General features: G+C 39.4%; 6 protein-coding genes across 13 annotated transcripts; 2 read left to right on the top strand and 4 right to left on the bottom strand.

Annotated features, from left to right (window-relative positions):
- Positions 1–17,781: 17,781 nt before the first annotated feature.
- On the top strand, positions 17,782–24,568 carry LOC115676987 (O-fucosyltransferase 39). 2 transcript variants are annotated; one of them, XM_056305165.1, is made up of 11 exons: positions 17,782–18,130; positions 19,374–19,436; positions 19,531–19,612; positions 19,817–19,887; positions 20,532–20,620; positions 20,735–20,938; positions 21,529–21,796; positions 22,582–22,809; positions 22,898–23,095; positions 23,205–23,406; positions 24,236–24,568. In XM_056305165.1, exons 1-11 carry the CDS (start codon positions 18,020–18,022, stop codon positions 24,256–24,258), a joined length of 1,539 nt encoding a protein of 512 aa, XP_056161140.1. In that variant the 5' UTR covers positions 17,782–18,019; the 3' UTR covers positions 24,259–24,568. The 2 variants fall into 2 exon arrangements, with proteins under 2 accessions (XP_056161140.1, XP_056161141.1); XM_056305166.1 differs by lacking the exon at positions 24,236–24,568 and adding an exon at positions 23,482–23,724 and having other exon boundaries at positions 23,205–23,444.
- A 3,100-nt stretch (positions 24,569–27,668) lies between these two features.
- LOC115676902 (mechanosensitive ion channel protein 2, chloroplastic-like) lies at positions 27,669–37,446 on the bottom strand. Of its 5 annotated transcripts, none has more exons than XR_008814899.1 (15): positions 37,304–37,446; positions 36,735–36,864; positions 36,584–36,643; positions 35,392–35,543; positions 33,206–33,329; positions 33,016–33,113; positions 32,799–32,912; positions 32,422–32,482; positions 31,319–31,468; positions 31,122–31,232; positions 30,773–30,940; positions 30,562–30,675; positions 30,086–30,142; positions 27,981–28,966; positions 27,669–27,830 (listed from the first exon to the last, which is right to left on the bottom strand). XR_008814899.1 is itself a non-coding variant. In XM_030599933.2 (14 exons), exons 2-14 carry the CDS (start codon positions 36,810–36,812, stop codon positions 28,040–28,042), a joined length of 2,214 nt encoding a protein of 737 aa, XP_030455793.1. In that variant the 5' UTR covers positions 36,813–36,864; positions 37,304–37,446; the 3' UTR covers positions 27,849–28,039. The 5 variants fall into 5 exon arrangements, 3 of the variants coding, with proteins under 3 accessions (XP_030455793.1, XP_030455794.1, XP_030455797.1); XR_008814898.1 differs by having other exon boundaries at positions 27,669–27,766; XM_030599933.2 differs by lacking the exon at positions 27,669–27,830 and having other exon boundaries at positions 27,849–28,966.
- A 1,659-nt stretch (positions 37,447–39,105) lies between these two features.
- LOC115676973 (uncharacterized protein At4g38062) lies at positions 39,106–43,187 on the bottom strand. 2 transcript variants are annotated; one of them, XM_030600021.2, is made up of 2 exons: positions 43,147–43,187; positions 39,106–42,224 (listed from the first exon to the last, which is right to left on the bottom strand). In XM_030600021.2, the coding sequence occupies exon 2, from the start codon at positions 42,195–42,197 to the stop codon at positions 39,378–39,380; it is 2,820 nt and encodes a 939-aa protein (XP_030455881.2). In that variant the 5' UTR covers positions 42,198–42,224; positions 43,147–43,187; the 3' UTR covers positions 39,106–39,377. The 2 variants fall into 2 exon arrangements, with proteins under 2 accessions (XP_030455881.2, XP_056161086.1); XM_056305111.1 differs by lacking the exon at positions 43,147–43,187 and adding an exon at positions 42,813–42,882.
- A 6,566-nt stretch (positions 43,188–49,753) lies between these two features.
- LOC115676888 (protein NETWORKED 2D) lies at positions 49,754–53,854 on the top strand. The gene is made up of 2 exons (XM_030599915.2): positions 49,754–50,087; positions 50,714–53,854. The coding sequence occupies exons 1-2, from the start codon at positions 49,991–49,993 to the stop codon at positions 53,518–53,520; spliced, it is 2,904 nt and encodes a 967-aa protein (XP_030455775.2). The 5' UTR covers positions 49,754–49,990; the 3' UTR covers positions 53,521–53,854.
- Positions 53,855–54,305: 451 nt separating this feature from the next.
- LOC115676889 (nicotinamidase 1) lies at positions 54,306–56,960 on the bottom strand. Its single transcript, XM_030599916.2, has 5 exons — positions 56,709–56,960; positions 55,990–56,173; positions 55,742–55,875; positions 55,413–55,598; positions 54,306–54,500 (listed from the first exon to the last, which is right to left on the bottom strand). The coding sequence occupies exons 1-5, from the start codon at positions 56,847–56,849 to the stop codon at positions 54,420–54,422; spliced, it is 726 nt and encodes a 241-aa protein (XP_030455776.1). The 5' UTR covers positions 56,850–56,960; the 3' UTR covers positions 54,306–54,419.
- Positions 56,961–63,313: 6,353 nt separating this feature from the next.
- LOC115676965 (putative U-box domain-containing protein 50) lies at positions 63,314–67,852 on the bottom strand. 2 transcript variants are annotated; one of them, XM_056305190.1, is made up of 8 exons: positions 67,176–67,852; positions 66,947–67,059; positions 66,384–66,511; positions 65,841–66,264; positions 65,246–65,386; positions 64,621–65,163; positions 63,820–64,536; positions 63,314–63,728 (listed from the first exon to the last, which is right to left on the bottom strand). In XM_056305190.1, exons 1-8 carry the CDS (start codon positions 67,336–67,338, stop codon positions 63,528–63,530), a joined length of 2,430 nt encoding a protein of 809 aa, XP_056161165.1. In that variant the 5' UTR covers positions 67,339–67,852; the 3' UTR covers positions 63,314–63,527. The 2 variants fall into 2 exon arrangements, with proteins under 2 accessions (XP_056161165.1, XP_030455872.1); XM_030600012.2 differs by having other exon boundaries at positions 66,384–66,517; positions 67,176–67,850.
- Between the last annotated feature and the right edge of the window lie 2,533 nt (positions 67,853–70,385).

The following is a 70,385-nucleotide window of genomic DNA, read 5'->3' as shown; positions in this document are numbered from 1 at the left end:
TCAACATTGGTTCGGGTGCGTCTATACTAACTCAAGGAAGGCGGCATGCAAGGCCGAGTATGAATGTTCGGGGTCGTGGCCTATTCACTGATCTAGTCTACTACCGACACATCCCATTTAGTTATAAGCTCACGCTCTCCGGCTTGCATCGAAATTCTCCGTTTAAAGGTGCTTTATTGGGTAAAATTATTTTTTGTACTTTTTTTTTTTTGGACATAACAGACACTTATCATTTCATTTAATAACTAGCCCTCTAGAGAAAGGGACATCGAAACACAGGATCTCCCATAGAGGGGGTGGTGGGTAAGAAACCCAATAACGTGGAAGTGCCTTAACTCTTGAGGTCTTTACAACCCAATCTGCTAATCTATTTGAATCTCGAGGCAGTAGGCTAACTCAAGACTCTCAAAAAGGGCCATGAAGCCTAAGCATTACTGTGATAAGGGGCTCAACGTCCCACGAGCGAGAGAGGAATCTTGTAGGAAGCTTATCAAGGTGGAGCTGTCGATTCAGCACAAATTTCTGTCCAGATCGGCTAGCAAAGTGTCGAAGAGTGTGGAGACAAGCAAGGGTTTCAGAGTGAAGGGCGGAGGACACTCGGATTAGTTGCGCAGCTCCTTCGATCAATCTCCCTTCAGAATCGCGGCACACGAAAGCAAAAGCCCCTTCCGTAGACCCCGGGAGATGTGATCCATCGACGTTAATCTTCAGTGTCCCTGGCTGTGGTGGTCTCCACCTCGAAGGTAAATCCTCCGATGCTCGCTCTCCCGCCTTGTTACTCCCGTTCCACTTCGCATAGTTGTAGTGCATTGCAAAAGTTGAGTCTACTATGCTTCTGGGACTAGGAATCTGGTGTTGGAAGACAAAGGAGTTACGCGCTAACCAAATATTCCAGAGAGTGGTTGCGATGATCTCAAAGGATAGGTTCTTTTTGGTCAGATCTTCATAGTTCAGCAACCACTCCTCGATTCTGGTCACTTGTCGGTGAGCGAACTGAAAATTAAATTCTGGGCTAGACCAAACCTGCATTGTCCTATCACATAGGAGAAATAGATGTTCCACCGTTTCTAGTTCCTTGCGGCACATGGGGCAGTAAGGCTCAGGTAAAAGCTTCCTTTTATACAAGTTAACCCTGGTTGGTAGAGCATTTTGGCAAATGCTCCACATGAATAATCTGACTTTGGGGAGTGTTTTTAGCTTCCAGATCTTGCCCCACAGAGAATTAAGCGTTTGGTAGGAGGTTGAAGCCTGCCTGTTGTCTTGTATGGTTTGAATCTTTCAAAGTTGATTATAACCACTTTTAACCGAGTAGCTACCAGACTGATTTGCTGACCAAACTAGCTTATCCTCTGTCGAGATGATTGGCAATGGAGTTGCTAGAATTTCATTAACAACTTGCTCCTCAAAAAGATTCCCCAGTAGTTGACCCTTCCATTGTTTTTCTGTTGAGTCAATCAATTCAGCAACCATATTGGGATCTTGTTGGTTATATGGCCCTCCCAGTACACCTCTTTCCAACCATCTATCCTCTCTGATTCTGATTTGCTGGCCATTACCCACTTTCCATCTCACCTCCTTTGAAATCGCTTCTCTACCCATTAGTAGGCTTTGCCAACCCCATGAAGGGCGAGAACCCTTAGCAGCATGCCAGAAGTCACAGTTTGGGAAATACCTTCCTTTAAGTACTTTATATGTTGGGAAAACAAGCTTGGAGAGTCGCGCAAGCTCCAAATTTTTTGTACTTAGAAAGGACATTTTCATGCCCAAAGTCCATTGGCAATGGGCTTCCAATCGCACGTGCGCTTTACGTTAAAAGAATGATTGGTATAAAGATACCATCAACGAATTCATTATTCACCCTCATTATCGTAAAAAAAATGAGTAGGAGACTCTAATACGTTAATTTCGGCATAATTTGTAAGAACGGCACGAGTTCCTCTCATTATCATTAAAAAAAAAGAGCTAACTCAATGATACCTTTAAAAAGCTTACCCAATCCTAATTGGAGATTTAGATGTCTATTTTAAGTTCGTAGTGTCAAATCAGCAAAGCCAGATTTTAGCTGAGTTATTCTGATTTAAAGTGATTTTTGTAAATTAACAGTACAAGATTTTATAATTATGCACGAGTCGCTTGAGTTGAAAATCGTATCAAATGAAATTATGCACATTAACATATGGGTCACTCTTGAAAAAAATATATAATTATAGAGTTAATGTATTAATATTATAGGATAAAGAAGTCGAGAAAACAAGAATGTTTAAAGCATCGAGTACAAATTACAAGAAATAATGTAATACTTTAAAAATTACGAACATTTATAATTTGGACACTGGCAAAATGCTCTGGGGCATTCAATAACAAAATCCAATAAAAAATGAGTTATGACCATGGGAACGGGACATGCATCCTCTATCCCGCACAGTACTTTCCTTGGTATATTAATGAATCCTAATAATTGATTTGTGGAAATAATTTATATTTATCGAGAAACAAAGAGGAGCATTGTGGTGGAGAAATTAAACGATTTCACTTAATTTGTTAGCGAAATCTAATTTTGGATTGGCCCAATATTAGAAGGCAACACCTTTTCTAAGCCTAGCCCATACATGATTAGTACAACCACCTAAACTCAACCAAGCCAGTCATAGATCTGAGCCCAATACCAAGAAAATTTCTCTATTTGATGAGGCCTTTTCTATTCTGCAATGGTGCATTTTTCTAAAAGGTATGGTGGCAAAAATAAGATAATATTATAGATATATCCTTTGAATCGTTAAAGTAATGTAAAATGTGATTATTTATCTTTTAATAAAAGAGTCAATACATATTTTACATCGATTTACTAATAAAAACATTGCTTGTATCGAGGTTTACGTTTTTGCGCTGCCCTTTGGAATGGTGCCCTGAGAGCACCGTGGGAAGTTCTCGACACATGTAAAGTCGGTCCCCCGGGATCAATTCGAATTTTTCGTCTAAAGTCGATGCAGAAGTTTATCGAGTCGATTTCTTATCCTTTCCCTTTGGCTTCGTTTCCAAGAGTATCGGAGACTCTTTGAGCACCCGATTAATATTTGGTGAATCGTACATGGAGCTCGCCAATTACTTTGAACACACCCGGCCATACCATGAACTCCTCTACCTTTTGGTTTTTGCCATATCAAAGTTCAGGTGTACCAAGGCCATCGTAAAGGAAGGATGCAGGCGATTCGAAACATTTCGTAGGTACAACGAATGTGCTTTTGGTGCAAACATTTTACTATGAATCTTGCAACTGGAATATGCATTATGATGCGAACATTATATCGATCGATATGGACACAATGATACGTCCCTATATATGTGTCCTTGATAATGATCCGAGTGATGAATACGAAGCGATAGCATAAGCAAAAGATTGCCAGATTTTAGCTGAGTTATTCTGATTTAAAGTGATTTTTGTAAATTAATAGTACAAGATTTTATAATTATGCATGAGTCGCTTGAGTTGAAAATCGTATCAAATGAAATTATGCACATTAACATATGGGTCACTCTTGAAAAAAATATATACTTATAGAGTTAATGTATTAATATTATAGGATAAAGAAGTCGAGAAAACAAGAATGTTTAAAGCATCGAGTACAAATTACAAGAAATAATGTAATACTTTAAAATTACGAACATTTATAATTTGGACACTGGCAAAATGCTCAGGGCATTCAATAACAAAATCCAATAAAAATGAGTTATGACCGCGGGAACGGACATGGATCCTCTATCCCGCACAGTAATTTCCTCGGTATATTAGTGAATCCTAATAATTGATTTATGGAAATAATTTATATTTGTCGAGACACAAAGAGGAGCATTGTGGTGGAGAAATTAAACGATTTCACTTAATTTGTTAGCGAAATCTAATTTTGGATTGGCCCAATATTAGAAGGCAACACCTTTTCTAAGCCTAGCCCATACATGATTAGTACAACCACCTAAACTCAACCAAGCCCGTCATAGATCTGAGCCCAATACCAAGAAAATTTCTCTATTTGATGAGGCCTTTTCTATTCTGCAATGGTGCATTTTTCTAAAAGGTATGGTGGCAAAAATAAGATAATATTATAGATTTGTCCTTTGAATCGTTAAAGTAATGTAAAATGTGATTATTTATCTTTTAATAAAAGAGTCAATACATATTTTACATCGATTTACTAATAAAAACATTGCTTGTATCGAGGTTTAAGTTTTTGCGCCGCCCTTTGGAACGGTGCCCTGAGAGCGCCGTGGGAAGTTCTCGACACATGTAAAGTTGGTCCCCTGAGATCGATTTGAATTTTTCGTCTAGAGTTGATGCAGAAGTTTATTGAGTCGATTTCTTATCCTTTCCCTTTGGCTTCGTTTCCAAGAGTATCAGAGACTCTTTGAGCACCCGATTAATATTCGGTGAATTGTACATGGAGCTCACCGATTACTCTGAACACACCCGGCCATACCATGAACTCCTCCTTTACCTTTTGGTTTTTGCCATATCACAGTTCAGGTGTACCAAGGCCATCGTAAAGGGAGGATGTAGGCGATTCGAGACATTTCGTAGGTACAATGAATGCGCTTTTGGTGCAAACATTTTACTATGAATCTTGCAACTGGAATGTGCATTATGATGCGAACATTATATCGATCGATATGGACACAATGATACGTCCCTATACATGTGTCCTTGATAATGACCTGAGTGATGAATACGAAGCGATAGCATAAGCAAAAGATTTTGCACGTGCGGTGAACACATTGACGTTCCATTTTTGTAGCTCACACGTCTATTTCGCTTTAACTGCAAGACAATTATAAACATTAACTTATCTGAAAAACAATACACGATGTAGCGAACACATTACATTTAGCCTCGCGCCTTGGTTTTGTGCCACTGATTATACATATTTGTTTGCATCTGCACGTGCATGGAGAACAAATGCCAAGATTCCCTCTTTCTTTTCAATGTTGCACGGCGATGGAGGCATAAATTATAGGGGCGTGCAAAACGGGCCGCTCAAATCGGAGACCGTTCAAACCGAACCAGATCGGTTGGTTTGGTCCGATTTCCGGGAGTGTTGGTCCGGTTCTCGGTTTCTAAAAGTGGAATCGATGTTCGGGCGGTCCGATTCCCTATTCCAACGAAAACCGAACCAAATCGGACCGAACCTACCACATATACATTTTTTTTTTGTGATTATATGTAGTCGGCACGGGGAATACAATTCCAATTTTAGAACATATATGTAGTCGGCATGGAGAACAAAATTCGTCATCGCATTGACTCGAATTGCACGCTTATTTTTGTGATTATATGTAGTCAGCATTGAGAACACAATTCTAGTTTTAAAATACATGATATCAAGTAGTGGAAAAAAAAAAGTGACCTGTTCTATTGAACCAGATTGGAACTAGACCGGACCGGTGATCCGGTCCGATTCCTGGTCCTAGGACCAATTGGTCCGGTTCTCGGTTCCCAAAATTGGGAACCGGTTCTCGGTTTCACCTTGGAACAGGACCAAACCGGGAACCGATCGTTCCTAATAAATTATTTGACTAGATGCTGTAAATTTACCGAGTGATCTAGCGATGTCGCTTTCAGGGTTAAGACGGGAAATCGTTGACGTGGTGGCATGCCGCATAGGACGACCGACAGTGACCAGATCGCCACGTCGGTGATTTCCATCGAAAGTTGAACGGGAGGGCCGGATTGGAATTTCGCGTGAAGGTTTAAGCTTAAATCGGCAAAATTGAAAAGTTTACGACTGAATTGACATTCGTACGATAAATTTATGATTAATCAGGTAATTTTCCCGATGCCCAACGAGATCCCGTCATCGGTAAGTAAATTTCGATAAATATTTTTAATATTCTTAATATCGCTCTTTCTAAATGAGCATGGGGACATAGTGGGTCGCGTCTCTCTCGAGTCGATCAATCGTGCACGACATCTGCTTCCACGTCATCAGGATTGAAATGATGCGTTTTGATGTTATTATTATAATAACATTTTTCCAGTTCAGAAGATCTATCTCAAAGGTTAGAGAGCCATAATTAAATAGTTGTATCTAGTTTATTTAATTCATACACGTGTCGGCTAGATGGAAATTATTTATGGAGGAGGAAATGCGACCATGTACTTGATAATGACCGATGTGATAAGTGCGAAACACGACATAAACAAAAACAAAAGAGTTTGCACATACGTTCACTACGTATTCATTTTGTATTTATATGTTACAAGTCAATTTAGCAATAATTGGAGTACATTGTTGACATGCTGTCCAAAAAGAATCCGATCTAATAAAATTTATTCGGATTTGGCTCCCGTTCTGCCTGATTCATAACATTAGTGTAACAGTTCTTGAGCCTGAGATTTACCAACTTATAATAGAAGTGAGCACTCGGTCCGGTTCAAAGTCAATTTTAGAGAGAACTGGTTCGGTTATCGATTCCTTGCACCTATAATTGACCTAGGATCGGTCTTGCTTTGGTCTCCAAGGTTATAACCGCCGTTTCTACTCAAGAATCGATTCACCTAATCCAATTTTCAGGTTCAACTGATTTTCAACCACCTAAAAGTTGACCATGCCCATTAGAGATATGAGCCCAATGCCAAGAAAATTTCTCTATTTTATGCCATCAGTTAGGCCTTTTCTAATCTGCATTGGTGCATTAATCTAGAATGTTTGGTGGCAAAAAAAAATTGAATATGATGAAGTAATATAAAAATGCGATTATTTACCCTTGATAAAAGAGTTAAACACGTTTTTACATTGATTTACCGACACAAACAACGGTTGCATCGTAGTTTTAAGTGTTTGCACTGGCCTGGGCAATGGGGCCCGGAGAGCTCTATTGGAAGTTCTCAACACAAATAAAGTCACCTTGGGATCGATTTTTTATCCACGCTCCGTTTATTTCGTAAAAAATAATTAATTTAGGAAATATGTTTTTAAATGTGATAGTTTTGTATCGCTTGAAATAAATAGTCAATCAAAAATGTTTTCGTTATCAATAATAATTTACGTCTGAACATGTTCGTGAACAATGAAAATGTTTTTTGTTCATTCATTTTCATAAGCGAATACAAGCATCATTCTAGGAAAATATTCTCTAAATCGTTTATTTTTCGTTATCAAAATGACTTTTTCATTTTTTTTAAACTTTGTTTCCAAAAGTATTGGAGATTCTTTACGCACCTGACTAATGCCTATTGGCTTATATACGGTTTGCGGTGATTACTCTGATCACGCACGACAAATTAATATGTTTGAGTTATTAAGTAGAGAGAGAGAGAGAGAGAGATTCGGGTCCATTGAAGTCGTCACAAGTCAAGGATGCAAGCGATTCAGGACACTTCGTGCGTACCATGAATGTGCTTGTTTTGGTGCAAATGCGTACTACGAATCCTCCATCGGAAAATGCAATTATGATATGAACATTATATAAAAAGGCGGTAACTTCCATGTTATAGGCATTGCTTCATATGGACACTATGATTACGTTGGTGTGTGTCCTTGATAATGATCCGAGTGATGAATGTGAACCGATCACTTTAGCAAAAGCTTTTTGGCACGTAAGGTACATTTTCATATTTCGATTGGTAGATGTTGACCAAAATGTCCAAAAGTCGGTTTTACGATGCTTGATGTATCGGATTTGAGCATCTCCGGCATTGAAATGATTTGTTACACGTAGTTATATTTAGTTATTTACATTCTTCAATAAGAAAATCTATCTCCAAGTTTAGACGACCTTAATTAAGGAAAGTTATCAAAAAAGTTCTAAACTTATTGCAATTGTGCCAATTTAGTCATAAACTTTTTTTTTTACAATTGAGTCCTAAACCTTTTGCAATTGTGTCAATTTAGTCCATCCGGCCAATTTTGACAGGAAATTACTAATATGGACGCTGACCGTCCTACGTGACGTGGCCGACACTAACGTAGACAATTTTTAATTCGATTTTTTCTTTCTCTTTCTTTTTTTTTTCCCTTCTTCCTCTGGCCGGCGAAGGCGAGACTCGCCAAATCTTGTGAAGGTCGGCCTTGCCTAGGCCAGATATGGCGAGGCCGACCCATGACCTTCATTACTGTGGCTCACGACCTTCGTGCATGGTGACAGAGAGAGAGATGGAGGGACCTTGGGCAACCTTCGTCCTTGCGACCTTCATGAGGGGTTGGTGTTGATGGTGGATGGAGGGGCGATGGCGAGGCCTCATGGCGGCCTCAGCCTGGCCAGGGTGGCCTCATCCTCGCCTAGGTGATGCCTAACAAGGCCACCCTGGCCTAGTCGGGCCTTGCCATATCTGGCAAGGGGAGCCCTCGCCGGCACTCGCCCTCACCAAAGAGGGAAAAAAAAGAAAGGAAAAAAATTCAGAAAAATTATTAAAATGTTCAAAAAATATTAAAATATTTATTTAAATTTGTCCATGTAAACACCGGCCACACCATGTAGGAAGGCCGGCATTCATTTCAGTGATTTCAGGAAAGTTTGGGACTCAATTGGCTAAAAATCAATAGGCATGCAGCTCTGCTAGTAAAGGGATAGGGGGTATGGAACGATAATATCACAGGTGGGGGGTTCGACTTCTACGCTTTGCAAAAGGAAGAGTAAAGGTAAAAAAGAGAGAGGAGAATTAGAGATAGGATAAATAAATAAAAATTTATAAAAAAGAAAATTTAGAACTGAATTAACACAATTACAACAGGTTTATGATTTTTTTATTATTTTCCCACCTTAAATACCTTAATTAAGAGGATTCATCTGCATTTTCACGTCAGATGAATCCCTCAAGGCGCGGAGCCAGCCTTGAAAGAATTGATTCGCTTTTCCTTGCAGGTCTTACGGGGGAGAAAATGCGGCCACGTTTGTCGCTTTCCATCACGAACTCTAGCGTCCGTGTCCAATGTTCATTGCACTTGATAATGACCCAAGGGATTCCGTATGAAACACGACATAAACAAAAGAGTTCGCACATTGGTACAATGCACATTCATTTTTGTATTTATGGATGAGAAGTCCATTTAGCATTAATTGGAAATTTTTTTTGAAACATCCAAAACACAGTTGATCCAGTAAAGGGCCAGCTGTTCGGTCTTTGACTTTTGTTTTACCTAATTCATAAGATTAGTAAGTACTTCGTGAGCTTTGAATTAGTCTGTTTATAAAGGGAGTGAGCATCGCATCCGATTCAACCCGAAAATCTGACCGAATTGACTTAAACCTGTCGGGAGAATTAGTTCGGTTCTCAGTTCCGCGAACCTAGAATCGACCTATAATCGGTTTCGTTCCGGTTTCCAGGGCCATAGCCACTGGTTCTACTCGGGAATCGATTCAGCTAGTTTGATTTCTAGATTGAACCGATTCTAAACTAGTTTTGAAGTCTCTTTTGGAAAAAGAAAAATACTTTTGTATCCTTCGAAAATTGAAGTATTGTCTTCAATATGAACAAATAATAATATAACCACTTGATCAATATGTATTTTCATAGTGAAATTGTGCAATTTTTATATTTTATTCTAGGGATAAGTGCACTAGAATTCCTAAAACTTGTCACGAAAGTGCAATTGAGTCTTAAAACTTATCACAAAGTGTAATTGAGTTCCAAAACTTTCAAAAGTGCAATCAAGTCTTAAAACTTATCAAGTTGGTGCAATCAAGTTTTAAAACTTGTTAACATTTTCCGTTTGTCAAGTTGGACGGAGTTAATGGAAGGACTTGATTGTAATAACTTGACAAGTTTTAAGATTTGATTGCACTTTTTGAAAGTTTTATGATTCAATTTCACTTTCATGACAAGTTTTGGGACTTCTAATATACTTACCCTTTTATTCTAAGAATTTGGTTTTTTTACCTAGAACATAAATGTGCGGGTTTCCGATAGAACTGAGGATTGGAGGTTTTGGAACCAACCGGTTTCAATTCCCTATTCCAATCTTTTGGATCTAGGGGTCATAGGGTCAATTTCTAATTCTAGGCCAAGCACCGACCTATCCTGAAACAGATCAAACCTAATATATAAAATGAACCTCATGATAAAAAGACAAAAAAACTTATGTGTACGATTATTCTTATGTAGGATAAACTCGAACATATCATTCCACATGCATGATAATCAAATAAATAAATTATAATTAATTGAGTGTCGCATGTTTGCATTCTCTTCTGAAAAAATCAGATCCCAAACTTATATTATCATTCTTGGAATGATGATTAGCTTTTGGCAAATATCCTTAAAAGTATTAAAACCCTAGTTAGGTTTATTATATTGCACGAGATGCTTCGTTGTAGTCCCACTAGTTGAGAAGTAGCATTAACAATTACTCAAGATTCATCCTTCCTTTAAATATTGGATGGCTTTCGACTTAGGCATAGATATTTGATGCCATAAGCATAGTAGAAATGTTTACTGAGAGTGTTTACCAAGTTATTTTGCAATGCCACATTTGTTGTTTAAATGAGAAACCACTTTGCACATAAACCCTACTTATATAAACATCGAGCGAGATCTTATAATCGATTGGCCATAATTTTAGTAAAATCTTGATATTCCCCAAAAACATTTATTGAGCGTGTGAAAATAATGTATTATTTCTAGATCTATTGCACGATAAGGATACGTATAATAACGATGAGTACATATGAATATGGTACTTTTTGGCCGATGCCCCGGTGCTCCAAAAGTGTCAATGACCTCCCCAGTCTCAGCGGTGTGACTACCATCACCGACACCATCTCCAGCAAAACAACGATCATTGCCTCTTTGGCCATCCCGATTTGATGTTGTCGACGAGGGCCATCAACCTCAAATCTAGTTTTTTCAAGTAATAAATAGGCACAAAGGTCTAAAAGTACCGGGGAGATTAACAGAGAACTAGTGTATGGTCCTATGGATGTCTGCAAATTACTTTTTATGTGAAAGATATGATTATATGGCAGATATATTGATTAAAGAAATCTATAGCTCAATAATAAATTGATGAACAATAGGTTAATGGATGATAGGACTTGTGACATGCAGAGGTCCCAGGCCACGTGGCAGGGCTAATTATTAGTCTAGAAAGACAAAGTAAGACAAAGCTGACTCATGAACTTTAATTTCAATCACATAATGAATATTTTATATACTTTATCATGGAAATTACCACCTTGTAAATTTATACGTATTATATAGTTGTCCTTTTATTTTGAAATATGCATCCTTGGGCACCTAAAATTTGAAGTCCCAATATTCCCCGTGTAAAATCTACCCGACCATACTACTTTCACATGTCACAAAATCTTGCGGATAAGTCTATCACTCGTGATACTTTTGCATTGATTTATGATAAAATGACTACCAGTCAAGATTAGAGTTGGCGATTGGTGTGGTGTCGTGTTAATTGTGACGTGCATCGCACAACACGTGTTAATCATATATTTGTCGAGTCATTTGAAGAGGATGATTACTAATGTCCTTGGAGATGATGTATACTATAATAATCAGTACAAATGAGGATGGTACTTTTTTACTGTGTATTTGGTATGTCTAAAATATCGGTGAAATACACTAGTTAAGGAGAAAATTACAAAAAATGTCATAAATCTATTGTAGAGATGTCAATTCAGTCATTAACTTTTTAATTTGGCCAATTTAGTTCTAAACATTTTAACGATTTGCCAATGAAGTCATTTCAGCTAATTTTGCTAGCAATCATTGCTATGGACGGTGATCGGCCGCAGGCGAGAGCCAACGAGGGTCAACCCTCATCAGCCTTTGGCAAAGAAGGAAAAAAAAAGAGAAAGAAAATAAAAGGAAAAGGAAAAATTAAGAAAAAAATTTAGAAAAAGTAAAAAAAAAAGCAAAAAATTGTCCGTAGCGTCTGCCATCCACGTCTACGCCGGCTATGTCATGTACGACAGTCGACGTCTATGTCAGTGATTGTCGGCCAAAATTGGCCGAAAGGACTATATTGACAAATTATCAAAAAGTTTATGATTAAATCGGTCAAATTAAAACATTTAAAACTGAATTGGTATCCATACAATAGGTTTATGACTTTTTTGGTAATTATTCCCTAATTGAGTTGTGAACCCGAGTTCAAATCTTGGTCCAACCAGTCATGTCTAATTTAAAAAATATAGATTGGACGCCACATAGCCCAACGACGGCATGATGATGGTCAACTTAGGCTACACAAGCCAACTTAGGCTACACGAGCCAACTCATGTCATGTGTAATTTTTATGACTTTCATGTTCTTTCAACCTTGTAGAGACTTGTTTTCTAGATGGTGAAATATCCGTATTTTTCCGGAGTCTTTCGCACATATTCATACCTGGGAATCGACCGTAGCAAAGATTTTCCTCACATGGCATCATTCACGTGCATTTCATAACAACATGAATAATTTGCCATTACTCATGCAATTAATTACATGCACTTCAACACATATACCATCATTCTCTTCTCATCATACAATCATCGATGTAATAAAATGCTATAGTCAGGCAACCGGGTCACAACTCTCTTATTGGGTAGAATCGACAAATAGGTATAATCGACAAAAATGCATAATCGACAAGTGGGCATAATCAACATGTAGGTATAATTGACAAGTGTACATAATTATGTAAATATCACTTTCAAGTCCAGTTTTGCCATTTTCATATTTTTCACACCCAACTTGTTACTACACCTCGCAAAAATCAATCAAACACATATTAGATATGTAAGAACTAGTCGATATAAGTCAGATAATCACAATATCTCAACACACTATTATTGAGACTTACTTGCACTTACCATCAAATTGAAACTAAATTCACAAACATCAACCAACGAAGTCAAAAGTACTAGATAGTTCAATCTTATTTCGCCCGTAGAGTTTTTCACTTATTTTGAATAAAAACTTAGACAACTTAAAGCCTCAACCACCTTCAAGGTAAAAAAAATTTTTAACAACACTTAATCTTTGAATAGAACTAGTCCAATAAAAGGGAAGAAAGCCACAAGTTCGCCGTATAAACTCTTGAAAGATGGAATTTCAAAACTTTGATAACACAAGAATGGAATCTTTCTTTTTACTCAAAAGGTAGGGAAATGAAAACAAAAGTGGAAAGTGACGGAAGATCTCTTTTTCTTTGAAAGAATAAGCTGGCATTCTTTTTAAAGGTTATAAACATAAAAAGATCTATTTGTACGGCCAAGGGGGATAAATTTAGAAGACTACTCAAAAGACGAGATCATATAACCAAGGTTAAAGTAACGACGACCAGTGTTCAATCCAAAAGCTACAAGTGGCTTAATGTAAGTAGCTAAAATGAGATACTTGATCGGAAAGAGAGAGAGCCTCATTGGCCAAGTAAAATACATGAATGAGAACTCAAGATTATCAAGAGTATTAACGGGCTAAAGTTAAAAGAGATGATGCAATGCATGATATCATTTGTTAGACTAAGTGCAATATTACAAACTAAGAGCATGTGGGTTAAACTACTTGGTGAAAAGTGAAAAGAGGTGTGTACAAATTAAAGAGTGACAAATGGCTCAACTATATGGTTTCAAAGTAGATATTTTGATAAGTTACTAAGATATCTAGTATATAAATATGTAAACAAGGAAAATAGTGTCAGTTCTAAACACTAATAAATAAGAAAAATATTTTGAACCCATTAAAATTATTAGTGAAAGATAACGGATGTTGGGAAAATCTCAATTCAGTAAATTTTAGAATTTGAAAACCATCTAATACGCATATTGGAGCGTATCGGTCTCCATCAATATGTACCAAAGATGTAAGTTAATCATCGTTGCTCTACACAATCATATTGACATCTATCAATTTAATCCTAATGCATTGTATTCCGAGTGACTACAGATGCAGAAAATCACCCTTCAAACCCTTTCATATGTCACAAGCTCAGTGACTCTCACTTGATATTTCATACGTGCCGTCCAAAACTCCAAATTAATTAATACTTAATTTTACATCATAAATATTATTTTTGAGCACATAAAATTCCAGATTTCACACTAATGGATGAAGGGACAATAGTCCGACGGTAATGGACCGACAAATTTGTGACACTGTGGCAGGAGTAATTATTAGTCAATAAAGTCAAATCGACATAAAGCTGCATTATCAACTTTAATTTCAATCATAGTGTACTAGATAATGAAAAAAAATCACTCTCCCGTTGCACTAAACTTTCGTGACTTTCCAATAAAGTATTGACGTGTCAGATAAAGTGACTAATTTTCGTAGTCAGTGTTCATTTTGTTGGAAACCTTGTACATAGTGAAAGAGATCCCATCACCCAAGTTAGGAAATCCTTTATAATCATGAATATATTCATAACTCAGAATATTACAAGATATCTGGTTATGGCACTCTCTCTTCCTTTTGATTTTCTTTCTGTCGTAGAAGTCACATTTTCATACTTACAACATTTGTATAAATATAGAGGTAATCACGGCATGAAATGAATTTATGGATTAAAAAATCATAGAATAAAACCAATATACCTAATTTTGATCATAGATAAAAACACACATACAACAAATATCCACTTTCATGATTATCCTCCAACTCCAACCTCATACTTTTGTTAATATGATATATATCGGATCAGCACACTTTTGATCACCTAACTAACTTTTATTAAAATGTGTAATGATATTCTTGAACTTTTTTTTTTACAACCAAGTCCTCAATTTAATTATATTGCTCAATCCAATTCTCTAACTTTACTTGATTTGTTCAATCGTGTACGTCATTCTTGCTGTTAAGAAATACATTGATCTTGCTGGTCGGGCCCAAATTGCCACATGGAGCTACCATGGTGTGTAGAAAAAGCCATATGCAAAAATCTAGAAAGAATTGTGCCCGGGGGAGGGGGGATGCAATGGTCCTCTGCCATCGCCGAGGGCCCCCGAGCCCTTGCCTCGCGGTGGCAACACTATTGGTGGATCTAGGTGAGGGTGTGCTGGCCTTCGGTTGAGCACTCAACCTAGGCTAGGGCTTCTTGGCCCTCGATTGTGCATGATAAGGACCGATGGGGCCTCGTCGGAGATGGTGTCGCCGGAGATGGTTAAAAGCCAATTACCCTTGACAAACCTCCGACAAAGGCAGTGCGACCTTTGCTAGTGGTGGACGGCGCTAATCCCCTTATCTATTCCTTTTTTGTGTTAAAACTTTTCAATGTGGTTGCCCCGTCATTGTTATTTAAGTGGCCATCTGCCAATTTTATACCAATATTGCTACATTACACAATTTAACAACATATGATGAAATGAGTCCATTGGACATATCACAAAATTAGAAGATTTGAGTGCACAAAAGGTTCTAGGCTAAGGTCTATTGCCCTTGACACATCTTAACACTGATGTGTCAAAATTGACTACAAATAATGGAAGGAATCGATTGGACACATCGCAAAATTAGAAGATTTAATTAAGAAAAAATAATTGAGACCCAATAGCGCGTACGACAAAGTTTGAAGAACAAAGTTGCACTTAACCTAGGTTGAGTACTCATTTAAATTATCGTCATTTGATGATATGGTTAAAATTATTCTAGGGTATTGTAATTCTTATACATTAGTACATCTCACAAGGTAAATGGTTCGTTTAGACCATGTTTGCTTGGGGTAAAATGAAGTATGTAACGACATATAATTTGTAATTGCACTTTCGAATCGACTTTTGTTGTTACATCTAGAATCATGCTATTTCATTATTAAATCGATAGTGGGAGGAGGTGATAATTTGAGATTGATAATACTATGGTGCTCCTGCGTATGCTCAAGTGGAAATGAAAACCATTCATTCATAGTGAAAATCATTATTTTTTTCTTACTTTCCAATAAATTATTTAATTAATTTGCGCATTTCATAAGGCAAATGGCATCTTCTTCTCTCATTGCGTGTAACGTCTAATGAATAGTAAAGGCTGTTTTGCAAATGGAGTAACGATAGAGCTTTCGCACCACTTTTTGGTCATTCTGTTTTTTTTTTTTGTCGAAATGGTCATTTTGTTTAGTAGGCAATGGTAACGGCATAGAGCTCCTTTCTCTTAACATTATTATATTTTCCTCCTCTCACCCTTTATTTGTAACTCCTCGATTAACAAATATTTGTTTATCTTTTTGTGTGAAAAAATTATACGAGACTATAATAAGTAAGAAGTAAATGTGCTAGAGATAAACTATTTTTTATAGAAAATATAAACAATATAAGATGTTACCTAACATTCATATGTACATTACTCTCTCTAAATACTATCTTGTAAATTTAAATTTATTATTTAGTTGTCCTTTTATCTTTTGGAGGTTCCCAAAATTTGCTGCCCCGAGTATGTGCCCTTTGTTTACTAGTAGGCACTCTAAAATCTAGCTGACCATGATGTTTTCACATTTTTTACTGCATAATCTTGGTGAAAATGTCACAAATCTCCTTCTAATGGTAAGTTTATCGTTTGTGATACTTGTCATAACTTCTGGATAAAATGAATATCGGTTGGGATTAGGGTTGGCAATTCGTATCATGTAGTATTAAAATTGAGCTCACACGAATTTGGTTAATCCAAACATGAGTTTTATAAACGTATCGAATTGACTCGATATGAACGTGATTCACTAATAAAGTGGGTCACATGAACAACAACACTAACATGATTAGTAAACGTTTCGCTATGCTAGATGTCGACACGATGCTGTTCGTTAATCTATTTACAAACACAAGTTGACCTCAGTATACGATAAACACGTGAAACACAACAACTTCTGTTAACAAGTTTCTAGATAATATGAATATATTCACTTGACATTAAATTAAAGTGTACTATCTCGACCAAAAAAAAAATCTAAAGTGTACTATTGTGTTAGTCTTTCTTCATGTTTAATGACTTTTATATTCATAAATGTGTTTAATTTTACTTACAAGGATTTAAAAAAGTCCGTAAATATGAATATTAAACGTGTTAGAATGTGTCTAATTGTGCCGTGTTAAAACGGATGACCTGATAACTTCAACGTATCGATTCACGTCTATATAGATCAAGCGGGTTAATCAGGTTACACCCGATTTTCAACCGTGTCAAGACACTGGCCAGTTTATGCCAAACTCAAGACTGCTCATCGTGCAAACGAATTGTGTCGAGAATTGTCGGTCATGATCAGATGCATACGGGCCAAATAATTAACATGTATCGACGATAAATTAGCGGATCCTAAAGTTGGAGACTTTCGTTACGGCTAAAAAAGGGGCGAATTGCTTGTTAGTGAGTGGGATATAATGGAAGTTTCGCATGCGAATGCGAAGTGGGGGGGTGCGTGGGCGAACGGCGAATGTCCCGAGCATCCTTTAAGAGCAGCAAAAAAGGCAGGTCAGCTAATCAACGGAGCAATGCCCATGTGGGTCCCCTGAATGAACCGCGGCCACTATGCTGCTGTCGGTGGCACGAGAAATAAAGAAAACGGGAAAAAGGAAAGAATGAAGAAAGCAGAGAGAGAGAGAGACATCATTCAACACTCAACGGTCCAAGAGAGAGAGAGAGAGAGAGGGGTGTCTTTCGTTTGCCTCGAAAGCATGGATGCTGCTAAAATGTCACAGCTTTCGTACAGTGACCTTGTACACAGCTTTTATCGTCCCCACCCTCCCTTTGATAGGGACACACCTCTGCATCATCAACACAGTCCCGTCTGTACGGGTGTCATGTGACAGAAGATGCCCTTTACTCTCTCTACCTCTCTCACTAAAACCACCGAAAAAGCAAAGCACAGGCTAGTGACATATTGGAGAGAGAGGGAGAGGGAGAGAGAGAGAGAGAGCGAGCGATTAAAGTTGATGTTTTGTTTGTTTGGTGTGCTCTCTCCTCCTTCATTAAAAGCTTTGTGAGGTGCAGGGTTGTTCTTCTTCTTCTTCCTCGATCAACCCATTAAAGATAAACAAGGAAATATCCAAGTTTGGGAGAGAGGGGGAGAGCTTTGAGATCCGAGGCTTTTGGCTTGGCTTTGAGCTAAACATGAGGCATCAGGGTGGAGGGGCTCTTTTTGGGCTCTTGGGTTTGCTTCTCCCTGTTTTCTTCCCCAGTTTGTTCAGTCCTCTGAGCCACGCCTCACCTTCTGTTTTCTCGGTACGTTTCTGCTTCTTGATCATTTTCCTTGCATCAAGAGTACTCCTTTTTCTTCTTCCTGATAAAGTGTGAATTTATGTTCGGATACTGCAGAGTGTGGTTCTTTCAGTTGGACCCATTTGGTCTTTTAGCTTTATTAGCGTAGGGAAATCTCTGTGGATTTTTACAGTTCACCTAAACTCGTTTCTTAAACGGGAGAAGCTTTCCCCTGGAATGAGTGGTCATTCTACTTATTTCGGAATCTATAAATGTATTTGCAGGTTTTTTTTGTGTGGTTAGTTAATTTTTCTATGTTCTTTCTAAAAGTAATGATTTTTCCATTGCTTATGCACCATCAGTTTGGATGAGTAATAAAATAGCATGTTGATTGCCTTGAGTATGTTTAATCAATATCCTGAATGCAACCGCAGGAATCGATTATGGGTAATTGGGTATTTCCAGTTAATCTTGATAGAATCATGCTCTAGATTGAGCTCAGGTTCTATTGGTTGAAAAATGTTTGGTTTTCTGTCAAGAGTGGACTCACAAGTCTTTGCATTTTGTTGGACTAGTTGACTCAGTTTACCGAAATGTCGTGGCTTTCACGGTGGTCATCCAAACTCAGAATATGACTTAATGGGTTGAAAGGTCCAATTTGTTTAATATTTCTGTTAGTATCATGGCATTTGCATAGTACTTACCTGAGACAGTTTGCATAGTACTTACCTGAGACATGGAGGAGTATAATACCTCGTGGGCATTTAGTTGTGTTTATTCCTGTCACTCTTCTTGATCAGTTATAAAGTGAAAATGCTTAAATCGATGGTTTTTAATTGGGATCAGAAGCTAAAGAATGAGGAAATCCATGAACACTGGTCTTATTTGTTCAACCCCGCCCCACTAAGTCGGATAATGCTTGGTTTTTCTGTTTTTGTTGTTGCTGTTGTAATGGATCATAAGATAATTAGGAAAGAAAAGTGTAATCTTGATGCCTAATTTTACGTTCTTTTAGTGTCTTTTTGCAAATGTCTTCGAGGTCCAATTGACTTCAGTTTAGAATAAGTGGTCACTTCCAAGAAGTCCAAGTTGACCAGCCTGTAAGTGTTGTGGAGCTATCTCTATGTAATGCTACGACCTGTGATCTTTAAGGTCACAAAAACTAAGATGAACTCCTATGTATGGATAATTTTCGATTGTTATGTACCTGAATTCATTTTCTGGAGTTTTTTGTCATGGTGTACAATGAGAAAAGGGCTTTGTGCAGGAATGGAATGCTCCCAAGCCGAGGCACTTGCATCTTTTGAAGAGTGCTGTGGAACGCCAAAGTGTGAGTTAATTGGCTGTTAAAAAGTCAAGCAGTGAAGCTCTTATTAGTGCTCAAAAGTTACTTTCTATCTAATCATCTTCTTTTCCATATTTAGTCAGATTCAGTGCAAAACGAGCTCTGGAATCCATTGAGTGACCAAGGATGGAGACCATGCATCCAGACTACAAACACTCCTTGTAAGTAATAGAAGATCGAGTTGTGGTTTTTGTCGTAGTCGGTCCTTGCTAATTACTAAATCGGCATTATTACGGTGCTCAATGGAGACATGAGCACCTACAACCTGGGTCATTGACTTTATATTTGCATTTTTGTTTGAATTCTTTTGGGGTAAAGGATGATAATTTATGTTGTTTTGTTTTGACATCTTGTCTCACATACAGCTTTGCCTGAGAAAAGCCAGGGATATATTCAAGTGTTTCTAGATGGAGGCTTAAACCAGCAGAGAATGGGGGTAAGTACTTGAGAATCTTTAGTGTTCCATTTTCAGAGGTGTCAGAAATTGCAATCTTTGGCGGATCCATTTTATGGATTTTAGATGGCAAGAAGAAATTATAACGTCATGTCACCTTTTTGTAATGCAGAATTCAGTGTCATTATATCTGGCTAGAGACTATTGATCTGCTATGCACCTTTTCTTTATTTTTTTGACCACATGCAGCTGTCCTTTATAAGGTAGGGGGGGGGGGGGGGGGTATCTGGACTTTTTAGAGCACCTGACTAATCGCATGGGATGACTATAGGTCTGTCAACCCTCCACAACCGCATCACTATTGGGGCAGGAGCTCCTGGAGTGGACTTGAGGGAATATTTCTCTCTGAAACTCAAACCCATGATGACTATGCCTCCAAGACAAAATTTAGTGTCGAGCCTTAATCAACTGGGCAAGCCCGCATGGTTGATTGGTTATGCACGTTGTGATTTTAGTTCACAGATGTGTTATGTGCTCACTGTCATTATATAACTAAATATTGCCTAAGTTCGATATTTCAGCACCTTTTTTTTTGAATCTCTAGTAATCCGTTCTCTGTAGATATTAGAAGTGAAGAGGAGGTTTATAGTTCCAAGAGTTAAGCAATTTTTATTGTCATTTTACAGGTATGTGATGCAGTTGCTGTGGCTAAAATACTGAATGCCACATTAGTTATTCCATACCTCGAAGTAAATCCTGTTTGGCAAGATTCAAGGTAGTGGAAGAATCTAGCTTCAAAAAATGATAACTCTTGCCTTTGAGAAATAGGTTCTTTTCAATCTCACAAATCTATAGAAATAATCAAGTGAAGCTAAAATGTCATTTGCAGCTCATTTGGGGACATATTTGATGTCGAACACTTTATTGATGTATTGAAAGATGACATTCGTATAGTGAGAGATCTGCCTGATGAATTCTCCTGGAGCACAAGAGAGTATTATGCTACTGCCATTCGCCCTACCAGAATTAAGACTGCGCCTGTTCGTGCTTCAGTCAACTGGTATCTGGAGAATGTCTCGCCAGTACTCCAGAGGTTAGTAGATACCCGATCTTATATTTTCTGCATCTTAGATCTTATGTTGTAAATTGTACTGCTGCATCAGTGCCAATGATAGTTATTTGCTACTTTTCCAATTCATGCGTTGCCTTGATTTTCATGAATTGCTTTACTGAAATGATTTTTTTATTCCTGCTCTTACAAGTTGCGTTGTTTATCTCAACATAAATTGGGGGATATCACTCACAAATTGGTGTTGTGTCAGTAGGTTTTGAAACTCGCTTAGGGTAATTTGCTAGCGACCATGGGAAAACACTGCAGCTCTTTTCTTTTTATGTAATGCTGTAAAGAACAAACAGCAAATTGATTTGAGAAACAAGATCTCAGGTACTCACATTTTTGAAATGGTAATTTGATAGAAGAATCAATCAAAGCTTACCTAATTTCTTCGGATGTATTTGTAAACCTACACTGCATACGGTAAGATGTATGGAATGACCTATATTATCGATCCACCACTTATTGTGACGAGGGATCTGGTGTCCTGAATGCATGGAAAGCAAGTGGTTGTCTAAAGATGGTTGTTTTCATCTTACTTATATAACACCTGCTATAACATTTTGCAGTTACGGGATTGCTGCTATTGCCCCATTCTCGCATCGCTTGACCTTTGACAATTTGCTGATGGACATTCAGCGATTGCGTTGTAAAGTGAACTTTAAAGCATTGATCTTTGTCCCTCATATTAGAACACTTGGAGATGCTCTTGTCAATCGTCTACGGTACCCATCTGATGATAGTAGAGCAACTGCTGGCAACTACCTGCGAGAGGTCACTGATTCCACTGCTAAAGAAGCAGGGAAGTTTGTTGTTCTACATCTTCGGTTCGACAAGGTATTGCCTACTTTGGTAGGCTTGATAACAGTTGTTGCTCTAGTCATTCTGGAAAGTTGAGCATCATACTACTTACATCTCCTAGCTCAAAAGGGTGAACTTTGCTGTCTCAAGACCTTTAACCATGTTGTTATCCTTCCTCAGGATTGAGCCTTATCGAGTGAGATAAGAAAACCCAGGAGAACATTGCATTTTAATGTATATGACAATACAGTTATTGTGCATGTCTCATGTAGAGGGGTGAAGACCCAAATTTGGCTGACTTTTAGCTAGTCTAAAGTTTCCCTAGTGATCTTCTATTCGTGTTGTTTCTGCTCCAAATCGTTATAGTTGTCTGATACTTTCTGAGTGGAGTTTGAAAGACAGTTGCAATTCATGACAGCATTTTGGCTAAATTGTACAGCCACCACCTCAACCTTGTTTCATCAAAGCTATACAGTAGGTTTTGTTAAAGGTGTGTATCGATTTACTACATTATTGTTGTGAAAATCGAAAATGGGTCCTATCAGCTTTCTGCATGCACTGCAACCCCCCAACAACACCCATAGAGGTTGTTTTTCTACCTTGGGTCCATTTTGCTCTCTTTAGCTCCCCTGCTCTTCAAACTTGAGATAGGGATGCAAGTTAGAACTTGAACGTAAATTAGGGCAGTAACTTGATGAGTTTGCTTTAACAATCTGTCATGTCTCTTGAGTATGATTGTAGTTCATGAAAGGATAGATCTCCACCTTTGAGCAGGTAAAGTTTCTTTATGCAAATTAACTAATATAATAATATACCTACAGGATATGGCCGCACACTCGGCATGTGATTTTGGTGGCGGTAAAGCTGAAAAACTGGCCCTGGCGAAATACCGGCAAGTTATCTGGCAAGGAAGGGTACTTAACTCTCAGTTCACTGACGAAGAGCTGCGAAGTCAAGGACGTTGCCCATTGACTCCGGAAGAGATTGGATTGCTGCTTGCTGCATTGGGCTTCGACAATACTACTCGTTTGTACCTTGCCTCCCACAAGGTGTTAACAGAAGAAAAACCAGTCTAATATTTCGCAAGAAACTGCATAACAGAAGTTGTCTTAGTGAGGGAAATTTTGTCCTATTCAGGTGTATGGCGGAGAAGCTAGGATTTCCACTCTAAGGAAAATGTTTCCACTGATGGAGGACAAAAAGAGTCTTGCATCCGCAGAGGAGCGAGCCCAGATAAAAGGGAAGGCCTCTTTGCTGGCAGCGGTGGATTATTACGTCAGCATGCACAGCGACATCTTCATCTCTGCTTCTCCGGGGAATATGCACAATGCATTGGTGAGTCTCACAATTGCATATTTGTCATTTCCGATTGTTATAAGCACGTGCAATGCTCATTCGAGTCGATGCCTATGGGGCGATAACAATTTGTATGTGCTGTAAACAGGTGGGTCACAGGACCTACGAGAGCATGAAGACCATAAGGCCAAGCATGGCGCTATTGGGTCAGCTCTTTCTGAATAAGAACATCAGCTGGTCCGAGTTTCAGGAAGCGGTCATTGAAGGGCATAAGAACAGACAAGGTCAAATCAGATTGAGGAAGCCTAAACAATCCCTATACACATATCCAGCTCCTGATTGTATGTGCGGTGCGTAATCTAATTTTTACTTATTTTCCCATCATAGTGTTGATTTACTGGGGGAGGGGGGATACTTCCTATTAGTGTCATTATTGTTTGTGGCGTGTAATATTTGGTCAATAAGAAAGCAGTCCTGTTTTGCCCGGTCGTCGTGGGACTTTACTTATCATTTTGTGCTTCGGGAGAGTGCGGAGGAGTGTAAAGGTTGGGACGCGGGAGGGATTTATACGGAAAACGGGGCTGCTTTTGTCGATGTCTTCTGGGTTTCCTTATATATTTGTGAACAGAAAGAGTTGGACTTATATAATACTACAGATAATTGCAGTATATCTTTGATAGTTCCATGTGAATTCTTTCGATTTCTCTCTCAAAACTCTACATGATTCGGATGAAGAGTGATAAAATGAAGGTGCTTTATATGGTTTTGGCGCAAGTGGTTGCATAAGGCGACAGTCCTCATTGTTCCATTGCTGCCTCTCTTCATTCTCGATGAGCGAGAGTTTTGATCGAAAATTGGCAACTGGAAAATGAAAGAGGTCTAAGAACGACGAGCAATGCGTTATTCATGGGCGAGTGGAATATCTTTGACTGGTTGCTAATCTAAGGGAAAGATTCATGGCTATATTCAAACGAATGCTATGAAGTAAAGGAAGCTTTTGATACAACTCCTTTCTTGTGGTCACATAATAATTGGGCGATTCTTGAACTTTGATATCAGTCAATTAAATGTAGATTTACGGAGTTAGTCGACCATTGTCAAGAAAATGACCTAATCATTGCGAGTTAATTTCGTGGGGCTTTTTGACACTTCTCTTTGTTGACATTGTTGATGGTTCAGGGTTGTACTTAGGAAAGAAGTAACGAAGTCATGGATCTTGCCTATAATGAGCTCGATCTTTCTTTTCTAGTTCTCTAGCTCGCATCAACACGGTTACGCCTTATCTTAAGTTTTGTTTCCGATTGGGGAAAGACATGATCTTTATCGAGAAAGCACGAGTTGTGTTTGATTAATTGATCCCTGCATAATCCCCCCGTCGGTCATGATAATTGACTATCTTATGTTTCTCTCTAATGCCCAATTCGTGCATATCAGTATTCCAATTTTGGGTTTGTATGCGACTTGCCAAACTGCAATTCTAGATGTGATTGGCGATGGAATCTGGTCATGATATGCACTGCCTATGAGATGAATGGTGGTCCATCTCATATGGGGGTCCAGATGATATTTCTCCCATGGAGATCTAGGGTAGCATTCATGCTGAGGTTTTCGACCATCGGTTTTTTGCCAGAAAGCTTTTGACCATCGGTTGAGAAAGAGACAACGTGAATTAACTCTTTGTCAACGTGGCCCATCACGCAAGAGATGTGAGAAATGCTTTCCTCGTAAAGAGAATACTAGATTGTGTTCCCCTTCGTGTTATTGGAGCGACAAGAAGTTACTATTTCACTTTTATTCTCTTCTGGTTGCAGTAAAGAGTGGATTAGGAACGACATTTCATGTGGGGATGGACGCAAGAGGATGTTAGGTGATAATAATTTTATATTGGAGAGATGATATGGTGTCGAGTAGTTAAATATATCATGATTAGCTCATAATTTATTGATTTGAGCTTTTGAGTGAAAGCGATTTGATATGTTGATGTGCTCGATCTTGGGCTTCCTAAATTGAAAAAAAAGAAAAGTATAGGAAATAAAAAATATTAAAAAATTCAAAAAAATATATAAATATGTTTAGGACTCAAATTTTATACTTGACACAATTAAAATGTTCCGAATCCGTACAAGTGCAATGAACTTAGAATTTTTTTTGTGGTGATTCTCCCTTTCCTGCTATGCTCTCCTCTCGCATTTGAGAACATTTATTTTGCTACAAGTCGATAAAAGCATTAGAAACCATTTCCTTCCAATTCGTTAGCCAGTTGTCCTTGATCAGCTTCGGAAATTCTCCGCCATAATTAGCGCCGTCGGCATTATTTTACTCTAAAGATAGGTAGGCCACCACCTGTGACCTTACCTAACCTTTTTCCCCTGTTAAACTAATGGAGTCGGACTGCGTTTGGTGGGTCAGGTTTCGGTTTAGGACCATGCCTTAGTAATCACGTACTTTCTCGTGAGTCCACGATTATATAAAAATTAAATTTTTGGTACAAAATGATCAACTCCCAAAAACCGTCCTCACTTTTCAATTTACGATCACCTTGCAATCTTTATTTTCGAAAAGCCTGCGCCCCGAGTTTCGCCCCTTAAAGACCACTTCTCACCTTACCATTGGGTATTTATGTGAAATCATTTACAAAATAGCAACTTTCTTCCAAGAAAGGGTTAACGCCACCGAAAAAGGAAAAATTCCAAATAAAGGCTTGAAGCATCGTCATTTTCTCAAATAAGAGTATGAAGTGGACATTATCTCAAATAAAGGCCTGAAGTTGCCAAATTATCTCAAATAAGGGCATGAAGTGGCCAAATCGTTTTAAATAAGGACCTTTGGTCAGCCGGTGACTATTCCGATGTCGGAAAAGGGATATTTTAGTAAAAAAAAAATTATAAGTATATATTTTTGATTTTTTACTTTCCTTTTCTTTTCTTTTTTCTTCTTCCCTCCCCAGCCATCACTGTGCTTGGCCAGCGGAGGTCGTCGGCCTCAGGCGAGGGCTAGGGTTGCCCTCGTCGATGTCGAGCGAGGGTAGCACTCGCCTGGGCGTGGGAGGGCCGCCCTTGCCCGCTTAGCCCAGGCAACGGCGCCCTCGCCTGAGTCCAGCGAAGGGAAGGGGCCAAAAAAAAAATAGAAAAAAGAAAGAAAAAAAGAAAAAATATATAAAGGACGAAAATGCCCTTCGGTCGGATAGGTCAGGGCCTTATTTGATACTGATATAGCAAGTCACTTCAGACCCTTATTTGAAACAAGTTCAACTTCAAGCCCTTATTTTAGAAAATAAGGGCACTTCATGCCCTTATTTAGAATTTCCCCCCACAAAAAATTTCAAATTGGTACACCCGGCCACATTTACTCTAAAAATAAAAATCCTAAAGTAATACAACATGACAAATCTACCAAAAACTTGGGGCGAAATTGATACAGGTGTATCAATTTAGGATAAATATGACACAGGTGTACTCGTTTGAGGTAATTTAAGATAAATGTGCTACGAATGTACCGGTTCAAGATTTTTTGCGATCCAAAAATTAATTTGGATAAATATGGTTTAGTTTACCAAATTAAGAATTTTGATGGTAGGAACTGTTCAAAAAATGATCCCCATCCATTTTCTTAATTTTAAACCCCACCCAAAACACCTAAACCAACCCAAACCCAAAGAACACTAAGGTCACCTGCCGCCACCGATGCCTCCTGCCGCTGCGTTTGATTTCACCTGGTTTTCCGTCGACGTCAACGCCACTACCCTCCACCCTTTTGTGCTAGCTACGATACGAGCCCCCCTATTTTTCTATCAACCAGACTCGGTCGAGCTCGTGCCATGGTGGCCGCGACCTCATATCGAGATAGCGTCCCTTGTCATGAACGGGGACGATATCGATCTAAGGTTGCCCACAATGCAAAGATGTATTTCTAAAAGTACATGATTCAAAGCGGCGAAGATGCGAAAAATATAAAAAAGAAACGAAGAAGAAGAGGATACTTGATATTTTCTCTAATAGAGTTGACTAGACCTAAGCATTTAAGGCCCAATAAGAGAAGGGCTAGCCCAAATCCGACCTTTTTAACTGCAGAAAATGCAGTGAAGAATGCAAATCTTGAAACATACTGTATACAAAGTTTAATTTTGGAGTCAAGCCTTGGCGATTAACATTGAATTTAATCACTAATTCTCTACAATGTCAATGACGACGTTCGAGGCAAAAATCTTCAAGCATCACCGATCAAGTTATACATGATCAATAAGATTCACATGTTGATTGTGCTTCCCAAAAAAAAAAAATGCTTGACTGGCGATACAAGTCCACTCGATCGGTCGAAAATTTGGATGCTTGGACATTCACTGACTCGGAAATTAGGACTTGATCGCATGAATTTCAAAAGGTGCAAGATTACTTGAAATGTTTGGGAGTTGATTTCCCTGTGTAGTATCTTCTTCTTTCATATCAATTGACAAGTTATGGCCTAAGATACGTTTGACTCAATTATGTATCTCAATTTTTTCCCTCTACTACCTGTTCTATTTCTTCATACCAAGAAAAGACGGCAGCTCTGTGACATTTGCAAAAACTCAAACAGAGAGTAGAAAACTGATGTATTTAGGCAACTAGTTCAATTTTCACTTCAGAACTTCAGCGGTGACAGCTTTTCATTAGGGGCCTTCTCTCATACAATAGAGATTCAGTGACTAATCCACAGCAGCAGCATTCGACCCTACCATAACAAGGTAGGAAATCAGCTAAAGAAACAACATGCATCACAAAGTAATGCATGGAATCTGTAAAAAGAGAAGTCGGGGAAAAAAGGCGAGTTTCTGTACACGATCAAACATGTTATGGTCTCTAGTGATCATTCATTACTATGTTAGTGTAAGAATATGTTCTTATTGTTGTATGAAGCAAGAGAGTCAAGAGGACAAAAGAATTACCATGGTATTAGCTTGTTGGCAACAGTCAGCGGCGAACCAAAGCAACTATCATCTACAATTCAATCTAACTGGTGCTTCTGATGGGTGGAACTTTTACTGGGAGATGCCGGAACCGAACCATCTTTGTTCTTCTCGGCATTTAAATCTATTAAACCTGCATTATTGGGAGGAATCACCTCTTCCTCAATAGGGAGCGTTCTCTTTCCCCCTTCTAATGCAACACCGAGTACTATATTATCTTCCAAAGCAGGCCTCGATACAGGTGGATGTGAGACCATCTTCTTGTTTTCATGGTTCGATGGAGAACTTGTCCCAGCTTCTTTATCAGTGTCAGCTCCTAAAGAGGGAACAGAAGAAGACATGGCCTCACTCTTTTGTAAGCTTTTCTCAGGATGAACTAGATTAGATTGCTCGCCGTTGCAAACTTCTTCAGTGAGTTTATTAGGAATCGAGTCCATCTGTTTGACTTCAACACTAGGAGTGGCAACCTGAACGTTCAACCTTGAGGCGGGCTTTGACACTGGCTTACTCTTCATGTTCTCCCCCATTTTTTCATCAGAAACAGGTGTGCTTTTGTTCTTCTTATTCTCTTTGGACTCTATGTTTCCCCCAGATTTGTTCTTGGTATCATATTTAAGGTCGGCAATTGGCATTTCTTTGACTTTTGAGTCAGATGGGTGTGTGTTTCCAGCCTTAGAATCTGCAGTGGTGTCAGGTGTTGACTGAGTGGATTTCTTACCACCTTGCTCCCCAGTAGGTGTTCGAGTGGCACGGGTCTTTGTTTTATCCTCTCCATTGATCTTATATGGGGGTTCAATCAACAAGAAGGGACGGTTAGATACCACTCCACCTTGAGGGAAGCCTGCATTGAATGGTACATTTTCCAGATCGTTGTCACCATATATTCTCTGCATTGTGCGAATTGGTGTGGCAAGTCGGGCCCTGTGATGGCTTATTACTCTAAGGAGATCTAACAATATAGCTTCCTGTTAAACATAGATCATCCAAGTATTTGCATTAGTATTTCAACAACATTTACTGTCGAGCTCCATTAAAGATGCATATGCAAATAAGTCGAATAGCACCGAGTGCAAAGAGCATGATACTTCTAAAATGCATTCAGATGATATGGATAGATCCTGTCAAACAAAAGCAATTCTACTTACGAGACAATGCTTATGAGATGTTTAACATGCAATCTAGACCCCATTAAAATGATGCTCATCGCAAATTGAGTGTTCTTATTTGCAATTATTTATTGACAAATCACTTCATAAAAACGAAATGCAAATACATAATTATTCTCAAGAACTACAATTACATGCCTGCTTTTGTTTTTCAAGACCCGCTATGTTATCCATATAGGGTTTATTTCATTTTGGACAAGCTCTCCAACCTTTGACAGATACTGCATGTCACGACAGATTTCATAAGTTGACTTACTACATTCACAGTAGCATTTCTGGTCCACGATGAATTAACAAAAGACAGCTAGTAAGCATGTCTTATTGTTATCTCCAACGATGAAATAACAGTGAAAATTGCAACGTTCTTGTTTTAATTTATCCAACACTCAACAACTTTCAGTCATTCACCCTTGATAGTTTTGGAATATCTTCAACTTTATCGAACAACACCTACAATTCCAATTGTACTCGCACACACACAAAGTAAGAGCAAGCATCAAAAACAGCCAGCAAATGACTTTTCAAACTTGTTTATGAAGTATTGAGGATCCAACCATTTTTACAAAATTTTCTCTAATGCTTATGACGGAGTCACAGAATTGTAAAAGATGCTACTCATGTCATTTTCTCCCATCTCTTGATCTCGCTGAGCCTGTAATATTTATTCTATTCAGAAATGCAACAAGCCAAGTAATGGCCAGAGCTGACAACATATTCCAATCGTACTCGCACACAAACAGTAGGTTCATTATGGTTTTCTTCACACAGGTACCTGGTGAATGGAAATCGTCAAGCTAATAGTTTTTGCCTTGTAATGGCCAGAGCTGACATCATATTCAGCTGTTTCTGTTTCCCCTCCAGCTCATAGACAAAGTTAAGCTTTAATGAAATGTTACATACAGAGAGAGTTCATCTCACCTTGACACAGAGGTACTCTTCATAATGCGATGTCTTCACAAAGCAGGATACTAAGATCTGTAAAATGAATTCCACTAGAATAAGACAAAGCTTTACTTATACAGTAATGTTTGGCAATGCATTCTCTCTCAAAAGGCAGGTAAAGAACTCTTATCATTGTTTTGTACTTTAAATAAGAGTATCAGATCAGACTACAAGAATTAGAAAATGCAACTTCACAGTTCACACTGCACTTAGGCATTGAAGATTATGGAAGCATTATAGTTAAGTTCTTCGGATTGATCGCAGATTCTCAGTAATCAGATTAAATCTAATTAACCTATTAAAGCAAACCATCAATTACAAGTTTGGGCTAATAGTCGCAGCTCTACTAGAATTCGCTGGTTGGGATCACTATAAATTTATCAGAGAAAATATTACGGGAGTCATTATCAACATGGAGCAATTAGTCTTGGAGGTAAAGACACATCACGTACCAAAAGAGCCTGATTTTCTGGATTAATATTGTCCAAGAATACTCTTCGATGCAACCTCTGCTGCTCAACTTGAGGATTTTTTGCCAACACTTTGCGCATGTCAGCAACAATATTCTGCAAACAGAAGAACCTTAAGTTGGTAAGGAAAGCATATTACTTCTGCAATCTGGTGGCTACAGAGAAGTCAACTGCTATTTAGGGAAGAACTCACGTGGATTTTGCTGACATCCAAGTGACTGATTGCTAGATGAGTTTTAATCCGCCAATGAGTTTTTTGGCTCAGATTCCTAACAACATTCACGGTGAACTTGTGATTTGGAATATGAACTGCTTCACGATCTTCACCTCTCACGATTGTTGGAGACCACCATCCCACATGCTGTCCAGAGAGAAGCATAAAAAAGTATGTGCTCATTCTTTTCGCTAGATGTCTATTTGAATTAATTTATTAATGTAGTTTTGGTGAGAAATCTTCATAAGGTCAATTCCACTTCTATAATAATATATTAATATGCTTTTTTTATAATCTACCTCTACAATAATTCATCGTAGAGACAGACCTCAACAGTACCAGAAACGTCATAGCCTTCTATCCTTGTCTGAATCCACTCATTCACAACGAAAGGACGAGTTGCATGAATCATTGCACTAGAGAGGAAGTTTGTGAATATCTGACAAAAACAAACCGGAGTTACTGCTGTTTCTCGATACACGGGGACAAAAGACATTCGAGGATGTTAAATAAGTAGGCACGTGCCTCACGTCCTGCAAGAGTCAGTAATACTGTCCCAAGACCTCCAGCAGTAAGCCATTTTTGGGTAGAGAACCCTAGCAGCTCCATGAACAATGAAACAGCTGCAACCCATACTGCGGTATATACCGCTCTCCCCGCAAATTGAAAACCCATCTATTCAAAGGGAAAAGAAAACACTAGTATGAATGTTGCGGATGGTAATTCCAACATGTTTCTTGGAATTTTTTGAGCAAAAGAGAGAAAAACTAAAGTCAGAGATGGACAGCTCTCATTCCTCTTGAACTGATACAATACATTCTAGCCACCTTTCTCCAAGCTCCTAGTTTAATGCTTTCAACATTCATGCTTCAAAAAATCCAATACTCACAAGTAGTACATTGGACAGAGATGAGGAGACAATTCTAGGTATATATTGTTTAGCTATTAACTGATGCCAAAACAAACTAGTGACTACTGGAAATTCCACCCTATCATGTTATAGGGTCAACCCCTGGCATGGCTTACTAAAACTAGAGTCCTCATCATTTTGCTAATCAATGCATCTCAAGATTTTGGCTCAAACAAGTGTCTTGGATATGAGCTGTTTAAATTAGATTACAAATCAAATATCACCGTTCGAACCTAACAATCTCAGCCAAAGCCATCAAGTAGATCAGTAATAGTTTTTAAAGTTGACACGCTAAAAACTTGAGAGTATCTTCTCTTTTATCTATAATTGCTTTCTTTGAAGCAAATAAATTTAGTATGAATGTTCTTACTAAGAATTGTTTTATCTTCTCGTTCCACTCACAAGAGAGGGGATCAGAAGAAAATGCAAGTGGGTTTGCAACTTTGATGAATTGGAATATTTATTGTTGCCAGTCTACTACTGAACCTAATCAGGTAGTGTATCTAGAGATACATAAAAGATGTTGAGGAAAGAGAATTACAAACTGAAACTCCTTGACATATATTAAGACTGCAATAAAAAGAATATGACATGTCAGCTACAATATTAATAAGATACAGTGAAGACAATCCAACAGGGTTGGCATATACAGCAAGCTCACATTGGGTTATACAGATGTTAATTAATTTAGCAGAGCATCACAAAAATATATACATACATTTCTTGCATCACTAGGATCGTTTTTATCCATGAGAAACTTCTGTGTCTGTTGAATCACGCTGCAACACCAAGTTCATCGCTAGATTAGTCATTAGGGGAAAATCTAGAGGGACTTGAACCTACAAAGAATTAATGCCATGAATGGCCAAGATCACACACACCACCAATGGCAAGCATTTGGTACAATCAACTAAGCTTTGAAGAAGGCAGAACAACAATGAGATTGTTCATATGGTATTGATGTAATTGGTGGGATTTCTCATCAACATGAAAGAAAAAAGATTCAAGCAAGCAGTTTCTTGAGTCTGTTCAAATTTGATAACCAAATTTCAACCGACTCTTGAGTAGATAAATGAGGATGTGAAAAAGATCCACCTTGACAAACAATAGGCTAGAGCTAACACTGTTGACAATGACCTCACAAAGCTCAGAAGCCGTTGCTTAACGACTTGGGTTGCTTCTGTTGGTAAAACAACTGGATCCAATGCTCTGAAACATAGTCATTATCAGTATGATTACAGATGAATGAATAATAACCCATGCAAAGAAAATGCCTCTCTCCACTTGGATTAAAACATTTCATTATGGTTACCTGCAGAGAATTGTTGCACCCATCCAAAGTAGCAAAGGTTGAAAATAGGAAGTTGTCACATAGTATGTGTTGCTCTTTTTCCAATTATTGTCATTCTTCTGAGGTCAAGAAAAGAAGTTCAGATATTAGATGTGCAAGAGTCAAGTTGAAAGTAAGAAGACGTTATGACAATAGTTACAGTCGAAAGTACATGAAGTAGTAATCGTCTGCTCTGGCGCATAAGCGGACCAAGCCCCCAAAAAGCAAAGACAACAATGCTGATAGCGGCAACCAACTTCAGTGTAATAGGACTACTTTGTAACACACTGAACGGCCTGCAACAAACATCTATCAAACAAAGTTAAGAGCAGCTTATTTCTCCTTTGAAAGGACAAAGTTGAAAGAAAGGAAGAAGCAAATTTCTAAGAACAACAATATGGCACACTATGGAAGATAAAAGGCTAAAGAAAAACCTATAAAAAGTTAGAATAAATAAGATAAAAACATAATGAAATGTGACATTGACACAATTTCGAATTCTCAGAAGATGTAAAAATACTTTTCGAATGCTAGTACCAGAGATCCATATAAAGATCTTGCAATAGAAAGATGCTATAGCCTAATAAACTTCATTCTCAACAGCAACCATTCAAGCTTCTCAAGTTGAAGGGATTTTTTTATAAAATTGGATTGGTAAGAGACCCAGCCAACTGACTTGTTGTGGTTCAACTGGTTGAATGCTTTTTTTTTTTTTCCATTTTATTAGTATAGACATTAACTTTATGTTGGCTTGATGCTTACAAACACAGAGAGCCCATTGTTGCGGCTTACACTTTCCCAGTTCAAAACCTCAGCAGAGTCTTCTGCTATGATTTATTATTTTGGCATTTGCATATGAGTATCGATATAATTGTTGGCACAATTAGATACAAGGTAAAAATTGGATAAAAGACAAAGGCATGTGAGGGGTTATTCCAAGGAAAGACAAGCCCATGGTTCAAAACCTAGGTCATTGCCAGTTCAAGCGCTCTGGATGAACCAGATCAATGCCGTTTCCAATCCAGTTTTGGATATCAAACGGTCACAAGCATCGAAATGGACTGGACCGTGAACCGCTCTCAGTCAATAAGTTGAACCGGTAAGTACAATCTGATTTTAAAAGCACCAGTGGAAGGATTAACTCCATTGAGAAGACTGCACTGGAAGATAAATTCGATAGATAGAGAAACCATGCCAATATTCAGAAGCACATAGTCTCAACCCAAGTACTGGACGGTCATGTGTGATGCATTAACATATTGAAAGATCAGGGGAAACAGAGGTGAGCATGGAGCAGTTTGGTTCAGTCTTGATGCCAGACCAAACCAAACCGCGTATATATGGTTTGAAGAAAAAACGAAACTAGACCAAACCTAGCGATCGTTTGGACCCAAATTAATTTTTTGTCTTCTGTCTTTCTCAATTCATGATCTTAAATTCACTAAAATAGTTTCAAAAAATAAATAATTTCATGAAGAAACCAAACATTACACTCATCACGAATCACAGACACAGAAAGTGAAAACATAAGCTACTTGATATCATAAACGATAGCCCACTTTATAAATATTTTGATAGGTAATAAGGTTTGGTTTGGTCCCAAAAAGTAGACCCAAAACTGAACTGCGAAAAATGGTATGGTGGTTTGTGAACCATTCTTTCAAAAGAAAAAAAAAAGTCCTGTTGAACTGAACCAAAACATAATAATGGTTCGGTTCAGTTTGGTTCTCAACAGTTTAAACTATTTTTCACACCAAACTCGAAGTACACTTGAGGCAGTACCAAAAACCCTTTGGGAATCTGGAATATGGTTGTAACATGTTGGCTGACATGGCATTAGTTGTCAAAAGTAGAAGCAATTGATTTTAATCCTTCATACCATTGAATATCATACTAATGCTTTCAAGATTCAAATGGAGTTATGCCTTAGAGATTATGCCATTTCCTCTGTTAACATGAAACCAAAATAAGTTTGATGGCTAAGCAGGGCATGAAGAGACTCAGTTATACAGCTGAGTAAACAGTTCTGCTAAAATACCAAGGAGCAGTTGGGTGCCAGGAACTTGATTAAGACTTGTCGTTTAACCATGGGCAAAGTGCTATAAACCTCTCATTCTGGTGATGCAACAGGTTATGCGTTCAGGAAGAACTTCGTTAAGTACAATGGCCGTTATATTACAAGGGAAACAATAGGGAATACAAAAGAGTATCAAATTAAAAAGACTACATTGTGACACAACTTAACATAAACATCACTTGTAAAAGAAAGGTGTGTATGTGTGTGTGTGTGGTTGGGGGGTAGAAGAATAGACCATCAGGAACATGGATGACAAGTTCATATACATCAAGTGAGATTACCTGGACATTGCGGCGGCTGCAGTCTTCACTAGTGAATTTTCATGCAAATTCCTTGGACCTAAAAAAGAATAGCATTTAAAAACACTGTATGTATTTTGTACAGTATATACCGGAGCATATAAACTTCGAGATTGAGCCGTACTCCAAAATTCCTGCCAGTCATGCCATTTAAAGAAAATTAAACGTGAATTCAAATCAGCAGTAATTCAACTTAGATTCTCAACACGAGAACAGCTCATATAGCTCTACGAATGACAAGAAATAAAATTCTGCTGCAAAATGGTTAAGTGGTAAGACTCAAAAGTCCTCAATTGAAGCTCTTCTAACAATAGCTATCAGAAAATATCTACCCTGAGAAAGCAAAGATCACCCCTTGCTAAAATAAGAACCAACTAGCTGTACGATACCCAATTTAGAAGACAGAAGATATGATTCAAGTTCCTCGTTTAAAGATTAGAGGAAGCTTTATGGCATTTCAGTATGATAGTTCGCATACTAAGTAGCCCTCATTGTTCGACCATAAAAAAAAAAAATAAATAACCCTCATGGTACTAATAAAAAAAAGTAGTTCTCATCATAAAGCAGAGTAGTAACGAGATGAAAAGAGGTACAAGAAGCAAAAGGAAATAACGGAATTGACTATTCTCTGTCATTTCATGTTTCCAGGATGTAGAGAGCTGCAAAATGCTACAGGTTAAAACACTGCTGTGTCTTGTCAACAATTATTATGCATTATCAGTGCAACTGCTTTCAAGAATGAAAAATGTAGGAAACAAAATAACATAGAATTAAAATGTAATAGCATGGAAAAATTTAGCTGAGCCATGTTTACAGTACGCGCATATTGTTGAGCTCCTTCCATCAAGTTGTGGTCACCCCTTCAAGTTCTTTTATCATACGTTCTAATCTCTCTTTTTGATTTTTTCTCCAAGCTTATTCTTAATAAAAAGTTGGTTAAAAGAAATGTGAATTCATGTAATGATAGCCTTGTGCAACCCATTTCAGCCCCTAACTACAATAGTTTCACATGGAGGTTCACGTCCTCTATCAGGCATACTACTGAATTTCATTTAAAACACATGTATGGGCAGGCATCATACATGCAATCACTCATATTATCCAGCAAAATTTCTGTACCACTGCCACAGAACTAAGAAAATGCACTTTTCCATTAAAATCCAAAGTCACTTACCGAAGAACGTGATGACAAAGAGAGACTCCCTACGCACAAGTTGCCTCTTCCGCCTAAGCTCTGGAATGGGGAAACAAAGAGATAATTGAAGATTATCAGAACAACCCACCGCAGAAACACAAACACGAGTTCTGAATTACAGGTCATGTACCTTCAACAAGTAATTGCGGCCCCTATCCTTGGGAAGTCCCAAATTATGGGACAAGTACATGGAGCCAGCAAGAGACATTTTCAGTCGCAGTGTCAACCGATGGCCAGAGCTACCAACAGAACATCATAAACTGCAAACAACCGATAAAGAAATGTTCAGGCACCGAAACGTTCTGGAAAACGAAAGGAAAGGTTAACGAACCCCCACAAAAAACAAGCATATTGCACAGAATCAACCCTTCGGCCTTAGTCAACCTCAGCCATCAACAAACAGAACTCACAACCTGATATTCTCGACAAGGACGACGAAATACAAAGGGACAACAGATTCATTCCACGTATCGAAGCCGAAGCTCGATTCGAAACTAGACCCGGTCAGCATCAAGCGTTGGTAAGGAATCGATGACTCTCGTCGCATAAACAAGGAAAATCGATCGCGAAACCGAATCCGCCAACCAAGCACGAAGCAAGAAACTCGAAGTGTCACGATCACGCGGAAGGGGGGGGGGGAACGATCGGATGATGACGACAGATGATTCTGCGCAAAGCAAGCAAAGGCGAGTCGATTACCGGAACGAAGAGCCGGCGATGGCGGAGAACGAGCGGCGTATTCGGAGGGTTCCGGCGGGAAGCTCCGGCGGCGATCTCTGCGAGCTCCGTGAGCGGAGCTCAGAGAGAGAGAGAGAGAGAGACGGGTGCGGGCGGGGACGGAGATGTCCAACTGTCAAATATTGTATCGTTTTTTTTTCTTTCTTCTTCTGTTTTTTTTTTGGGTTCTTTTATTTTTTTTATTTTTCGAAAATGAAAAATGAGGGAAATTGTGTAGCGGTTATTCGATTGGGCCCCGCTTCTCCTTGCCGGGTTTCACGCCACGTGTCCTGCCTTTTGTTGATCCGGGTTCTCGGATCCCTACAAATGTTGCAGCCGGATCTCGACTTTCGGGGTAGATTCGTGTTACTAGATGTGTTGAAAGTTGACAATTGGACATCTTACGAGTTAAAAAACCCCGTTGGATGTGAATGAAGTCGAGATTTAATACTTGAACATTCTAATATTTTACTTCGTTGGATTTTCTTACGATTAAAGTGTGAATATATATAATGCGGCAAATATGGAACTTGACAAAATTTGAATTCGGGATCAAAATTTTGTGTGATTAATACCAACTATAGAGTAAACATAAGTTATCAGAAGAGGTGTATTTTCATATTTGAAGGATTTGTGACATGTGGTGATACTTTGTTTGAAAAAAATAGGTTAAGATAGAAAAATTATGATTGGACTTATATCAGCCAGATCCCAATCCTATACGCTACTAATTTGAGTCCGGTTCGGGACTCCTACTCAAAGATCCTGACTTGGGCTTGAGCCGGGTTCGAGACGTAATTGAGCTCATTGAGTTACCGTGGGGAAGGACAAGGATGTGTGTGATTAGGAGCGCGAAAGTTTGAGCCATTCACCGGGGCTTTATCTCGCCTCTTACTTAGTTCATGAGATTAGTAGGCGCTATATGACCCGGGATTTACTCTGCATAAGGTATGCTTTCTCATATTATAAACCAAGAAAAAAACAACTATGCATTTCTGTTTAACCTTAACAATGGGCAGTATCTCCTCAGAACAGTCAAGTGTGCTAAACAAGTGATACATGTGAATCAGACACCTTTCATGTCCCAAATCCACCCAGCTAAATTCCTCCATGAATTGATCCTGAAATACCCAAATTAGATCAAGATGCTGAACTGAACCTACCTGCCTCCAAGTTCACTAATCTCTCTCAAACTCATCCCTCCACTTTTCATCTGCATACCCATCTCTGTCAATTGTTGCCCAGTGGTACTTCAGTGTTTTCTTTCTCATTAACGATTTGGTATGAATAACATGGGATCTGCAGATATAATTTCTGCAGTACTTCTATCAGACATACCAGAACATTACCTATTTTGTCCATATAAGATCCACTGACAAGTCGACGATCCTTTTGAGTAAACTACATTGACAATGTTAGTGTAAGAAATCTCACATGGACTTCCAGAGTGCTGTGCCTTGAAAGTTCTCTAAGATATAATCTCAGACTTTCTATAACTCTGTCAATGGTATCAGTTAGCAGGATAGATTACGAGCTTCTGACCATTGATGCTCTTATCATCTTGTAGAGACTGTCCAAACTTCACAGTGAAGAGAACGGATTCTTTCTGCAAAAGAACCTGAACATCGAGGCATGTTTTTTTGTCGCAGGTGTATTTCCTTATGCGTACCATTGCATGTGTATGCAACTGGCGTCTTTTTGTACATAGTTTACGGAAATATGCATCTAACATATATCTACTATACGTAACATGTATTTTTTCACGTAATATGTCTCGAGAGAAATTGAAGATGAAGTACTGAACTATTTTCTGATCTGCAGCTTGGAGCTGTCTAGATGAATGCCTTGAAAAAAGTGACAATCCAACAAATTAGTGACTACAGAATCAGGGTAGATTTACAGTACAAATTGCGTGATAACAATTTGGCATCACAAGTCATACATGGGTTCTTTCGATAGCAAACAAAATGTCAGCAATCATATATTCAGAAGTCAGTGGCACAAACAGGTTCCTCGCCGAAAACCAAAACCTGGCATTGACAATCTTGCGGTGGAGCTAACTGTTAAGCTCTCTGAAAGGAGATCTTCCATTCAAAACGGCTGCGTATGTCTTCACAAAAGGAGATTTATCAGACTTCAAATCCTCTTTAACAGGGTCAACATTTTGGTTGTCCTGTTCGGAATCCATACTCGAGCCATCACAATCAAAAGACTGTAATATCGTATCTAGGACCTGCATCAGTTGGTTGTCTTCACTAGAGGACTTGCTGATCCTTTCTTCCATCTCCCTAATAAGTCCCAACAAATCTTCCTTTTCCGATACTAATGCTCGGATGTATTTAAGCAAGTCACCGTTTTCGCTCTTCAGCTCATTAACCAATGCATCTGAGCTGGTGAGCCTCACATCCATCTCCCAAGCCAAGTTTTTCATCTCTGATTCTTTTGCCTCCAGTGCAGCTTCAATGTCCAATGCTCTATGCTCTGAACACGACAGGGATTTTTCCTGAAGCTCCAGCTTCTTTTGCAGATTAGTCAACTCATTCTCCAGTTCCGTAATCATCATTCTCTTCTCTTCGACTTCTATCTCGGCCACAATTTCTGCTGCTGTTATCTTCTCCCAGGCTTCGCAAAATGAATCAATTGCTGCCTCCTTTTCAGCTAGCTGTGAGGAGATGGACACCATCGAGCTGCTGAACTTGTCTTCCAGGGATTTCATGGAGTGCATTAAGTCCCTTATTCTCTGGTCCTTCTCTTCCATCAGATGGACAAGTTTGCGTTTCTCATTCTCAAATGCCCTCTCTGCTCCTAATTGGGCGAAAAGAACACCTTCGAATTCTCTTCTAAGTGATTCCTGCTCCAGCTGACTAATCTCCTCATGGAGTTCCTTGAAGATCTCATCCTTCTCTCGGATCATTTGGAAGAAACTATTCCTCTCTGATTCGAGGGCCATTAGTGACTCCATCTTTGTAGAATTAGCAACTTCTAATTCTCTCATTTTGATTTCTTGATCCAGAAGCAAAATCTTCTTCTGGAGACAGTCGATACTTCTGTCTCTATCTTCCAACAGGTGGGCAAGTTCATCTTTCTCCCTCTTCATCGCATTCTCGAACTCGGATTGTGCAAGAAGTGAGGCTTCCAATTGTTTACGTGTTTCATGGTTTTCATCAATTTCAAATTTCAAACGATCAGCAACTGATTTCCATATCTGCAATTCAAATTCCATTTCATTCGCTTCGCCAATTTTCTCAGTCAGCTCGGAACTGGTTCTATCTAGGGCATCACAAACTTCTTTGATCTTCACATTGGAATCGACTTCCATTCGTAAAGCTTGCTCCTTCAAGAAAAATTGGCATCTTGACGATTCTTCAAGCATTTCCTTATAACTTGCCAGCTCAATCTGCACCTTCTGATGTTCGCTGATGATCTCCCCATGAGCCTTGGCCAAGGCTTCATTCTTCATCTCGAGCTGCTTTATCAGAAGAGAAGCATTATCTTCTCTGATCTTGTTATGCATGTCGATATCAGAAGCATTATTAGCAAGCTTTAACTGATACTCAGATATTCCTGATTTCATCACCAATAGCGTCACGGAAATCTCCTCGTTCATCAACATCAACTGCATCAGGGAGGCATGACAACCTTCTAGTTCCTTCGTGACATCTTTGAGCGCTGCTTCCTTACTCAACAACTCAGACCTGCAATCCTCCAGTTCAGATGTCAATTTCTCCAGCTCTCGACTCCACTCAGCCTCTTTTGCTTTAAGATTTGCAGCACAGTCTTCGTGCATCCGCTCGACGCTTTTTAGCCTATTTCGCAGCTTAGCCAAAGATGGAGAGTTTCCTGCATTGTATATCTTCTCTTCTTGGAGTTGTTTGATGTCTCCTATTAGTTCTTCATTTTCTTGCTGCAGTTTCCTTGCCTGATATTTCATCTCCTTGCAAATTGTCTCGTTGCTCCCCAGTAAATGCCTCAAATTTGCCACCTCTTCATCCCTCTGGGACATCAAGCGATCCAGCTGCGACTTTGCTTCCTCACATTCGCCAAAGACATTCTCAAAGCGCGTTTTAAAGTTGGAGACCTGAAACTCCAAAGTCTTTCTTCTGCTTTCTTCATGGGCGAGTGCTTGGTTACACATCTGCAACCTGTTCCCAAGATCCTGGGACATTCTAGTTTGAGAATCCAACTTCATCTGTAGCAAAGAGATCTCATCAAGAAATGAAGATCTCTCCAGCTCCCATTCTTTCTTGCTTGTCTTGTACTGTTCCCGGAGCTTGTTGTGCGCCTCTTCCAAATGCTTGAACTGCTCTTTCTTCCATTTATGCTGATCTTCGACTTTCCTGACTTCCTGCTCTAAACTGTCGATTACATCATCTCTTTCTCTCAGTTTTATAGGAGCCTTGGCCTTTTCCTCTGCTTCAGAACATTTCTTTTGTGAGGAATCCAAAAGCCTTTTCAAGCCTTTAATCTGTTCTTCAAACCCTCGCAGCTTCTCCTCTTGACTGGCACATCTATCATTCGCTTCTTCTACAGCCAATAGCAAACGCCTGTTCTCCTCTTCCCACTTTTGTGACTTCTCTTTACAATCAGATCTGAGAGTGTCATTGGCAGCACTAAGACATTTAACAGTTGATTCCTTTTCGCTTAAGCTGCATTTAAGATCTTCACACAAACGCTTCAATTCCGAAATTTCCTGCGTCTTCCCAGTGAGTTCTTCCGACTGGTTCTCGATTTTCGCTCTCGCTTCCTGAAGCCTATTTGATTGCTCATTGTACCCTTTCCTTAAGCTATCATACTGTGCAGCTTTATTCAGGTAGTCTGCCTTGAGCCTCTCAATCTCCAGTTTGGCTTCATCTAGTTCCTCGCAGATTTTGTCCATATTTTCCTACCAAGACTACACCAAAACCTGATTCGGACAATAGGCAAGACAGTAAGAAAATGGAGCATACTACTGAAATTCTCTAGGCTATGCTATATTCACAGTACACACCAATAAAAATAGATCATAGCAATTGCAAGAATTCATCATACAAAAAAAAAAAACAGATCATTCCCAGAAAGAACTCCGAGAAAGCGTTCAAGATCATCCCTCTCAACAAGCCCTAACTGACCTTTCAGAGTGTCTTCCGAACCGCAAGAAACATAACCCTTTTCACGGTGATCTTAGAGTGGAAAAAAAAAAAAACCAGTCTCTCCCCTTAAATTCCTGACATGGTGTTCTAGCAAGAGCCAATCCCGTATGTCCAAGAAGAGATTTCGGCTTTCAAACACCAATCAACTAGCCTAACTTGAGAAACTACTATAACGGACAGCAAAACTGCACAGACAAATATAAACAACAAGGAGCAGAATTCAAGACAGCCATTCGTTTGGATTACCCAAGTAAGAATTAGCGAAAAGAACAGGACAAATCGACAAAAAAACACTAACGAGGCGACCATCTTTTCATTCATTTCACCGGCAGAGAATATGTAGGCGAAGAACGGCTTCGAACTGTAATAAGCTTCAGCATCTGCATCGAACAAAAATCCCACGGACCGTCCCTCGTCGTCCAGACAGATGAACATCCTACCAGAACACACTCCTCCTTCGCAACGAAACAAATCCCGACCAGAACCAACAGTCAAAGAGCCAAAGAATCACAGCAAAAGAAAGACATTCAAATCCAAGCCGGCCGTTTCCACGTCGACCGACTAAAACAACGATTTCCGGCGAAAGTCCCCCGAAATCGAAGCGAAACAACGCACATTTCCTCGGACAAGAACACCCAAAAATGAAAATCGACGCCTCCAAATCCCCATCGATCGATAACGAACAGCAAAACATACCCGATTATCGCAGGCTTCGATTCGATCCGAGCGTGAAGTTCCTTGCTTCTCGCCAAGAAACACAGAGGAAGGAAGAGGGAGAGGAAAAGAGAGAGGGGTTTCGAAAAAGAGCCGTTGGAGAGGGGAGGGTGGGCATGGAGGATTTAAAAAATGAACGGGACCGTTTGCGATCTGGTTGAGTCCTCTTGACGGCGTTAGTTATGCGATCCACTTTTCTTAACCCTTGGATTCGACTCATAATTACCACTAGCCGTTACCGATCGAATCCTGAGTTCTCCATGCTCCTACTACACCTTCGAACGATTTACTATTATAACTTTCTTATTAATGAAAATTGTGCAAAAAAAAAAAAAACCCTCTTTCAAAATTTGCACATTTCTAAGGCCCCCCCTAGGGAAAAAAGAATAAATTAAAAATGCGAATTTTTTCTTGCCAGTAGATTTACAAAGTTATTAGTAATTTATCAAAGATCGTCGACGAAAAAGAAATATTTGTAGCGACTTGCTTGTCGCCGAATCGCTTGTCAGCAAGTTAATTGCCGACGTCAAGATTAATCAGTGAGCTGCTAACTTCTTTAAAATATTGCGAGTATGGTTGGTTAATTAATCATTGGAATCGGTTTTCCATTATTCAAATAGTTCTCGCTTCTTTTATTTTTTACAAGTAGGATTAGTAAATTACCGACAATTTATTGAGTTTATCAACACCCAAATAAAACAGTAAATAATACCGGCTTTTTTTTTGAAAAATTTATAACTACGATTCGTAAACTACTAGCACTGGAATGAATTTACCAATGTCCAAATGAAATAGTACTCTACTAAATTCTTTTCAAGGTTACGAGTGTAATTAGTACCTGATGAACTTACCAACGTCCAAACAAATTAGTAATATAATCAATTTCTTTTATATTTTATGAGTATGGTTAGTAAATTACCGACATTGTAATGTATTTACCACCGTCCAAAAAAAAAATCAGTAAGTTATTATCTTTCTCAAGAAATTTTACAGATATGGTTAGTAAATTACTAATATTATAATGAATTTGCCAACTTGCCAATAAATTAATAAGTTACTTACTTCTTTGAGATTTTACAGGCACGGTAAGTACTGCAAATTTACAAGTGGACAACACTGTATGTTGCCAACGTCATAAGAAACTTATCAACGTTTTAAAGTTAGGGATTAATACCACGGAAAATCCTAAACTAGTACACATATAATAATTTTTCCCTCCGTTAATTTCTGTCAAATTTTATCATCAAATTGTTAAGTTTGATGACACGTGACAGTTGACGGGTACATCAGTTTGAGGTTTTACCTCTCTATTTGTCACAGATTTACCAATTTATGATTTTTCTTGATATTAATTCAATTTAACGGAGGGTAAATTTGTCACAAGTGTATCAGTTTTGAGTTTTTGGTGGTCAAAAAATTAAGTCGAGGTAAATTTATCACAAGTGTACCAGTCTTGGATTTTTTGTGATATTAACCCTTAAAGTTACGAACAACTGTGTCAAATTATGCGCTTTTCATTAAGGTGTACCAACCGTTATTCCTAGATTCATCATTGCGGCGTAGAGATTGATCAGAATAAAGCCAAAACAAAAGTGGATGACAAATCACCACAAAATTAGAAAGAGTTGCAACAATTCCTTGGAAAAGTCAACTACTCACGCAGGTTTTATACCTAAAACTGCAGGGAAAACTCCAAGGCTCTATTCCCACTCCTGATGCTTAAGATCTTTGAGGAATCTGTAATGGAACCATGAACAGAATCAGGGCCTTTGAAATGCTCAGGCAAAACTTGTCAGAGCCACCTGTTCTAGTGCCGCCTAATCTTAGCACGCCTTTCAAGCTTTACATCTCTGCTTCCGTGGACTCCATAGGTGCTTTGTTGGCTCCAGACAACGATGAAGGCCATGAGAAAGCTATCTTCTATATCAGTAGATTCTTGGAGCACAGCAGAACGTAGGGTGAACGAGGGACTGGGATGGGGATTGTCGTCAAATCCGCCGAAAGATTGACTTCCAAACATGCTTTCACCAGACCCTGGTTTGCTGAAGATAAACATCGATGGATCTCACCCCTCAGGGACCATGGAAGGGGCAATTGCATGCGTATGTCGCGATTCAGAAGGAAGATCGATGGAAGGCCTTGCACGACCAGTTCGAGCATCTTCCGCCCTTCAAACCGAAGCCCTTGCCTGTCTCTATGCCCTCAAACACTTTGCTGATCGGCCTCATTTAAAACTAATGCTGGAGTCTGACTGTTCAACGTTGATAAGCTATTTGAGAGATTCTTCCCTCTGTCCTTGGGATGTTGAGCCAATTATCACTGATTGTATTGGCCTCTTGGCTTTTTGAGAGTTTAGAATTGGTCATTCACCCGTGACTCAAATAGATTAACAGACCGGGTTGTAAAGGCGTCAAGGTGTAAGACCCTCCCCCGAAACTGGGTTTGTAACCCCCCTTCCCCTCTTTGGGAAATCCTGTGTTTTGATGCCCCTTACTCTTGTAGGTGGGCCCGGGTTTAATGAAATGATATCTCTATTTCGACCCAAAAAAAAAAAAAAACATGCTTTCAGGCTCGGAGGAGATTGCACCGACGATTCAACAAGGTGAAATCCGTGAGGATCTCTGGGGATTCTCCATAGGTGCTAATACAGTTTGCTAAAAGAAAGTCGATGCTTGAATGGGATGTCGGCTAGATATCTAGCTATGGCTCAAGAATTGCTCGATCGGGTTTGACAACATCGAATTAGAACATAAACCTAGAGGTATGAACGTGAATGCCAGTGACCTGGCTCAGTAGGCATCTGGGTTCAAGTCCTCATACACATTTCTTCAGGAATTAGGAAGCATTCCTCCTGCCATATAATCAGTTATAGGGCAAGTTGAAATCAGAAAAACTATCAGTCATGTGGATATCTCAACTTCTAAAACCGATTGGAGGATTGAAACCGTCGAATATCTCTCCGACCTTCATAGAGAGAGGCATTGCTAGACAAGTAAAGGTTGCGGCAATCAGGTATGTGCTCGATGATGGAGAATCGTATCGCAAAGCTACTAACGGGATTCTTTACAGATGTGTCGATCTTGACGAAGCAATTACGTCCATTTCTGAAGTCCATGAAGGTTTTTGGTGTGGTTTCCCACCAAGCTGGGTTGAAAATGCATTCGCTCATCCAAAGGCATGGCCTGCTTTGGCCAACGATGCTCCAAGATCGCATCCGATATGCAAAAGGATGATGGGAAGTCAAACCATGGCAATGCAGACGCTGGGCCAAGGACCTTACAGGGGAACTCGAACCTTCTTCCGATAAGCATCGCTCATTGGTTATTATAGTCACTCATTACTTCACAAAGTGGGCAAAATCCAAATCATTAAAGATAGTTGATCTATCTAACATGCTCGAATTCATCAAGCACATCGATTTGGGTTACATCAAACAATCATGGTAGTTTGGAATCCAATTCAGGATTTTCCTTTGGACACGAATAATTGACCCGTTTACCGAGCATGAGTCTCGCGAAATCTTCCGTCTTTGCCTTCAAATTGCATTCGAAAAAGACTTGTAAATCTTATCATGACCATCCTTAATTGGTTGTCGGCGAATTCCATTATCAAGTGTATCCACATCTTCTTGTACCAATTTCTCTTGACACATTACTAATTCCCTCTGAGTACATGACCAAGCCATTGTCTCTAATGTCATCAATATGCCAGAACTTGCACGAGAAATTTGGCTTGAACATAATCGATTCCCCTCTTTATTATACTCAAGCTAATGGTAAGGTTGAGACCACCGACAAAATCATGAAGTTGAACATGCCAAAAAGATGATCTCAAACCATCCTAGGGAATGGCATGAATTACTCCTAGAGAAATGCTTCTGGGGACATCAAGTCTCGATGCATTTCCCCATGTCAGAAACAATAATGGCAAGTATCTTAAGTTATACAAACCAATCGACGTGGGAAGCCGATAAAGAGATTCTAAAACTATTTCAAGCAATACAAGTGATCATTTTTAGGAAAAATTTTTCCAAATCATTTATTTTCGGCCAAACAAATATAACCTAAGGTTTCCATAACTCTTGGAAATGTTTCAGCAAGAAAAGTAAAGATTTTCTATTGATCTTGGCATCTTTTTACATACAAACAACACATACGTCACCGGTTACAAAGATGGTTTCAAGAAATTCCGGAGAGCTTTATCCAGTGCATCTTCCGATCTACTGTCGGCGCATTGTTTCAGTAGTCTGAATCTTACCAAGTCCTCGAGACTTCAAGGCATGTTGGAATCCATTTACCTTTGATTTGAAGCCAAATTCGACGCTTTAATCGGCCATCGATCATCGTCGATTAAACTTCAGTTACTAACCGAAACTGTCGAATTTCTGGCTACCACGACCTTGCAAAAATTACATGTAACATCACCGATGCGTCGCCATCCTAGGCGCGTATCTCTCCCCAATAGTGTTGATTCCACAGAAGTCATATATGGCATATCTCTCCCCAGTAATGTTGATTCTAAAGAAGGCATAAACGGCATAACATGCGAAAATGGTTTTGTACTTAAAGGATGCGTCCGTTTCGCGAAAAAAAGAATAATTTATGCTTCGTTCGTTTCGCGAAAAATGAGTGATTTAGAAAATATTTTTCAGAAAATGATCGTTTATATCGCTTACAGAAATAAACGAACGAAGAATATTTTCATCGTCTACGTTACTATCTGTAATACAAATATTTTTCATTAACTAATCGTTTTAAGCGATACATGATATCATTTTAAACTTATGTTTTCCAAACCACTCACTTTTCGCGAAACAAATGGAGCATCGGAAAACTTTTTTCGTAAAAAGATCGCCTATATTGTTTTCGAAAATGAATGAACCAATAATATGTAGATATGAACTGTTGCCGATAATAAAAATATTCTGCATTAACTGATTATTTCGAGCGATACAAGCGATCATTTTTAAAAAATATATATTTTTTAAATTATTCACCTTTTCGCCAAATGAAAAGGTCCGCTATTCCACCACCCGCGAAAAATGAAAAGGTCCGCTATTCCAATTCCATGCGAGATGATTGCGCCAAAGTCATAGGATGCTATTAAAAAAAAAAAAAAAAAAGGTCCGCTATTCCAATTCCATGCGAGATGATTGCGCCAAAGTCATAGGATGCTATTTAGCCTTCTTCTAGGCAGAAGAGGTCCGAGCCACATGAACGTAAAAAAAAGCATGTTAAAAAGTCATTCGGTCGGTGACAGGTATTTGCCTTTTCAAAAGGGCCAGCCCAAAAAAGTTATAATAACTAACCATTATTTCCCATTAGCCGAAAAGAGAATGATTATTTCCCATTAGGGCAAAAGGCCCGGTTGGTAATGGGGTCCAACCCAATAATTAATAACAGCTAAGTGGCTAGATCTAGCTCAAGAGATTGTTATGAGTTTATTTTAAATTTTATTGTACGGATGATGCCGATTCGGTCCTAAACTTTTCATATTTATCAATTTTCGATTCTAAACTTTTCATATGTGTCAATTTAGTTATAAATCTTCGCGCAAGATTCCAATTTAGTTCGGTCGACCAATTCTCGTTAGCGCGCCGCATAGGATGGCCGGCGATGATTGGATCATCACTACGTTAATGATTTCCGGCAAAAATTAACTGGAAGAACTATGTCGAAATATCGTGTACAGATTTATGACTAAATTGGCAAAGTTGAAAAGTTCATGATTTAATTGACGTCCGGAAAATAAGTTTATGATTAATTGGGTAATTTTCTCAAAGTTTGAATTATCACACTCGCCCATTCTTTTAAGTTCACCTTCAAAAGCATAGATCCGTGTCTGTAAAAATTTCTTGGTATGTTTAGCAGGCACGTACCATAAAGAAAATAAAGAACCGAGTCGATGAAGCGTTACTTTGCATTGATATGTTGTACAGTATACATAGAGATATCATCACCAATAATTATGGTAGAAATTAAAGATAAAAGATACAATTTGATTTACAATGAACTTGAATAAAAGACAAATCAATAAAAATCTCCAAATGATCAACTCGTGAATATTCTGCTTGATATGCTATCTTCATGCTGATATGTAAAAGATTCTGCATTGCAACCATTTTGATTTTTTTTGCTTTTTGATTTTGTTAATTCAATACCCAGGTCATGCCACACCCAACGATAATTAGTCGGGTGCTTAAAGGGGTTTCGGACATCCCGCTATTATCCAAAACATAAGCTTGAGTGATTAGATCCGTTCGATGCTAGATCGAATCGATTACATTTCAAGCAACAACAAGATTTACGTCTCAACTTTTCAAAATACCATGCTTTGAAAATCATAAATCTTTCGATCGCCATGTAATTTACAGGAGATGAGAAATTACCGTACGATCGATAAACCACGTAGATTAATATCTTTCCGAATAATTACTTATATGACTTCTAGGCCCACGTGATGAACGGTTCAGATCGATAACGCGGCAATTTTTCGACGGGCGACACCTTGACGCGCGCCGTGGCGGCGCCATTTGTCTACTAATGAAACATAGAGAAAGAAAGGGAAAAAAACCAAAAGGCAGGGGGGGTTGCAAAGATAGGCAGCGAAGTTTCCGCTCCTCCCATGATGTTATTGTTAGAAAGTGCCTCGGCACATTCCTTTGTTGCACGTTGCCTTGTCAATGTCTGCGTTGTTCTTCCTCCTGTCTCCTCTTTGAATCCTCTCTCTTTCCCTCACACCCCCTTTGAGGTTTACATTTGACTTGTGCTTGGTTTTTCCTATCTAGAGAGAGAGGGGGAGGGAGTGAGTGAGGGAGAGGGAAAAGATGATGTTGCAGAGAGCTGCAAGCAATGCATATTCATGGTGGTGGGCGAGTCACATCAGAACAAAGCAATCCAAATGGCTGGAGCAGAACCTTCAAGGTTAGATCTGCGATCTTTTCCTTTTTCCCGGGGTGGTTTCGGCACCTCGAGCGTCGCCGTCGACACGTTGCGACGACGACGAAGTCCTGTTTCATTTGGATCGGGATGTCGCCTGTTCGGTCGAACGATTCGGTTCTGCGATGCAATGTCAAACATGTCATCTGTTCTTGTGTTTCGGTGCCCGGTTCGTATGGAAAAATGAAGAATTTTCCATAATTGTCTGCTCTTGATGATAAGTTTCTACAGCATTGTGTGAATATAAAGCAAGTTAAGGCTCCAAAAGTATGCAGCATCTGCATAGTATCAATACCTGATCATGTTGATCATGTCAACCTGATGATTACCAGATCAATTACTTTATAAGCTTTGTTCTTTGATTTCCTTGGCATATTACCTCATGAGATCTGCCCTCTAGTGGTCGGGTGATCGGTCGAAATGATTTACCTCGCTTTCTTGATTCCAGTTCAAGATGATGTATTACATTTGAGCTAATGAGACATCTGAAATTTCGATACCCAGTTCCAATTTCGATATCACATCCACCAGGAATTTGTATGAATCCATGACTACTTTAAAGTAACCACAGTGCTTGAGAATTGATGCCCGGACTATGTGTGTAATGGCAGATATGGAGGAAAAAGTGCAGAATGTGCTTCAGCTCATCGAAGAAGATGGAGACTCCTTCGCCAAGAGGGCAGAGATGTACTACAAGAAAAGGCCAGAGCTCATAAACTTTGTCGGAGAATCCTACCAAGCCTATCGAGCGCTCGCCGAACGGTACGACCACATATCGACGGAGCTACAAAACGCCAACACCACAATCGCCTCAGTTTTCCCAGAGCAAGTCCCATTTGCCATGGACGAAGACGACGTAGATAGCCCGAAGAGGCCCGTCCTCGAAGTCTCAAAACAGAACATTCCGAAAGTCCCAAAAGCTCCCATCAAGGATTTGAAGAGCATTTTGGCATCTGGCGCGAAGAAGTTGCAAAACAAGAAGGCCAAGAAAGTGGCTGCTGCTCACAAAGTCCGTAAATCCGGTTTGAGCAAAGCGGAAGCGCTGGAAAAGATCGATAAAAATCAAAAGGACATTCTCGCTCTACAGACGGTGAAGGAGTTTGTGAAGAGCTCGTATGAGAGCAGGCTCGCGAAATACTGGGAAATCGAGAAGCAGATTGGGGCGATGCAAGAAGAGGTCTCCACCTTGCAAGACGAATTCGGCGAGGGGATGGTCATCGAAGATGACGTGGCGCGGAGCGTGATGGCCACGGCCGCTTTGAAGTCTTGTCAAGAAACCTTGTTCAACTTGCAGGAGAAGCAGAAAAAATTCTCCGAGGAAGCAAGAACAGAGCAAGAGAAGGTAAAGATTGCTCGGGAAAAGTTCAAGTCGTTGAAGAAAAAATTCCTTCCTAAAGAGGATAGCGAAGAAATTCCATCTATCGAGGCGGAGAGATTGAGCCAAGAAGCAGTAAGTGCACAAGGAGAAGAAGAGTTACGAACTCTGGAAGAAAAGATCGAGCAACATTTTCTGGCCGAATTCGGTACATCTCTGACTGTGAGCGAAATGGCAGAGAAGATCGATGAGCTTGTCAACAAGGTGATCATCTTGGAAACTGCAGTCTCATCTCAAACTGCCCTTATAGAAAGATTAAGAGCAGAAACCAATGGTCTTCAAACACAATTTGAATTGTTGGAAGACGATAAGGCGAACTCGATCAATGGCTCAGACGAGATGCAGAACAAGATGCGGGAAATGGAAGACAAGCTGCACGGAGCGGAGGATCTTAACAGAAGCCTCGAGGATCAATACAAAAATCTACGTACGCATTTCACCGAAGCAAGTTACAACTTAGAACACCTGTCCAACAATCTGGGAAGCGTGAGGCCAGATGAAGAGCAGGAAGTCGCTTCACTGCCTAAAAAAGCAGAAGCTTCAGCTGAAGCAGAGAAAGGAGATATTAACAGCAGGTTTGGGAAATTGCCAAAAGAAAATCCAGATGGGGACTGTCTTGTTACATTTGCATCATCGCAAGCAGATGAGGGGCTGCAATCTTCAAGTTCATCGCCAATTCAAGACGCATCTCTTGTCAATAGCGGGTCACTCGAGTCTAAACCATTGGGTTCCAGTGATAATCGTGACAAAGATGCAGAAACAACAACCCATATTAGAGAGGACGGGGTCGAACATGTTCAGAAATCTCATTCTAGTGCCTTGGAAAATAGTTCTCTCCTGCCCGAAGAAAATTTGGAAATTCTTCCAGTTAAGCCCAATGGTACACAGTCGGAAAATGAAGTCAAGCCACACATCGTACCACGGAAGATGCATGTTTCGTGGAAAGATGGAGTACAAGAAGAGACATTGGTGGAAGAAGAACCAAACTGGAAGGAATTGTTCCTTAAAGGGATGGAAAATAGAGAGCAGACTCTTCTGACGGAGTACACGGCAGTTCTTCGAAATTATAAGGAAGCCAAGAAGAAGCTCACCACCACAGAGAAGAAAACCCCGGATGGCCTCCTTGATACGAGCGTGCAGCTGCGGGACCTGAAGACCTCAAATGCCATGAAGGATGAAGAGATTTTGTCACTTCGTCAGAAACTAAATCTTCTGCAAACGGTTTTAGAGGGCAATGCTGAGTCAATTAAGGCTGAAACCCACATAACTAAAGAGCAAGAGACAGAAGATGATATTAAGTTGATTCTCGCCGATCAGCCTCAGTCGACTTCGGAGATCGAAGAAAAATTCAGGATGGATATCGATCAACTGCTGGAGGAGAACTTGGAATTCTGGCTCAGGTTCAGCACAGCATTACATCAGATCCAAAACTACGAAACCGCAGTCGAGGACCTCCAAGCTGAGACAACAAAACTCCTGGAAAAAGAAAAGAAGAAAGAAGGAAGCCGGTCAGGACCTCTGAGATCAGATGTAAAGCCAATATACAAGCATTTGAGAGAGATTCAAAACGAGCTCACCGTCTGGCTAGAAAAGTGCATGACACTAAAAGACGAGCAGCAATGCAGATTCTCGTCGCTGTGTCATATCCAAGAAGAGATCACCAAAGCACTAAAAGCGAGCGCGGAAGACGATGACTTCAAATTCACCAGCTACCAAGCTGCTAAGTTCCAAGGCGAGGTCCTAAACATGAAACAAGAGAATAACAAGGTTGCAGATGAACTGCAGGCCGGTTTGGACCACATATCCGGGCTTCAAGTGGAGGTCGAGAAGACTTTGGCAAACCTAAACGAGGGATTCGGAATTTCGGGATCAAGAAACAGTCAGCAAAGCAGCTACTTGAGACACTCTGTCAGCAAGACACGAGTCCCCCTGCGTTCATTCATTTTCGGTATCAAATCGAAGAAGCAAAGACCCTCACTCTTCACTGCCATGAGCCCTGCAATGCATAGGAAGTACAATGCCTTCAAAGCAGCATATCAGTAGCGCCAATTTTTTTTTCCCTGTTCCTTTTTGATTTATCTCGTTCGTTCTGCTGGATTACGGTGATCATTTTCCTGAGCATTTATTTTAGGCAGCTACACGTTCGTTTTTTTGTACCATGGTTCGGAAGTTGAACAAGCGTATCTTTTTTGTCATCTGTAAAATGACAGAAGCAGATCTCTCCTCTGGAAGAAACAGAGAAGCGACTGTTCGCTGTTAGACAAGAACTAATCACGCAAAAGAGTTTAGGATCAGTTTAACTGCTATCAGGTTAAGCATTTCCACTTTCAATAGTTCAAATTTCTGATCGAAGACCACATTTCCCTTTGGTCAGCTATGCGTATGATTTGCCAGGTTCAGTTGTGAATTGTCAGAAAAGATAACAACTTCGGTTGGCTTGGTTCTACAGCGGCTTCTTAGTAGAAAACCGAGATTGATTATGAACATAAATGCTCAAATGGTGATGCATATAGGAGATTTAAGCAAATTATATATACTTCGCTAAGAGATTCATTTTGCTTCTCGTCTTGTGACCAATTAAGTGTCCTAGACCACAATTCATTTTTGGCACACTCTCTGCAAGCCGCTGGCTATATAAATTACAGGCCTCCTATCCGAATTGCTTTTGACATTCAAAAACAGAAAGGCTCAGTTATTGAACCTCTATTTACACCTCGAGTTTATAGGAAATACACTGAAATTAAATGCAGAAAGGACAATCGGACAAGGACATCCACCTAAGTACAGATACTAGATAGGCATTCGAGCTAAAATTCACAGAAGCAACATTAATAGGCAATACCGCAGTTATCCACTTAGATATCATCAAATTGTATCAACATTGAAGTAATTATTACATATAAACAAATTCTCAATATTTACAGCTGCCAACAAGCAATGTTTCAAGCGCCAAACAACACCTCCGATGCTACCTTGGCTCCCCTTCCCTTGGCCATGTAAAGTCCAATGTGATGCATGAGATCCTGTAAAGAAAGATTTAGATATTAAGGATTGCGGGCATGATATCTTGTTTAAACTGATCATCCCAAAAATGAAAAAAACAGAGGACAGACGCAGGCATTCTAAATTAAAAGGCTGATATCTCGGCTTTGAGAACCTCTTTTCATGAATAAAATCTAAAACCTCTTTTCTGGTGAAGACAGTACCCTTTTGTCGTTTTGCAACAGTGAAGGGATATAACATTATAACTTGTATGACTTTGAAGGCCTTTGTCCTGTAGTTCAACTGGGATTTACAAATGACGAAACCAAGAGATAAAGTAGACCATGACTCTGTCGGAAATGTTCTGATGTGTCGCAATTTTACTATTTTCTTCAAGTTTCTCCTTGTATCTGAAAACTAACTTGAAAAAACTTGAAATTTCTCTTCACCTCCCGTTCCACTGAATTCAAGAAATGTCGCCAGAATTGGGCTAGCAAAACTGTACTGGAGAACCTTCTGACCCATTCTTTGCATCCCGAAATGCACTGCTCACTATAGTCGTTTCAACATTTTACATTTTTACAGATTGCTTGACCTTCCAGTTCTAAAATATCCCCCAGTTCCTGTTGCTCTAACTACTCTGTCTCTTAATTGACCAGGAGGGGCAACATTCAAAATCAATTCTACAGTCTTGCAAGCTGATGATCATTCATGCTCGGAGATCCCAAAGAATTGAACCTACCGGTAATTGTCCTTACTTCAGTATATGTCATGATCACAATACGATTAATTGAAGATCAGAAAACGATGTTCAGGGAATAAAATTTGCGCAGTATTGGTTGCTCATGCGGATGATCGACTGAAACCGTACGAATGAATGATCAATGAGTCCTCCCACGGACTCGCGCAGTTCAACAGGAATGTCGAAAGTTGATGTGGAAGATTGAAAGTACCTGTGGATGGGCAGTAACGTCCTTAGCCATTTTGGCAACATCAACGGGAATGTCGAAAGTTGCACAGGCACGTGAGTACACAATCACACCCTCTAGAGGGGCAAGAAGACCGCGATTTCTTGCTGACAAGGCGGAGCACACGAAATCGAGAACGCAAATATCTGTGCAGATCCCCACCACAAGTATCTACAAACACAAGAGACAAGTAAATCTTTTGATCCAGAACAAACCGAATAGGAACAAAAGACAAATATTAATCCACAAAGAATATTCTAAACAGAAAGCCCAGACAATTCTTTTGCCCGTCATCTTAAAGAATAGATACTTGCCACTTGGATTTGATTGCTTTTGATCCAGTCTACAAATACATTAGAACCATCTTTCTCCATTGAACCGAGAAAGCCATCGATACAGTCTTTAGCCCTTAGGGTAGCATTCGGTTCATTCTCTAACCACTCCAGGGCTGTGTATCATAAGAAAGACACATAAGCCAACTCCAACTCTACGAGGCAATAGTACTATATATCGCTTGCTCAGAAAATTGCTGCAAAATTAAAGAAATTGTGTGGCAAACTACCTGGTACCAGCTTTGCTTCATCCGTTCCGACTATACAATGCGGAGGATAAGGGTGCTCAGGAACATCTGGGTGATGAGAATCTAGGAAAGCGAAAACAGGCCAATTCCTCCCACAGAAGACTCGAGCAAGTCTCACCGACTCATCGACCATATCCTGGATTTGCTTATCGGGCTGCCTAGGTGCCTAGTAAGAAAGGCGGACACAATATCAATTTTATGAGATCCTCCATGAACTCGTATCGGTAGCAATGAACCATCATTTGAATATTTTGCAATTCGATAGTTGCCTGACCATATATTTTTTATTTTTTTTATGTTTGCCCAAGCTTCACAACAGACTTATTTGCAGTCTTTACTTCCAACTTTCAAACAATCTCAGCTATAAATTATTACAAATTCAAAAACAAATCTTTAGAATTTAACATATTGTGGACCAACCCAATAGAGAAGTAACCATCATGCTTCATCAATTCATGAAAACAAAACCAAGAGACAAAGAACATAAACATGGAATGCCTACTCTATCATCCTGAACTGGATTCAAGAAATACTCAACCGAGATACAGAAAGATAAGTTAATAATAAAAATCTATCTGCCCCATGTCTGAGCACCCAGAAACAATAGGAACACGTCCATATCGAGCGTGTGGATCGCTGACCATCAAAGGAATGACGTCGAAAACTAAGCGGAAGAAAGAAGAGATGGACCGGAGCATTACCAGATTCCCAGCACCGACCGTGCAGAACCCATTCACGACATCGACAAGAACGAGACCGGTCTTGACGTCCCCGGACAGAACCACGGAGCCTTGCTCCACGGGGAGATGCTCCTTCAACAGATCGAGCGGCGACGACACCATATCTCTTCTTCCCTCGCAAATCAAGATCGACCCCAGAAAACCAAAACAGGGGCAGAGTTGACTATTCAGAAGGCACGGTGCGAATTCAGTTCGAACAGAGCATGAATTTCATTGGGTCCTCTCGCTTTCGTCGTCTTTCCGCAAACCCAGAATCTCTGATTGGTTGCTTTCGCAATTCTTTGCACGAGGCCGGGGAAACAGCAGAGCATCCTTGGCCTTTTGCAGGTGCAATTTGGGTCGGTCCAAGTCACGAAAGGCCGTGGGAAGAGAGATTGAGAGAGATCGAGCGAAGAAACATGTGACCGGGAGGGCCCTTCGGACACGACGCTTTTTCAAGATTAGGTTACTACTTTATATTAAAGCGGCAGCTCCGACTTTGACTTATTAAATTGTATTATTATCATACCCGACCAAAAGGGTTATATTATAGGATTAATAGCACGGAAAATTCGAAACTGATACATATATGATAAATTTGCCTCAAACTAATTTTTTGACCATAAAAAATATTAAATTGATATATCTGTGACAAATTTACCCCAAACTAATTTTTTGACCATCAAAAATCCCAAACCAGTATATTTTTAACAAATTTACCCTTTGTTAAATTGAATTAATATCATGAAAAATAAAAAAAAATTGGTAAATCTGTGATAAACAGAGAGGTAAAACCCTAAATTTGTCACGTGTCATCTAACTTAACAATTTGAAGGTAAAATTTAACGGAAACTAGCGAGGGTAAATTTGTCACGGGTGTACCGGGTTTGAGTTTTTTATGGTCAAAAATTAGTTTGGGATAAATTTGTCACAGGTATATCAGTTTGGAGTTTTTTGTGATATTAACCTGGTGTATATTTTTTCAAATAACTTCTTAGATACTTTAATTAAATTTATAGTTACTTTTTTTATTAGTAGCTTGTCTTTACTTGATTTCCCCTTCAATTCATATGGACCATCGTAAATCGATGAAATCTTGAAGAAGTCGATAGAACATACCCATTTTTCTCCCACTCGAAATAAAACATCCATATATTAACCTTCAAATCGAAACAGCTAAGGATATGAACAAGCATCTCACATTGACAAATGAAAAATTAAATCATAATTTCACATTGCACTCATCTGCTCACTACTGATGTATGTATAGATTCACCTTTTTTGAGCGCGCGTAATAACATTCAATTTGAGTTAGAGTCAGCGGGTGCTCATATAGTATTGGCCCAGACCAACTATCACCATCCTTCTTTTCCTCTGTTTGGGCGAGAATCTTCTATCCAATGTGATACTTTCCGTGGTATCTCGATTAATCTCAATCATTAATTTATAGTAACGAGATTTGTTTCAACAGTTGACATTTGTCAAGATATCAATGGAGCATCATGCATGGTTAAAAAAATTTATCGATTCTGAATTTTTTTTTTCTATTTAGTATATCGTGGTCGTGCACGTCTATTAGTTGGCTACCCACTAATCTCAATTTAGATTTGACTGCTTCAAAACTTGAGCATAACATACAATAACATAGTAATATAATTCTGTAGCAGTTGGAGGTGACTACAAGTACATGGTAGGACTTGGTCTTTCATTAGGAATGCTCATTTTATATCTTCTGGTGAGAGAAATTACACTTGTAACATGTAAATTTAACGTTAAAAATGTGTTTTATTGACTCTAACTTGTTCTTTGTTCTTTTCTGATTTTGCAGTGTTACACATTATGATTTTTTTCAGAAGAATGAACATTGACAATCTTCATAATATAAAAAAATATTGACACTTAGATTTGCATAAGAATAATCTTTTAAAATTTAAATAAATCGTTGTTAACTTTAAAAACCAGAGTAAATTTTAGCCGGATGCCCCTGGATTTTTCTTTCATAAAATGAACTGCTCTTTGTCGTTTCCTCTCTCTCTCTCTCTCTCTCTCTCTCTCTCTTTTTGAATAAATTACGTTAAAGCATTATTTTATGGTTTACCAAAAAAGAAGAGATTGTTTCATGGGCAGACCACAACTTGCTAGCACGTGCACCCATCTTAATGAAATGGATTTAGGTGTGGTATTCTTCTATGACACAAAATGACATGAAATTAGCGGATTTTGGTTAAGAATGATCGTGTTCGAGTCAATTTCGCGTCAATTTGTGAGACACGATTGATTATCGTGTTGACTCGCCTGACATGAAATTGACCCTTATAACATGCTTAGGTGAGTTAGTGCCAACACACATATATGTGACTCGTTTAGACATTAATAGTTAGAAAACAATTCTTTGCATGTCATTCACCATTAAGATTTTCAATTGGTGGTACTTCATCGGCTATCAACATGTGGTTTCATTCTATTCGAGTGTATTTTATTGATGAATTCTCCTTATTTGTAAATAGATTTTGTGAATATTGAGGATACTTTATGTCAAGTTCATTTGGCGGGTTGTCTCATTTCATGCTAGGTCGTGTAATTGTGTTGATCCATCAACCTGTCATTAAATTGTGTTCATGGGTCTTATCATGTTAACTCATTAATTTTAATTTTCAATTCGTGTTCATGTCACCTATGTCAACATGATTAATCATGTCGTGTTTGAGCTAACCTATTATGTACAAAACCCTTATGCCGACACAACACGAGCACAACCCCCGTGCCATCGCTAGATGGATTTGCTACGGAAAAGCAGGAGAAATTAGGGGTGTGCTCCAACTCCGGCCCAAGCCCAAAAACAACTAGAATCGGCCTAGTTGGTCCAGTTCATGGCAGAATCGGTCCAGTTCTCGATTTCAAAATCCTAACAAGCCATTCCAGGGTTGAACCGGTCTAGAACTGATCTTATGCAATGTGTCCTCTTTTTGGCTAAATAAAGAACTTCATCACTTTGCAAACTTAACGGTCGGACTAAGTCCACTGCATATCCATAACGACCAAGCCCATCTAGTGTTGTTCCACCAACCTAGTACTGACTTAGCTTACTGCTGCTTCGGCGGGAGTTTATCAGATTCATTCTCCAGTCTGCGCACAAAGTAGAGATAGATGCTTACCTCTCATCTCCACGGATCGAACTCGTATGGATCTCCATAGTCGTCTTCATCCATGTGTCCGGAGATGAAGGATGCCATGACCGACCACCCTCGTCGGATCCAGTGACCTGCATGAACACCGCGGAGGCTTTAACAACTGCAGAGAGAATGCTTATCGACTCTGTCGATGATCTTTCCCTTCTATACAGCCGTGGAGCAATACTTAATCAGATTCACCTCTGGTTTCCACATCTTTCAGTGCTTTTCTCCGGACCCCGTCAACGATATCTGCCAATATCGGGGTTTCGCTGATCGCCTGGGACGAGATAAGAAGGCGTTTTGAGCTGAACGCTTCTCCAGTTAGTTTCCTCAAGGATGAAATGGCTTTCTGGTAGTTAAAATCGATATTTTTTAACGGGTGTTACAGTGATGACACATACTAGATAGATTGGAGCGAATCCCAAGCACATATACCTTACCCGGCTTACAAGACGTCCAAAGAGAAGAAGAGGGTGCCGGCTTCTTCTTGAAGGAAAGAAAGGAAAACGCCAAGCGAGGGGCCTTTGTCGACCAATTTGGACGCACCCAATCTGGCCATTTTGACGAATTGGAGGACTTTGTTGTCCAAGGGAAAGGTTAATAGGACTAATTGCAAGTGTGGCTCAAGTTGAGGATCACACGTCTAGTTACCCCTAAACACGTAGACAATAGATGTTTGCGTTTTTGAATACTTATTAATCCTTAGAGGTGAGCACCAGGTCGGTTCAACCTGAGTATTGGAACAAATTGACGTAAACCGACGGGTTCAGGGCTGGTTTTGGGGTGAACCAGTTAGGTTCCCGCAAACCTAGAATTGCCCTAGGACCGATTCGGCTTTTGATTCCAAGGCCGGAACCGCTGATTCTTGGGTTAAAAAACAATCTAGTTCCCGGATTAAACCAATTTTGAAGCCTCTTCAAAAAAGAAAATACATTGAACCTGGTCTTCAACATAAAAAAAATAACAACATAAGTAGTTAACCAACATATGTTCACATCCAAAATGGTGCAACTTTTATATATATAATATAAGAACTTGGGTTTTGTTACCCAAAACATAAAATAGACCGATCAATACGGTTCTCGATTTCAAAAGGGGTCCTAGGGTCAGTTCTCGGTTCTAGATCAGGAATTAACTCACCCCAAAATTGATCACCCGTACTAATTCTTATACTTAATTCCTCGGTTTTTGCCGTTGTCTGATCCAAATATATATGCCTCTTGCTCATGCTCCTAACTTAGACACTGATTTGTCCAGAGAATCATATCCTGTGTACACAATTTTAAACCATCCACAGCTCCACGTCTAAACCACAGCTAGATACTTAACTAGAATGAGTTTAGAAGGGCATGCTTTTATTGTTAATTTAAATCATCTCTGCTATTGTGGGGCGATTCCGGTGTTCAATGAGGCAAAATCCAAAACACTGCACCATGATGATGAATTGACAAAAGCGTTGGTAACTATCGCATCCTGTTTCTTACAAAAAGTTTGATTGAGAACTTGCTTAGCATGTCACGCGTTAGTAACTTACTAATGTGTTTGGAAAAGTACTCGTGCCATTTGATTCCTTCAAATTATCAACTACTTCACAAATTTACCTATATTTACTTTCCTAGATTAATGTTCATATCAAATTACCAACATTAGTTGAGCCACCACATTAGTAATTACTAATGTGTTAAAACTTATCAAATAAAAGATAGTAACTTCGTATAAGAGTTTCTAGCTTCATTGTTGGTTGATTATTGAAAAAGTGGGTGAAAACCAAACAATCAAATAAATGTTGATAAATTATTCATATAAAGTTAATAATTATATTGAAAAGTTGGTAACTTAAGCTTTGCCAGCAAATGTTGCTAAATGAGCACAATTGTTGGTAATTTTTTAAAAGACTTGATAATTTCTTATAAGAGTAGGTAATTTTAACACATTGGCAACCTCCCAAATAATTTTTGGTAAACTATTCGGATGGTTGGTACTTTTGAAACAATCAAATAAATGTTTGTGAGTATAAATTTTGGTAAATAATTGAAAAATTGAATAGGTGGTAGTTTCGAAACAATCAAATAATGTTGGTAACTCACCTATGTATTTTATCTACGACTTACTTCTTTTTCATGTCTTTTGCCTTCGATGTAATTATCGTATTACTTGCTAGATTAAATTTAAGATTACTCTCTCATATTATATAAAAAGATATTCTATGATTTATAATAAAAGTAGTAGTAATCATAAATATATTACCAATTGGGTTTTTTCGAAACAGAGTATGAATTCTTCATTTTATTGGTCCAATTAATCCAACCATAAATTATTCTATAGACTATTCTAATCGACAATATGAATTTGAATACCCTCCAATTCAAAAACGGATATAATTTCACTTCACGCTCCAATTTTTTTATATAAGAGTTGGTAATTTTATATAAGATTTGATAACTTAAGAACCGCAAAGAAATGTTGTTTATTGATGGAATGGTAAGTAATTCTTTTAAATATTGGTAATTTCATATTAAAGTTGATTACTTTAGCTCCACAAATAATTATGAATAAATTATTGGAAGAGTTGGTATTATGAAACCATCAAAATTAAACTTGGTAATTGGAGTTAAATAAAATTTAGTGTTTTAATATAAGATTTTGTGTCCTTAACACCTTGGCAAGTTGAACAAAAAAATATTGGTAAATTATTGGCACGGTTGTTAATATTAAAACAATCAAATAATAGTTGGTAATTTCCCAGATAAGAGTTGGTAATTTTATACATAAATTTGGTAACTTAAACTTCGCAAATAAATGTTGGTGAATCATTGGAATATTTGGCAATTTTGAAAAGAGTTGATAATTTCTTATGGAAGTTGGTAACTTTAAACCCGTTGATAAACTCCAAATAAATGTTGGTAAAATTATTGAAACAGTAAGTTTTCTGAGATAATCAAATAAACGTCAATAATTGGACTCAAGCAAGAGTTGATAATTTCGTATAAGAGTTTGTAGCCTTATAAGTTTGTAAGCTGTGTAAATAATTGTTAATAATTAGACTATTGGTAATTTGGAAACAATAAATGTCGATGACTAACTCAAATGAGAGTTGGTAATATGATAAAAGAGTTGACAACTTAAGCTCTGCAAATAAATGTTGTTAAATTATTGGAATAATCAGTAATTTTCAAGAGTGTTCGTAATTTCACCAAGTGGTTGGTAATTTATTGGAATAATGGGTAATTACTCAACAGGGTATCTCTTATCCGATGTGTGACTGGTAGATCACAAAAATGCTGCATCTATTCATTAAGTTACGAAGGAAATCGCTTTCTATGATTCAATACAAAATTATTAACCCCCGCGTGTCTCCCGATGAGCATTTCGTAGTTTAACTTATGCATTGTGAGAATATGAATAGCGACTCGGTTGTGTGTTGAATATGCCCTACTTATTTTTACTCTTTGCTTCACTGAAAGGCGGCCCGTGTAGAATGCCTGATCCGCTTATCTAATGCCTCGTTTATTGGGACGACTCGGGGAAACAAGCTTGGTATGGCAAGCATCTATACTTTCTTATCAGAAAAATTTTGAATCTAGCCTCTTGAGGTGTATGACGATGTGCTTTCGGTAACTATTTCGATTTACAAAGGATCAACCGCGGATAGTTTACTTTGCCACTCTTGAATGAACGTCCGGAGGGCGTGATTCGGCGTGAGGAAGTGGTGCTTGAGCTTCAAGTTGGTCATGGGGGAAGTGTCATGCCCTGTCCACAGCCACTCCTCTATGGCCTCTAGTTCATATGAAAAGCCATCTGCTGCTACATGAGGGTTCTTCATTATCTCCTGCACAAACAGCAAAAAATTGTGCATTCATGTGACCTTCTACGAACTAATTAGAGATACGGCACCTAGAGTGTGTAATCGAACATCATACCTGAAATATGGGGCAGATGAACATGTTGGGGATGCCCCTCGAGTCGTCCCGGTCGGCTCCCCGACCGATAGCCACCTCATTCCTTCCTCTCGCCGCAATCCCGTCCGCTCTTCTTCTTAGATCTTTGAGCTCGTCTATGATCGTTCCGATGTCAAAACCTGCAGCAGGTTCTGGATCAACAGACAAGCACATCAGGGCTATCCCGGCGAGCTCTTCCGCCAGATCCAACGGCCACCGTCCGGCCATCTGATCCAATACTTCGATGAGGCCCATGCGGTCCATTGTCATTGCCTGTTCGAGTAGCCCGGACCAGTTCCTTCCTGTCAAAAGTTGCACCAGTATAGCACCGAAAGCTCGGATATCCACGTGCACATCCTTATAGTCGTGGCTTTCGGCCCCATCGAGCCCGAAATTGCTGATTTTCGCTACGAGATTGCGGTCGAGGAGGATGTTAGACGGGGTTAGGCGTCCGTGAATCATTGGCGTGGGTTTGGCCGAGTGGAGGAAACCCAAGCCCGATGCCACATCGTGGGCAACGCGGATGCGGTCGTGCCACCGGAGGGGCTGGTTACGTCTTCTGGACTTTTTGTGAGGGGAATACAGAAGATCCCTCAAGCTCCCGGAATGCATATACTCGAAGGCTATGCATTTCAGCTCCGAACAAAAGCAGATGATCGCGACAATATTCGGGTGTCTAACTTGACTGAGAAATCTCACCTACATACAGAAAGGCCAATTTCAGCTATAACCAGAGATGTCGTTGAGAGTTCTTTTGAAAGACATAGTAAGCATTTCATTTACCTTCTTTTGGAAATTGTCTTGAGATAATCCATTTGAAGAGCTGAGAATTTTAACCGCGACCGTCGTCGCATGATTTATCCGTCCTCTATACACATTCGTCCAGTCTCCTCCAGACTTCAATCTGAGACGCTCGGAGAAATTGTCGGTCGCCAGCCTGATCTCGTCTTCTGCATACTCTCGAAACCCGCAGCTAACTTCGTTCAACCTGTTAACCATTTCGATCGTGTCTTTTTCCCTACAAAACTCGATCCGGCGTTGGAGGACATCTCTCTGTCGCCTAAATTCCTCAATCTCCCTCACCATTTCCGCTCTTGTTATGACCGCTTTCTCTAGGCGGGCCTCGGCATGCACTTTTGCGAGGTTTGAAATTTGGAGTTTGTTCGAGAGTTCGCTCTGAAGTTGCAGGAGAGACTTTAGCTTGCTCCTGCTCTCTTCGGTGTCCCTCCTCACTTCATAGAGCTTATCCTTCTCGGCCTCCAAATCTTTCCGAATTGCCACTCGGTTCTTGAATTCTTCTTTAGCACGGGCTTCGATGTCTTCTATCTAGAGAGGATTGATAACACTCAGAAAATGGAATTCTCAAAGCAATAGATAGTTGTAGAACAACGAATCGACGCAATCTTACTCGCTCATTGCACAAAGAGATGGCCCATTCGGCTTTCGAATGTCTTTCTATGTTCTCCTGAGATTCTTTCCTCTTCAATTGGATTGTCTGGTGTGCTTCCTCTATTTTCCTCTTGAGAGCTTCAACCTTTTCTGCAGGGCTCTGGTCGATTACCAACAATACAGGGTTAACACGTAAACCATCATCAAGATCATTTCCCCAAATTGCGGGAATGCAAGAAAGAAAAATTTTGACTAAATCTACTAGTTTTGAGTCTTCGACACTATGAAAAGGTCTTATATTTGAGTAACTGTGAGTACTTCGTTTCAAGAACTAATAAACTATAGAACAAATCAGTGAGCTCTTCTCAGATGTCACATTTTTTCAAACTTTTAGGAAGATAAAAATAAGAAAAGGAGTTAAGAACTTGAATGCTTACTTGCTATGACAGCTAAGTCAAAGTGGAATTGTTAGAACAGAAACATCACATTCTACCTGCTCCTAACTAAAAGAAAGACAATAGAGACAGTCTGTGACATCAGACTATTATCTAATTATTTCCGAATTCACCAAGAAGGGAACAGAACAAATTGAGGGGAAAAATTCAATAGCTCACCATACTAGTATCAGCATCCTCCGGTGCATCTGGCTCTACCGGGCTAGCCATTCCACAGTCCTCGAAACTATCATCTTCTTCACAGGAAATCTGCAGATCCTGGAAGTAATCTTCGATTTCGTCCACATAGCGTTCCCACTGACTCTGCAAATCGGGGGAGCCCAAGTTTGCCAACGACGGGGGCGCGGGACTAGAATGTCTTCCCGGCGAAATGTTGTCACTGAACATCTTTACAAACCAACCTTTGAAGCTAGACTTCTCTTTTAACTTAGCGACCATCACGCCCTCGTCATCCTCCATGATTCCGTCTTCACCCTCCCATCTTTGATGCACCAGTTTTCCAGCACATATCAAGTACAATTGGCAAAAGTCAGGCTTTTGCCTATGGACATAGAATGACCCACTGATTGCACCTTTCGATTTCCTACACCCAATATGTATCAATCAGAAAAAATGATGACATGCCGACTGATTTCAAAAGAATTATAACGCTAAAAGCGTAAGACTAAGAAGGTTGGGTTGTAAGGCAAGGCTATGGCATACCATGATGAAGAGGAGGATTTCATGAATGTGAGACCCATCACCAACTTGGTTATATGCAATCCAGATATCAAATCCACAATGAGCTTGTGAATGGGTTCATCATATTTCTCTACTTTTACTGCTTCAGCCTTCACCTGTGAGCAGTAATAGCAAGCTTCAATATAAACCAGGACCAGAAGCCAATCAAAGGCAATGCAAATAAAAAGAGAACAACATAATTTGCCAGAGTTGTTTTGGTACTTCACTCCTCGAAACCATTTCGCGGCTTCCCTATCCATTTAAACCGTCTAAGTATTAAAATTCACCAACTTGATCAATCCGGAGTCAACTCCCCAAGACAATACTAATCTCAAAGCTTCAAATGTCTCTCTAAGTGTATCTCTCGCTAAAAACCAGAGCTCAATCTTGATTTTCACTGACAAATGTGTTTCCGACATATATATATAACTTGATCAAGTGATTACAATTCATCCTCTGACCAAAGACAAGGTTTAAGACAAGTTGATTTATAGCAAAAGAACTTAATCTACTCACTGACAGAGCTTGAAGGGAAAATTGTCTACCTTGCCGCAGAAAGCTATGCACTTGGAGAGGAGATTGTCAATCTTTTCCTGCTCATTCTTTTTGAGAATTTCCAGCACCTCCTCACTAACAGAACTTGCAGGAAGCTTTCCAACTGAAAATCCACCGAAAAACAAAAAAGAAGAATTCTGACCCCACGAAGCACAATTATCTCAAACGAGTAAAAAACAAAAGGCAAACTGCAAATGCTTCAACAATTGTGAAACTTACATGGACCATGTACGAATTCCTTGGATATGTTTCTTGATACATGAAGGATGACTATGTGAATTGGCTGAGAAGACCACTTCTTCAGAGCCCACTCCAAAGTCTTGAAGTTATCTTGCAGATCATTCCCCACGGTGACATACACTTTCTCTGCTTCAGCATCCATCTTTCTTTTCCCAAAGCTCTCGGTGATCACCTAAGTTTCGAACACCGGACAAAAGAAAGATCAAGACTCCGTCAATCTTGGGTTATATCGATAACCCAAGCTGGGTATTGCAAGAAGTGATTGCATGGCTACTCAGGTGGGAAAACTAGAGCAGAGCACAGGATGGGCCTTCCGTGTGGAAAAATGAATAGGTAAAGCGAAACGGAAAGGTGATGTGGGTAGTCGATTTTTTCAAAGCTAGAGGTGGAGAATTTCCAAAGCCAATACTTTGCGGATATTCTTTTGTCAATAATATTTTAGTGTACAGAGCGGGACGGCGAAAAGGGCCAGGCAACTGTGGACTTTCTTGATTGAAACGCTGAAATCGGGACCAAGAACAGCTTTGGTCGATGGCTTGGTCTTTGGTTTTCCGAGTGATGTGGACGTCCAAGGTTTCGAATTTTCTGAGCAATTCTCCTGCGAGCCCCTTCCACAGCAGCACGGGGGCGACAAACCGATGGAGGAAGATCCAAAGTAAGTGGAGTCCGCAGATGAACCGACCTCCTCCGACACGGCTCCATGTGCGCGTGAGACACGCATTGAGGATTTTCTTGGAAGTCACCATGTTTTGTTGTCCGATACGAGTGTCCACAACCGTTGCAGGAAACTGATGTTCATACAGAACAAACGTTGTCGGAAACTGATACGAGTTATCCGGGAGGTCCGAGGTTGATTTCTTTAGGCAACAGGCGGAAGGCGATCCAGCCAGGTTCTCCTGGAGAGGACTATTTCCAAGTTAGGTAGGTCAAGAACGTTCACTGAGATTCGTCATTTGTCAAACTGTGCCTCACACTAACTTTCCGGTTCAGAAAAATTGCATCAACCCTCACCCCACCAAACCCTAATGTCACCCTTAGTTCTCTCCCTCCAAATGCCTTATGGCAAGATCCTATCCGCATCCTTAAGATTCGCGGGTGTTGCCTCGTCGACCCTCGATGACTACACAAAGAAAACTTCCCCTAGACCTAACCCCGCGCACATGCACATAAATTTTCTATCCAAAGGTGAGTGATGTCGGGTGGCGGCAACATGGTTAGAGGTCGAGGTCGCCGCCGGCAGAAGCAATTTTTGGGTGGTGACCAAGACTGCCGATGGTGGTAGCAACGAAAGTGGAGGAGGTGAGGGTAGTATAGGCTGGCTAGCTATTTGGGCGATATCGAGCATGAGGTTCTGCTTAGGGTTTTTACACGTTGGGATTTTAATAAGGAGTCTATTCAAAGTTAGATAGGCTCAAAACTACTAAACTTTTTTGTGTATAGATCGCGCTGAACCGAATTGACGAGTGCATACTCTCCGAATTCACAATCTCAATCCAAAATTGACGGACCGCTTTTGGCGTCGACCTGTCAAGGGAAGGTTTCTTGAATGACTTGGTTGGTCCACACGACATTCTTCGTGTACTACGGTGCAAAACGTATTTTGTTTGCTAACTATAGTTTGACCGCTCCAAGCCCTTGGCTCAACAAGTTTGACCAAACTTTCCTACGCGGCAATCTTGAAAAAAAAGAATGAATTTTATTCTCGAATTGCGATATAAATTGACTCGATCTTGGCCGGTCGAGACCAAATGTCAGGGGGGTCAAAATGGATTGCGATCTCTCGTTTTGTGTTTTTTAAGGATAAGTTGTCATGGTCTGTAACATGTTAAACGGAATCGAGCATTGAAAAGGATCTCAACCCAATCCAAAGAAGGCCAAATTCACACGATTAGATTATTAAAAGAACTTGATATGCGTTATTTTCTTTTAATTAGACATTTGATTCTGACAAATATCTTGTAGATTAATTCATTAAGTCGATATTGTCTCATTAATTGATGAATGACAAAAAAACGTTCAACGAACTTCTTAGCCAATTGCCCTAATAGTGCCCGGAGCGATGCGAGTCAAACAAGTAGTCCCAGAAATATGCCGTGCTTGCCTCGTGGCCCACAAGGACTAATGGTAGCCCGCCCATTGACCAGGTGTATTCTAAGGCTCGTAATTCGCGTTAGCATGTCATAATCATATTTGTAATCCGTATCGGTTCGTGTTAATCTAGAATCTATAGAATTTAACTATACACGTCAAACAATTGAATTACAATGAAAACGCGTTAATTCGTGTAAATATATGAAGTTAGGCTCTGTCGTGTCATTTCGTATTCGCGTTTTCTTTCAGTAAGTTAGGTTTTACCTCGTGTCGAATTCGCATCGTGCGGACTGAGTAGACTAAACTACTCATGAGTCATAAGAGATGCTGCATTTTGGGCCTGAATCTTGACGGGCCTCATCGTTCTCTGAAGCCACAATCAGGCCGAGGCCTGAATTTTGATGGGCCTCGTATTCTTAAATTTAGAATCCCAATCAGGCCCAAGCCCTTTTCTTTTGCCATCCAAAAAACAAAAACAAACAAGGAGGCAAATTCTAAGTTACGACAATTGTCCGACAGCAGTTTCATCTGTGAAAATGGTCGATGTAGTTCTTTATAGGCATTTGTCAAATATCTCATAACCGCAGCACTTCCACAGCACCAGTTTTTCAAGAAGACAACCTCACAAAGAATTTAAGGTATAGTAATTTCTAAAGTATGGGCGATCGATTTATGGGTGAGTAGGTTTCATGCTAACAACCTTGAACCTATCCTATCAAGAAAGGCTCCTAGCTTTTTTAGAATCGAAAACCGGACCAGTTCCCTCAGAAAGCGGCCTAGAAAGAAGCCTAATTCTAAGTAATATAACTATTATTTTAGAAATTATACATGTTAGCAATTTGGAGCACAGTGGAATCGCCACGGAACCCGTCTCAATCTTAAAAAGGCCGAAAGACGAATTCCGGCGAAAGATATTTCGTCGGCAATCCAATTTCGGCGAAACATGAATACACAGGAATTAATGGTGAAGTGAATATATTCACATCTGATGTATAGATCTGTGATAGGTTTTCTGGGTGTTCTTGTTGCTGGGAAGAAGATGATGAAGTTCCTTTTTAGGCTATAGGAAAACGATGAAGTGAGATAACTGGGCTTAAA

The sequence above is a fragment of the Syzygium oleosum genome, unplaced genomic scaffold, assembly GCF_021117445.2.
Source record: "Syzygium oleosum isolate NSW1041296 unplaced genomic scaffold, Sole_v2.1 Sole_v2.35, whole genome shotgun sequence".
Classification (NCBI taxonomy): Eukaryota; Viridiplantae; Streptophyta; class Magnoliopsida; order Myrtales; family Myrtaceae; genus Syzygium; species Syzygium oleosum.
This window is presented reverse-complemented; position numbering and strand designations above follow the sequence as displayed.

Excerpts from the sequence above, each read along its gene's own strand:
- LOC115676973 (XM_030600021.2), bottom strand. The coding sequence starts at position 42,197 with ATGGACAAAATCTGCGAGGAACTAGATGAAGCCAAACTGGAGATTGAG.
- LOC115676987 (XM_056305165.1), top strand. The coding sequence starts at position 18,020 with ATGAGGCATCAGGGTGGAGGGGCTCTTTTTGGGCTCTTGGGTTTGCTT. Across the intron at positions 19,613-19,816 it reads CCAGACTACAAACACTCCTT|CTTTGCCTGAGAAAAGCCAG; the intron begins GTAAGTAATAGA and ends TCTCACATACAG. Across the intron at positions 19,888-20,531 it reads TAAACCAGCAGAGAATGGGG|GTATGTGATGCAGTTGCTGT; the intron begins GTAAGTACTTGA and ends GTCATTTTACAG.
- LOC115676889 (XM_030599916.2), bottom strand. The coding sequence starts at position 56,849 with ATGGTGTCGTCGCCGCTCGATCTGTTGAAGGAGCATCTCCCCGTGGAG. Across the intron at positions 55,876-55,989 it reads TGAAGCAAAGCTGGTACCAG|CCCTGGAGTGGTTAGAGAAT; the intron begins GTAGTTTGCCAC and ends TATGATACACAG. Across the intron at positions 55,599-55,741 it reads AAAGCAATCAAATCCAAGTG|ATACTTGTGGTGGGGATCTG; the intron begins GCAAGTATCTAT and ends TTGTGTTTGTAG.
- LOC115676888 (XM_030599915.2), top strand. The coding sequence starts at position 49,991 with ATGATGTTGCAGAGAGCTGCAAGCAATGCATATTCATGGTGGTGGGCG. Across the intron at positions 50,088-50,713 it reads GCTGGAGCAGAACCTTCAAG|ATATGGAGGAAAAAGTGCAG; the intron begins GTTAGATCTGCG and ends GTGTAATGGCAG.
- LOC115676965 (XM_030600012.2), bottom strand. The coding sequence starts at position 67,338 with ATGGATGCTGAAGCAGAGAAAGTGTATGTCACCGTGGGGAATGATCTG. Across the intron at positions 66,518-66,946 it reads GCATAGCTTTCTGCGGCAAG|GTGAAGGCTGAAGCAGTAAA; the intron begins GTAGACAATTTT and ends TACTGCTCACAG. Across the intron at positions 63,729-63,819 it reads TCATCTGCCCCATATTTCAG|GAGATAATGAAGAACCCTCA; the intron begins GTATGATGTTCG and ends CTGTTTGTGCAG.
- LOC115676902 (XM_030599933.2), bottom strand. The coding sequence starts at position 36,812 with ATGTCTCTTGCTGGCTCCATGTACTTGTCCCATAATTTGGGACTTCCC. Across the intron at positions 31,233-31,318 it reads TGACTCTTGCAGGACGTGAG|ATATTCACAAACTTCCTCTC; the intron begins GCACGTGCCTAC and ends TGTTTTTGTCAG. Across the intron at positions 30,941-31,121 it reads ACGTTTCTGGTACTGTTGAG|CATGTGGGATGGTGGTCTCC; the intron begins GTCTGTCTCTAC and ends CTCTCTGGACAG.